The sequence below is a fragment of the Carettochelys insculpta genome, chromosome 5 (genome assembly GCF_033958435.1).
Source record: "Carettochelys insculpta isolate YL-2023 chromosome 5, ASM3395843v1, whole genome shotgun sequence".
Classification (NCBI taxonomy): domain Eukaryota; kingdom Metazoa; phylum Chordata; order Testudines; family Carettochelyidae; genus Carettochelys; species Carettochelys insculpta.
The window spans coordinates 95441599-95498208 of NC_134141.1; the positions used below are offsets into that span (position 1 = coordinate 95441599).

The 56610-nt window shown below is 43.5% G+C and overlaps 2 protein-coding genes across 5 annotated transcripts; one reads left to right on the forward strand and one right to left on the reverse strand.

Moving 5' to 3' along the window:
• Positions 1-9163: 9163 nt before the first annotated feature.
• MIER3 (MIER family member 3) lies at positions 9164-29340 on the forward strand. Of its 4 annotated transcripts, none has more exons than XM_074995555.1 (13): positions 9164-9218; positions 10048-10072; positions 13423-13568; positions 14012-14146; positions 16141-16261; positions 17077-17162; positions 17409-17481; positions 21111-21262; positions 21874-21955; positions 22869-22960; positions 24910-25037; positions 25176-25321; positions 25439-29340. In XM_074995555.1, exons 1-13 carry the CDS (start codon positions 9210-9212, stop codon positions 25894-25896), a joined length of 1653 nt encoding a protein of 550 aa, XP_074851656.1. In that variant the 5' UTR covers positions 9164-9209; the 3' UTR covers positions 25897-29340. The 4 variants fall into 4 exon arrangements, with proteins under 4 accessions (XP_074851656.1, XP_074851655.1, XP_074851657.1 ...); XM_074995554.1 differs by having other exon boundaries at positions 9165-9218; positions 22866-22960; XM_074995556.1 differs by lacking the exon at positions 9164-9218 and adding an exon at positions 10570-10651 and having other exon boundaries at positions 9951-10072; positions 22866-22960.
• A 7494-nt stretch (positions 29341-36834) lies between these two features.
• Positions 36835-48383, reverse strand: SETD9 (SET domain containing 9). The gene is made up of 6 exons (XM_074995559.1): positions 48190-48383; positions 43529-43893; positions 41864-41987; positions 40512-40627; positions 38713-38818; positions 36835-37075 (listed from the first exon to the last, which is right to left on the reverse strand). Exons 1-6 carry the CDS (start codon positions 48273-48275, stop codon positions 36988-36990), a joined length of 885 nt encoding a protein of 294 aa, XP_074851660.1. The 5' UTR covers positions 48276-48383; the 3' UTR covers positions 36835-36987.
• Positions 48384-56610: the final 8227 nt, after the last annotated feature.

The window sequence follows — 56610 nt, forward strand, 5'->3', positions numbered from 1 at the left end:
TAAGACGGTAAAGGGGATCCTTCTTCAGGAAACATGGAGGCTGTGTCTACACTAGCAAGTTCTTTTGAAAGATTTTTCGAAAGAAGGGGTCTCTTTCAAAAGATCCCATAGTGTGTCTACAAACAAAAAGGGTTCTTTTGAAAGTAAATTGAAAGGATGCGGTGCTCCTTTCGAAAGTGCTCTTCCTTTTCCATTTCAGGAAGAACACCTTCTTTCAAAAGCTTCTTTTGAAAGAAAACACGGGACTGTTCTTTTGAAAGAGCAGTCCTCATGGCACCTGATTTTTTGATCCATGGCCCATTCTTTAGAAAGAGTGCAAGCTTCTTTCTCATTGAAGGGACAAACTCCTGTACCAACGGGGCACAGACATAACTACGGTCACCTGGCTTTGGATAATAATCTGAGACTTTCATTTCAGTTATTTCTGTCTGAGGACTGATGTGGCATTTTACAAAACTGCTTATTCATTTGAAAGCTGTTTACCAAGCTCATTTGCAAGAGGAACATCCAGAAAACATTTGAATAACTTAATTTCCTGATTATCTTGTATATCTTTCCCCCCCATCCTAGGTGCTGCAGCAGGGAAAGATGCTGCGGGAGGCGGGAGCGGGGGGTGGGGGCATCCTCTCTCCCTGCCATAGCCCCAAGACAGCCTGAACTCTGAACCCCTCATGTCCAGGCCCACTCTGGCACCTGCATGCCTCTTTTCTCCAACCCTATGCCTCAGCCCTAAACCCCATCCCACACTCTGAACCCCTGGGCTCCAACCCCACCCCCCACCATATGAATTTTGTTATGTGAACCTATATGGAGATGATGAACACATAACAAAATTCATTCTGCACACGTGTGGGAAAAAATTAGAGGTACCACTGCATCAGATGCTAGTCACATTACTTAACGTTCTGAAAGGATTAAACAACCAGGTGCCATGAGAATGGCTCTTTTGAAAGAATGATCTGATATTTTCCTTCAAAATAAGCTTTCAAAAGAGCTGGGGTGGCTGGACCAGGCACCTCTGGACTTCCCATGAGCCAGGCTGGGGAGAGGGAAGTGAGAAGCTGGGATGGAGGAGAGCCAGCAAGCGGGAGGGCTGGGGGCAGTAGGAGATTGGGCTGGAGGAGCAGGTTGGAGGGGACGGGAGAAAAGCGCCAAGAAAGAGAAATGAGGCTTCTACCCTAGGGCACGGGGGAGAGACAGGAGGCGGAGGAAGCAGGACAGGGGGACTCGTTCAAGGAGAGTGGTGATGCAGGAAGAGGGGGAGCTTAAAACAATGGAGAGAAACCAACCTGTTATTCTTCTAGCTGGAGGAGCCCTTCCCAGCTCCCTTCAAAACAAGCTTTCAAAATAAGGTGTTCTTCCTGAAACGGGAAGGGAAGAGCACTTTTGAAAGGACTGCCGCATTCTTTCGATTTACAAAGAATGCTTTTTGTGTGGAGCCAGTCTATGCGATCTTTCGAAAGAGCCCCTTTCTTTCAAAAAATCTTTCAGAAGAACTCACTAGTGTAGATGCAGCCTGAATGTTTCCTGAAGGATGATTCTCATTACTGGCTGAATTACTGGCTCTTTCGAAAGAGCAGATCACTCTTTTGATCTGCTCTTTTGTGTGTGAATGCACTCTTTTGGAAGGGATCTTCCGGGGGCTTCTTTTGAAAGATCTCTGTAGCGTAGAGGTAGCTTCTGTGAAGGTGCCTCTGATTTGCAGGGTGCATGGGTATTAAGAGTTTCAAAATTATCCCACTACTGCACATTAACGTGCTGCACACTTATGCCATGAGTTTGGGGCTTCCTATTTACCTGACATACCACACCATCATGGATTCTGCATTAATTATGATGATCAGAGAGGGTTCATCACTACTGTTGCAAAACTAAAGTAGAAAGACCCCAGAAAAGTGGATTCATTCCAAATGGAATTGTACCACTTCAAGTTAATGGAAATCCCACCCATGAAGGCAATAATATAGACATCAGTATACAGACCACTGACGGAAAAAATACTATTCATTCAACAGCTAGTGTGGCATTGAGATCTCCCCTGGTGTCTTTTAAGACTGCTACTTCATGAGGTATTACTGATGTCAGATGACGTTGACATGATCCGCACTCACATTATTCCAGTTTGGGTGGGTTTCAACCACTAGCTTGCAACAACGAATTCCTCCAAAGCAGTTGCACATGCATCTATTGTGCATGCCAAATCAGTTGACATGACCACATTCTATACTATAATGTGCAAATGTAAGTTAATGTCAGCAGCTGTAGGACACCGGCATGTGGTTCAGACCACAGATGATCAGCCGTATGGGGTGTAAGCCATGCATGTGTGCTTCCCCCACCCATCATTGCTCAGTCATATGGTGTGGCCAGGCCCCCCTCCTTGAAAAGCAGCTGAACTGAGAAGGTTTACCAGGCACTAAGAGGCAGAGCTAAAGGAGTGACTCCATCTTTAACTCTGCCAAGAGAGGCTCGGAGCTGCACGGAGGGGTCACTGCTTTCCAGGAGAGGTTGGGCTGCAAGCAGGGGTGGGGGAAAATAACTTGAACTGTTGCAGGATTGTGCCTCCCCAACTCTAAGAAGGCATGGTCATTGTTGGTTAAGGTACAAATAGCTGGCCCCCCTCTATGCAACCTCGAGAACCCCCAATGCCTCCACTGAGCCTCATCCCCTGCACCCAGCACCTCTCCATGAACTTTCTGCCCCTAAACCCCCACCTCAACAAGCCTAACCCCTTGCACCCACCTGCAACTGAACTGTACACCACCAGGCTTCTGCCAACCCACCTCCCACATTTACACCCCACTCCTACACTGCCATGCCAGAGCTTCCATGTTTGTTGAGCCCTCCTCAAAATCTTCAACAAGCCCCACATTCCCTGCACCAGGACCCCCACACTGAGTACCCCACACCAGGATCCCCATCCCACTGAGACCCAACCAGCTGCACCCAAACATCTACCCCACCAACCTCCACTTCTCCAGCACCCAGACCTACTGTCAAGTCTCATATCCCCACACCCAAGTCCCCTGCTAAACCCCAACTGCCTTTTTCTGTACCCCTCTGCGGAGTCCCATCACCCCTACAGCTGAAACACTCCAACAAGCCCCTGTGCATCCAGAACCTTACTGCTCTTGGATGCCCCAACAAGCCACCCACACCCAGATTGCCCCACACAGAATACTCTTCACCCCACACCTGGATTTACCCCACACTAAGCCTCTCCACAGATGGATGTCGCTGGACTAAGCCTGGCTGCCCACATCTGGTGCATCTGGTGTAGAGGGGCAGGGTCTGCCCTCATGGGCTACGTCTACACATGCGCGCTACATCGAAATAGCTTATTTCAATGTAGCGACATCGAAATAGGCTATTTCGATGAATAACGTCTACACGTCCTCCAGGGCTGGCAACGTCAACGTTCAACGTCACCGTTGGGCAGCACCACATCGAAATAGGCGCTGCGAGGGAACGTCTACACGCCAAAGTAGCACACATCGAAATAAGGGTGCCAGGAACAGCTGCAGACAGGGTCACAGGGCGGACTAGTGCTTCCGGGGCAACAGCTAGCCGCTCCCTTAAAGGGCCCCTCCCAGACACACGCAGCCTGCACAGCACGCGGTCTGCAGAGCCATAGGCACGCACACCTCGAGCGACGCAGGCATGGACCCCCAGCAGCAGCAGCAGCAGCAGCCAGAGGTCCACCCAGCCACCCCTGCAGGAGCAGTGCTCGCCCTGCTCGATGCCATGCAGGAGGCAGCTGAGCACATCCTTGCCACAGAGGAGGAGCTGCCCGCAGGGGAGGAGGACGCAACCCCCAACCCTGCAGCACCCCGCCCGCCCCCCAGCCTCATACGCCGCCGGCTGTGGAGCTACCCCACCAGCACCGACTGGTGGGAGCGGCTGGTGCTCGGAGAGTGGGACGACGACCGCTGGCTCCAGAACTTTCGGATGAGCCGGCAGGCATTTCTGGAGCTATGCCAGTGGCTCACCCCCGCACTCAGGCACCAGGACACCACCATGCGGCGTGCCCTCAGTGTGGAGAAACAGGTCGGCATCGCTGTCTGGAAGCTGGCCACTCCAGACAGCTACCGATCCGTGGGCCAGCAGTTTGGCGTCGGCAAGGCCACTGTTGGCGCTGTCCTCATGGAGGTAAGAGGACCCACGGGGGGAGGGGGAGGCAGCCCTGGCAGGGGAGGGAAGGGAAGGGGAGGGGAGGGGGGCCCTGGCAGGGGAGGGCCACACACACCCTGCACACCCCTCATTGGTGCTCTCCCAGGTGCTTCCCCTGCAGGTCGTCCACGCCATCAACGCCCTGCTCCTCCCCAGGCTCGTGAGGCTTCAGGACCCGGATGCCGCCATCGCGGGCTTTGCCACCCTGGGCTTCCCCAGTTGCTTCAGGGCTCTGGATGGGACCCACATCCCCATCCGCGCCCCAGAGCACAGTGGAGGACGCTACTTAAACAGGAAGGGCTACCACTCAGTGGTCCTCCAGGCCTTGGTGGACAGCTGGGGCCGTTTCTTGGACATTTATGTGGGCTGGGCTGGCAGCACCCACGACGCCCGGGTATTCCGGAACTCGGGCCTGTGCCGCCGGCTGGAGGCGGGGACCTACATCCCACAGTGGGAGATCCCTGTGGGGGACACCACCATGCCCCTCTGCATCATCGCAGATGCACCATACCCCCTCCGGCCCTGGCTCATGCACCCTTACACGGGCCATCTCTCTGCCAGCCAGGAGCGCTTCAACATGCGCCTGAACCACGCGCGCCAGGTGGTGGAGCGCTCATTTGGCCGCCTCAAAGGGAGCTGGAGGTGTCTCCTCACCCACCTTCATGCGAGCCCCACCAACATCCCCCAAATTGTGGGCGCGTGCAGCGCCCTACACAACCTCGTGGAGAGCAAGGGGGAGGCCTTCTTTCAGGGCTGGGATGTAGAGGCCGGCAGGGCCGATGTGCAGCCACCCGCTGCCCCCAGTCGCCAGGTGGACCCTGAAGGGACCTGGGTCTGGGAGGTCCTGCGGGCCCAGTTCGACGAGGCCGCAGGGCGAACCCTGGCAGGCCCCCCACTGCACCCCCCCATCCTCCACAACACTCCCTGCCCCTACGCCCACACCACAGAGCACCCAAGAGCACCACCCCCACTTTTCTTGTCAATAAAAGCAGACATTTGCTCATCAAATCAAATATCTGTAGAACTCTTATTATTATTATCAAGACTAACTATTTACAGGCAAAAGCAAACTTATATATATATGTATTATAAATAAGGATAAGATGAAAGGGGAAGACAAGGAAGGGGAGAACTATGTACATGGGGGGGCAACGATCAGCATAGCAACAGGGGTCTACTATAAAAACTATTTACAAAATTACAATAAACTGGGGGGGAATATATACAAAGGGGGGGGGCCACGTCCTGGGCCCCACACCCGCTAATGTCCAGCGCTGGGGGTGGGCGGCCGCGACCCACGCCTCGGCCTCAGCCCTCGCCAGGGCTGGCTGGGGGCCGGGCGGACCGGTAGATACGGCCGGCAGGTGTCAGCTGGCCCCAGGTCCCCCTCAGCGGAAGGGCCCTCGGTGGCGGGTGACAGTGTGACGGCGGACGGCGCAGCGGGTGGCGCAGTGGGTGGAGCAGCAGGTGGAGCAGGCAGGGCGGGCACAACAGCGGACGGCGCAGCATTGTGGGCCAGGTAGTCGGCGATACAATCAAATGTCCGCATAAAGGCCCCCCATGCCTCCTGGCACCAGGCCAGCGCCCACTCCTGCAGCTGGAGGCAGTGTTCCTCCACCCGCAGCCGTTGCTCAGCGACCTCCAGCTGCCGACGATGGATGGCCAGCAGCTGGAGGTCCGTCGCCGTTGGGTGGTGGTGCTGGGTCCGCCATCGTCCCCACCGTGGGGCTGGTCGGTCCTCCGCCGAGGGGCTGGCCTGGAGTGATGGCCCCGGTGGGCTGTCCGGGACCACTGATACCTCGCCGGCACTCTCCGGTCCTTCCGATGGGGCAGCTGTGGAACACGGGGGGGAAGAAGAGTGGAGACAGCCGTTAGTGGGGGCCCTGAGCCGTGGCCCTTGTCCCCCCCACCCCTCTGCTGCAGGTTCCCCATCCCCGTCCCCGGGAGATGCTGCTGCTGCTGGGTGTCCGACGCCCTCCCCACGGGGGACCCTAGAGGTTCCGCTCCCCCCAGCCCCGGGGATGGGGCATGGTACTGTCGTGCTGGGGGGCAGGGGCTGATGCACTCTTCTGAGGGACATGCCCCTGCTGTCCTTGGGGCCATGGTCATCTAGGCATGTGGAGGGCCCTGGTCATATCTATTACCCCCACCCCTCAACCCCGGGGGTGTGCACCGGTGGGGTACATACCTGATGGTCCACTCCCACGGTCAGGGGACACTCGGTGGGCGGACGCCCTGCTGGAGCTCCGCGATGGGATGGCGATCTGCAGGCCGGCGTTGCTGGAGGAGGACTCCCCCTCCTCCTCCTCCACCTCCGGTGCCCCGGGGGTGGGCTCCTGGGGGGGACCCCGGGGCGCAGGGCTTGCCTCCAGGGCGGACTCTGCCTCCAGGACCTGCTGGGGCTCGTCGGCCGAGGTATCAAGAGTGGCCAGAGGGGAGGAGGTGTGCCGGGGGCCCAGGATGGCCCTGAGCTCCCTGTAAAAGGGGCAAGTGATGGGGGCGGCCCCACATCAGCCAGCCGCATCCCGGGCCTGGGCGTAACCCTGCCGCAGCTCCTTCACTTTACTCTGGACATGATCCGGAGTGCGGGCAGGGTGAACCCGGGCGGCCAGGCCCTCGGGCAGCTGAGCAAACGCATCTGTGTTCCGCCTCTTGCTCCCCATTACCTGGAGCACCTCCTCCTCACTCCAGAGCCCCAGCAGGTCCCGAAGCTCAGCCTCCGTCCAGGAGGGGCCCCGCTGCCGCTTCCCCGCCTGGCTGCTGGGCTGGGAGCCCTGGCTCCCCTTCGGGGGGGTCCCCTGGGGGCGCTTGGGGGGTGGCCATCGGCGTGGGTGGGGGTGTGTGGGCGCGGAGGAGCGTGCAGGCTAGCCGTGTGGCAATGCTGCTGCCTGCACGCTCTCTCAGCTTCCTGCACAGGAAGGCAGGGGGCGGGGAGCTTTAAGGGGCGGCTGCACACGGCGACCATCGAGCTCAGGGGCTGGGCAGAGCGTCTGTCAACCCCTCAGCTGATGGCCGCCATGGAGGACCCCACTATTTTGATGTTGCGGGACGCGCAACGACTACATGTTCCCTACTTCGACGTTGAATGTCGAAGTAGGGCGCTATTCCCATCCCCTCATGGGGTTAGCAACTTCGACGTCTCTCCGCCTAATGTCCATGTTAACTTCGAAATAGCGCCCAAGACGTGTAGCTGTGACGGGCGCTATTTCGAAGTTGGCGCCGCTACTTCGAAGTAGCCGGCACGTGTAGACGCAGCCATGGTGTGTTATGGTCAGGTGCTGCCTCAGTACCGAGTCTGTGCCCCTGGACAGAGTTAGAGGGGCTGCAGATAACCTCCTGGTACTCCTATGCTGGAGTATCCACATTTATTTATAGAAAATAAAACTTGCAGAATGTTAAGATATTGCGTGAAGAATTTTTATTTTTGGTGTAGAATTGCCTCCGAGTAGAGCAGGGAAGAGGTACTTGGGCAGTTCCAGCATTTGTCTGACAAACACTGACTGACACTCAAAAAGTGACTGAGTTTGAAATCGTCACTAGAGAGTTTGATGATGCTGTAACTCAGCATATGCTACCACTTCTGGAGAAATTTCAAACATAGATCATTATCTCTGGGTTACTACCTCGAAATGTCTGTGCAAAGCAAGAAGGGGATTGGAAACTCCAGCTACACGCACAGTGTGCCATGTTTCTCTGCTGCTTGACTACAGACAGGGACAACTAAGCCAAGCAGACACCAGCCCACATTATTGACATGTTAAATTTCCCTGAAAAAGTACCTTTGAATCTGGGGAATTTAATTATGCTGACTAAAAATGTCACAAGTGCTATTACATTTACATTTCAATGACACCTATATAAATGTATTAATGGATTTTGTTGTATCCTTTAGATTTTTGTTGTGGTGCTTTGTGGTCACAAAGAAATCCAGTGTTATGTCTTGAAATGATACATGGAATCATTACATTAATACGAAGAAACGCAAATCGTTCAAAGTCGTCATTTTAACGTGCTGATGGTGTCATTATCACTTTTTCTATGGTAATGGCACCACTTTAAAGTCCCACATCATATCTCATCTTACAGTCGAAATAATAAACTTTCAAATGTTATATGTGTGTGAGAGACAAGAGGGTGCATTAAGTTGACCAAATTGGTGGTATTTGCTACTCACATATATGCATCTCCTCCTCCAAGCACATGCCCCTGGGCAGCACTCATTAGTGTTTGTTCTTCACCCAGGGGGAGCGAAAAAGAGATCCATCTCCCTGGGGCACACAGTGGAAGACAGGAGGGCCCTTCTGTTCTCTGGATGGCAGAGCAGTGTCTGAGCAGCTCACCTGCATTTTGCAGATAAAAAGCACCTTTTCGGGATGGGGAAAAGGGGATCTGACGACCCTCTGGACTGTGGCATTAGGAGCGTCCCTGGGCAGCCCCCCCGGTGGGATGGAGAGCGCCCAGCAGTCTCTCAGGATGAGGGCTCTTGAATTGGGGAATGGAGAGTGCTCTCTTGGGGTGAGGCACAGGTCTGCAGAGCCCTCTGTGCCCTTTGGGGAAGGGGCAGGGGGTCTCAGTGGGCATGACCCAGTGTCCTTGGGGACGGGACAGTGCGTGCCAGTGGGCAGCCCCCTACCCTGCGGGGTGGGAAGTGCCCTGTGGGGCGGGGCAGGGGGCCTGGGGGCAGCCCCCTATGCTGCAGGGAGCACCCAGAGGTCTCTGGCGTTGCGGGTCCCGAGACAGCGCCCTGATTTGGGCAGGGAGGCGCCCAGCGTCCCCCGCTGATCTGCTGGGGGTCCAGGGCAGCCCCCGCCTTGCGCTGTGGGGAGCACGCAGCGCTCTCTCGGGCCCGGCTGAGGGGACACCCTGGAGAGGAGGAGGGTCCCTGGGGGCTGCCCGCGGCGCTGCGCCGCCTCTCGCCGGCCTCCCGTCTCCAGTCTCCCTGCCTGGCCGGCTGCTGCTCCGGCTCCGGCTGCCATTGGCTTAGCGGCCCCATCCGGGCACTTGGCGCAGCGCTGCTGCTCAGCCTGAGCGGTCCCAATATGGCGGAGGTGAGCGGGGAAAGCGGGCAGGGGCGCTGGGGTCCGGTCGGCTCGCTGCGGGGCCCCGCCGCGGGGAGGCCGCCCGAGCCAGTCCCGCCGGCGCGGTAACCTTCCCCCGGAGACGGGAGGGCGGCGGCGGGGCTCCGGGCGCGGCCCGGGGGCTGGCGGAGCCGTCCGCAGCGGGGCAGCGGGAGCCTGCGCGACTAGGCCGCGGCCGCTCGCTCTGCGGAGCGGAGGGGTGCCGGGTCCCAGCCCGGGGGCGGAGGACAGGCCCCGGGGCGGGTTGGTTCCTTGGCCGGGCCCCCGGGGGCGCGGAAAGGGCCCCACCGCCGGCGAGAGGGGCAGGGGGGATTGGTCGGCGGCAGCAGGAGGGAGACCCGGGCAGGAGGCGGCTGCGGTCCGGCTCCCTCCGTCACTCCCTGCCCCTGTCACCTGGCCGGGCCGGGGAGCTAGGGCGGCCGCACCGGGCGCCTTCTCCGGGCCTCCTGCGAGCCGGACTGGCGAGAGGGAAGTGAGGAGCTGGGGCGGAGGAGAGCCTGCGATCGGGAGGGCTGGGGGCAGCGGGGGATTGGGCAGGGCGGAGGGGACGGGAGAAAAGCGCCGAGAAGGAGGAATGAGGCGTCTGCCCTAGAGGGGCTGGGGAGAGACGGAGGCGGGGGAAGAAGAGGCCTGGGGAGCAGGACAGGGGACTCGTTCGTAGAGAGTGGTGATGCGGGGAGGAAAACCACCGGTGGAGAGAAACTAACCTGTTATCCTTCTAACTGGAGGAGCCCTTCCCCGCTTCCCATTTGCAGTGCATCACCTAACGCCTCTGCCTCTTTTCCCCTTTATTTTCCAGGCTTCCTTTGGAAGTTCAAGCCCAGGTTTGTCCTGTTTACTTCCTTCTGTGATCCCAGGCCCTTGGAAGCGTGTGGTGTGGGCTAGGTTACAGGTGCTTCTGTCAAAGAGCCACCACAAACTTTTTCTACTTCTTTATAAAGTTACCAACACCCCTAGTTAGTTTACTTCAGATGTTTTATTTCCATGTTCCTGGTTTGCTGCCTAATAAGCGTGTACTGTATAGTAATTCTCACTAAATTTGTAGTCTAAACTAATTACTCAATAATTTATCTATATTGGTGAATGTTGCTTTGTTTTTTAAAAACTTTTGGAAGTCATAGAACTGGAAGAGACCTTGAGAAGCCATCACGTCCAATCTCCTGTATTCATGGCATAATCAGGCACTATAAACTTCTGAGTCTTTCTTTCTTTTTAAAAGTAAAAAACGTATAGACTTAAGAGAGTGACTATGTCACTGATATCCCCTATCTACTGACTCTTAAAATTCCAATACTACAATAAACTCTTTCATCTCTGGCAGCCTGGGGACCGGAGATATTCACGTATTCTGGATAACAGAGAGGTACCTAGAAATGCATAACACTAAAGACATACAAGATTAGGTACTAAGAAACAAACAAAAATGTATGCAGAGTATTTTATTTACCAACAACACCAGTATTGTATGTTGTAAACTTACACTGTATTTGTTGTATTTATTTGTATTTATTTTCACTTTACTGTATTTATGGAGAATGTAACTAAAATTTGCTTATGGTTAAAATACCACTTATTTGAGAGTTCAGGATGATTGAATAATAGAAAGGAAAGAGTTTGCTGTAGTTACTAACAGGTTTCAAGCACTTTTTAGTTAATATTTAGTTGTCTTAAATGTAAACATAAATATTAGTAGTCTCCCATTTAAAGCCCCGAGCCTGCAGAAATGTACATACAATTAACTTTACGTATGTTACTGTTTACACTGGATTCAATAGAACTGTTCACGTGTAAAGGTAAGTTACTGCACGTGTCTTTACGACTGGGACCTTATTTTGCTTTTGTTCCTGAACAATCACCATTCTGTGGAACAATCACCATACTACAGATGAGCTCAAATAGTAATTTATCTTTGATAACAAAAATAGTTTCTCTAATTTGACTATATTTTAAATACATTTGTTAAACTTATTAATTTAAAGTAAAATGTTCACATATCTGGCAAAAAATACTTTGTCAGATCTGGTACCGAATATTCCAAAATAGCTAAATAAATGGCAGTTCTTTTGTTTGAAGACTGTACTACTTTAGTTAGTCAAACAAAGCATGAAACAGTGCAGCAGTTGACAAGAGTTTTCAGAATATGTAATGTACAGCATCTTACGTGTGAAGTTATTTAAGAGTGATGTATATGGGTAGTTCTTTAGAAACTGGGAACAGCACCTAAATATGCAACTAAAAATTGAATATGTAAATGTATTTATAATTAAAATGGTATTGTCATCTAGTTGTAGAACTCGAATTCTACAGAGCCTAAAAGACCTAATATGAATTGTCATGTTTTCATGGACACGTTTTAAAAAAACATTAACAAAAACCTTTTGTATTGAAATGTTTCCCTGTAGCATTGCAAATTCAAACAAGATTTTTCTAGTAAGAACTGGAAAATGAAATTGAGTGTTTATCTTTATTATCCAGAAAAACAAAAAGGTGAAAAAGACAGTAGAGCGTTTAAATCCAGAAAGTGAATAAGAAATTAAATACTTTAAAAATATTTGGTGTTAGCAATAAATAGAATTTTAAAAATTGGTGTGATCAGACTGTCCCTTTGAACATAAAAGTGATGCTTGTGTATGTTTAAGAAACCTAGGATCAATATGGATGTTTCAGTGAGATTTAAATTCAGAACCTCATATAAAAATCAGTTTTTAACAAAAATATTTTGAGCTTTTTCTGCAATCTAAAAATTGCAGTGTCGTGGTAGTGCAAAAGAACATGAAAATGAAAATGAAAATGAATGGAAAACAAATTGTAAACAGCTAGTCTGCCTTCCCTAGCTGAAGAATGCAATAAGTAAACAAACAAAATAGTGAATGTTTACATTTTGAAAGTTCTGAGTTCCATAATCTGTGGTGATTGTTGAATATAGTCTTGTGGTGTAGCTTACTCTTTTTTTTAAAAAAAGATTTAAATCTAATGATTTCCTTTATTATACTGTCATTAAAGTATATTTAAATTACAAAATGCAAAGCAAAAGAATTGTAAAAATTGACTACAAGTCATACGTCTCTGGTCTGGCATCCTTGGGTCCTGGCTGGTCCCAAATGAAGGAGTTTGGTAGAACAGGAGAGGTGAGTTCTGGCTCCCTGCTCCTGGCCTCTAGGCTCCCTTCCCAGCTGCTAGCCCTGGCAGTGCTCCTGGCCACAGCCATGCTCCCAGCCTTGTATGCTGGTCCAGGCACAAGCCACCAGTGCTGACAGCGCACCCAGCCTCAGCTACACTCCTATATGCTGGCCATCGTGCTGCTGGACTCTTGGCCAGCTGGCTGTGACTTCTACCCCCTTGGGCTTTCTGCTGCTGTTGGACCATGGATGTTGCTGGATCTGAGAGGCCAGGACCAGAGAGGTCTTACCTGTATAGGTGGACACTTAAATAATGTAGCAATTTCTCTTGGGCCACATAGTTGCCACTGACATTAATGTATTCATGTCTTTAGAATATCATTTAGTCAGTTTCTTTTTGTCTTGTTTTGTATCTTATCTGAGAACTAGAATTCTGATGCAGTTTGTTCCTCCATTCTGAATCAATAACACAGAATGCAATGAATTCTAATGAAGTATCTCATTTGTGAGACTAAATTCTTCTGAAATAGGTGCTCAGTTTTTTGGTTTTTTTTTTGGCTAGTAGAAGAAACTTGATGTTTCAGAACAGCTTTGAATTACTGCTGGCTTTTCTAACAATGAAAATATATGCTCCTCTCTGGTCAGAAACAGTCTCCACAAGTGACATTCTGCTTCTAATTACAGCACCAAATCTAAAATCATGTATCAGAACTGTCTTTTACCCTGTGATACTTATTTTTACATGATTTTTAAGGAATCTTGTTCTTATACACAGTAAATGTACAGACAGGACTAGACTGTCTGCAATTGACCTAATTTGCATAACTTCCAATGCTGTCTTTAGATCTCCAAGTGGCTCAAATTGCATAGTACAAAATCACACTTACCATTTATAGCTGCAAAAATGGAGACCCAATTAAAGCTACGAAAAATGTATTCCTTGCTCTACATCTAAAGAGTATTAACTTTTCATTTTAAAGAATGTGTGCAGTGTTATTTTGACTATAATATAGTTTTGTATGTTGGTAAAGTGATTCAAATTGCTTTTCTTGTAGTTGGCTCTTTATCTTCTGAGGATCATGATTTTGACCCTACAGCTGAAATGTTGGTACATGACTATGATGATGAGAGAACTCTTGAAGAGGAGGAAATGATGGAGGAAGGCAAAAACTTCAGCTCGGAAATTGAAGATCTAGAAAAGGTAGGAGAATGGCTTTTACCTTCTTTTCCCAAACATACAGCTACCTGGTACTTACTTTAGTAAACATAAGGGGGAATCTACCTTCTCTTTTATTTTTTTTAAAGTAATCCCATGGTAACAATAGTAAATACCTTTGCAGTAAATTTAAGACAACCATATTTAGCTATTAGATGCATGTAAGTGGGTATTCAGTTGGAATTTACCAGAGACTCAGTTGATCAGTTCCAAATACATCAGTGCTATGTTACAGTACTCTCTTCTAATTAATATGACAATAATGCTTTTGCTGTGGTAGAGAAATTGCTCATCCATGGCACATGTTTGTCTTTAGTTTATAGTATTGTCTATTGAGAGAGAGAGAGAGAGTGTGTGTGTGTGTGTGTGTGTGTGTGTGTGTGGTTTATATAATAAATTGTATAATATTGTCTTTTTTCATGTGTTAGGAAGGAAGCATGCCTTTAGAAGACTTACTGGCTTTCTATGGTTACGAACCCACAATTCCAGTGATAGCAGGCTCCAGTGCAGATAGTTCCCCAAGTGAACTAGCAGATGAACTGCCCGATATGACTCTGGACAAAGTAAGTTAAAACAGTTTTCTCTGTATTTAACATTCAAGACTAGGAACTTGTGCGATCTTTGTCTTTCTCTTGATCTATGTTCCATCTAATTTTTCCACCAGTAGGTGGGATAAATATTGTTATATGCACCAGTGTATGTGTTTATGTGCCCCACCAATAGAAACACATGCTGCCAGCTCTTGACAGCTGTGGGCGCTCTGCTATTCAGCTTGGTGGCATCTGAATCTCTCCTGGGTAGCTGCTTAAGCACTCAGCTTACAGGGAACACTATCTTGGTAATATAAAAAATTAGAGACTTACTATTAATCTAAAGTATCCACGTTAGTGTTATAAAAATTATCACTCTTCTTCATGGTCATTGAGCATATTACTCATGATTTTACTTACTTACAGTGCACTTATTAAAATTATCAATAATGCGCAGGTATAAAGGAAAGTAGAATCAGTTCTTGAGTCATATGTAGTGTTAGACTTGTAGCTAATTTTGTTCAATACCACTTTTAAAAAAGTTAAATTCGAAATGTTCAGTAGTGGTGTGTGAGTCTGGCGGCTCATATTTATTGCTCTGGATACATAATTAGTTTGAAAATTTTCTCCTGAATACTTTGGAGCATTCCCTTCAACTGGATATGTCAAGTGTTTACATTTGTAGCAGGTGAGAGACAAACTTTCACATATGTTGTAACAGAGAGGGAGCCCTGCTAGTCTATATACTATCAAAACAAAAAGCAGTTGTTTTCACATATGTAGAGACTGGTTATATTACACAACTACAGGTTGAACCGCTCTAATCCAGAACTCTCTCATCTGGCAACATACATAATCTGGCGTGATTTTAGTTAACCAGACGACCGCTTATCATGTATGTGGCCAAGTTACCTGTGGTCCCTTAAAGTTTTCTTTACAGCCTCCAGTCCTAGCTCTCCGTGCTCTATACTGTTGTTTAGCTATAAATTAACCCTGAATGTCTTCTCAAATTCCAGAAACAGTGGAATTGTTGGTACTGTGCTGGACAATATTGACCTTACGTGGTCCAGCAGATTCTCTCATTCGGCACCAGTCAGGTCCCAAGGATGCTAGATGAGAGAGATTCAACCTGTAATACAAAACCTGAAACTTCAGTGTTTTAAATTGTAACTCTTGCAGATAGTTTTCCTGAACTTTTAAACAGTTTACTATGCACTCTGGAGTCCCATTAGGATGCAGGTTTTTGTGTTGCCATGTGGTTTCAAAACACTTTGAATTTTTACCTGATGCATATCCATGTGCAGCTTTTCCTCTCCAACTCTTCATGTGAGGAAAAGGGGGTTGGAAGCATCTACAAATCCTGTAGAAGTTGTTGTTCACTGTTAGAAAAAGAAATGTGGGTCTGGTTGGTATTAACTCTTCCTCCAAGTTCTGGGGGATAACATGGTCAGGGATCAGTTTCTGATGGTGCAAATCCAGGGTAGCGATGATGCTAGGGACTAGGGGAAACTACAGAGGACCCAAGTTGATGCACAGCCAAAGGACCTCCAGAGATCCCCCTTTTTCAGGTTTGAGGGAATATCCCCAATGGCCTTTGCCAGTGGGGGCAACTCCCTCCAGCAAGCTGATGGGGATGGCAGATCTCCATGTGGAGATCTCTCGCCTCCCCACCACCTCTTCAGGGTTTTAATGAGGGGAGGATGAAGAACCTCAGATTCACCTGGAGTGAGTGGTGATACGTTGTGATAATTCAGAAGCCACCTCAACATTATCATCTTTTTAGCAGTGCAGGCAAAAAGCAACTCTCACTTTATTTTTTGATTTCTGTGCTTCAGAAATCTTAGGGATGTGATTTTTTTTTTTGTTTTTGTTTTTTGTTTAACTGTTAAGGGTGTGAAGAAGAGTAGAAATTTTTGGTAAAAAGTAGATAATTTATTTGCTAATAGACTCTCTAACTTGCTAATTCCAAAGGCTCCCCAATCTACATTTAATACTAATTCTTTGATTTTCTTTCTTTATCAATACAGGAGGAAATAGCTAAAGACCTTTTGTCAGGTGATGATGAAGAAACACAGTCTTCTGCTGATGATTTGACACCATCAGTTACTTCACATGAAGCTACAGACTTCTTTCCTCGACCCTTAAGATGTAAGAAAATTAATACTATAGTAATGCCCAAACATTCTAAGCCCTATACAGAAAATAGTCTAGTTACAAATTGATCCCAATCCTGTGATATGCTGGTATCATTGAACAATGGCATTTTTCAGGATGTTCTAAGTGGGTTTTGGTTTTGTTGAACTTACTGATGATTCATCTATAGAATCTGATTGTTTCTGTGATCACAACTCCAAAGAAAACTATCATACCTACTTATTAATTTGGCTTTAATTTTAGTGCTCTCTTGTCCCAGTTTTTAAAGGAAAGGCTAAAAAGGAGCACATATTTTTTTGTTAATCTACTATTCATTATTTGATATCTCTACCAAGCTTCTCTTGTACTCCTTTTGAAATTGATACATGCTTGTTTAGCTTTATATTTTAAATGTCGCTGAAACAGTTAGAAAACAGAATTTTAGAGGGACAGTGTGTAGAACAATTTTCTTCCGGATTCTCTTGCTGTGGTTAACTGTGGGAATTAAATTGTAATAATAGGATCCTTCTGTTGCTGGTCCCAGACCTGTTCTATACTTGCAGTGCCTTTGTGACAAATTAACATAGGAAAGCTCTTATTTCTTTTGACAACCAACTATCTATTTCTTACTCTGTTGCAATGAGTGTACCTCCTATTGTTTGATTTTTATGCTGCATTTCCAGCAGAAAAATACATTAAGAACAGTTGTTGACAGATGCTATTTAGTTGTTACAAAGTAAAGCAAAACAGATGCAATCATTTAGTTCTATGTGCAAATTGTAAAATACCACACAGTAACTTTTTTTTTTTTTTGGGTGGGGTATATAAAGCAAACACTACATATGATGGAGATAAGGAATCTGATGGTGAAGATGTTGAGGCAGACACTGGTAATTCATCTGAAGATTTGAGGAAGGTAATGCCTAAAGTATTAATTACTTATATATAATAATGATCAGTGGATTTTTCTTAATTTTGAATTCTATTTTATTTTTATTTCAAATTCTATTTTGTATGTATCTAAGGCAGTGCTTTAATCCTGGAATCACATTAATCTTGTATTGACTTTTTAATGATCATGTCTTGGAATAGTCACCAAGAATGTCTTGGAATATAAAGTTAAAGTGTGTGGGTTTTTTTGTTTTTGTTTTTAAACCATCAGGAAATAATGGTTGGTTCACAGTATCAGGCAGAAATTCCACCTTACCTGGGCAAGTACAGTGATTATGAAAAGGGTAAGTTCTTCTGCTTTACTTCTACTTGGTTAAATAAAAACATCAAACATTTTTTAAAAATTGACTTCACAAATATAACAGTAGTAGCCAAGACAACACAGACAAAACAGCATTATCTCCCCGCAATATTGTCTCTGAACAAATAAGTTTGGGTATAAAATTTTAATAAAAAAGGTGAAATAAGAAAAATCAAATATTAAATCAGAAGGATACTAATCCTCGGCCAGCCATAAAATTGTATATATATTATATAACAGAGTGCATCAATAAATGGGTAGTATTCGTATTTTTTTGTAAACTTTCAAAATAGTTTTGAATTACCCATTCTACCTGTAAAATTCTATCGGACAACACATCAAGTCTGTGTTTGCTGTTGGTGTTAATTCAAGTTCTATTATGCCATTAACCTATAACTCCATTTTTTCCCTCTTTCTTTTCTGGAGTCACTTTTAAATATTTAAAATTAAATACAATGGTAGAGAAATACAAGCTTCTTAAAATAGTTGAATATTAAAGTTTTTATTATATTATTTATTTATTTATTTATTTATTATATTATTATAAATATAATGTTATATTAGTTAGCTTGACTATTAAAGAAGAAAAATGTCTGGAAAGTCTAAGGATACGGTGTAGGATGGAGCAGTTGAAGATTAAGACAGCTGTAATATTACAGGAGTCTTGTTGCTTGTTTTAATAAAACTCCTGACCAGTGTTACCTTTAATTTTTTTCCATTTGTGTGTGGAGTAAATTTTGTTATGTAACAAGGCATGTACAAATGTGTACCACCATTAAGAAACATATGCTGTTGGCTGTAGGTGTTCTGCTAATCAGCTAGGCAGTATTTAAATCTCTCTTGTATGGCCACCCAAATGCACAACTTACAGGGAATACTGCTCGTGACCTTTCCTAAAATTTCATTTTGGAAATTAGAAGTACATAAAATACATAAATATCCTTGTAAACAGTGACAAAAGCAGAGATGATTCTGGTGGCCTGGGCTTTGTGTTCCCTGAGACTGCTTTAAATTCAGTCTTGTAATGTTATTGTTGTGAAAACACCTTCTATTCTTGGGCAGTAACAATTTTTTAAATTGAAAGGGTTTTTTTTTATCCCTCTTCATTGTAGGAACTACATATCCTTCTTACTCTCTTGGGCTGTGCCAGCCTCTGAGTCATTTGACTGCCTTGGATCATATACTTGGTCTAATGCAGACTGTATGAAACGTTAAGTGTAATGTCAGAAATGTCAGTTTGTAACAATTCATGTTTTAATAGTAGGCAAATTGGGATTTGAATTTTAATGACTGTTTCCTGCCAATTATAGTTAATGTTCAAGTCATGTTTCATGTGTGAAATATGTAGAAGGTATTTATAAATAAACCTGCTTAGTTCCATATTAGGTATCTTCCGCTATGGCTACATTTACATTTAGGAAAAACTTTGAACTGGCCGTGCTAGTGGCCAAATTGAACAATACTAATGAGGCGCTGAAATGAATATTCAGTGCCTCATTAGCATGCTTCCGGCTGTGGTACTTCAAAAGTGCTGCGTTTTGCTCAAATGCGGCTCACCTACAGGGGGTCCTTTTCGAAAGGACCCTGCAAACATCGAAATCCCCTTATTCCTATCAGCTGATAGGAATAAGGGGATTTCAACGTTTGCAGGCTGATTTTGAAAAGGACCTCCATGTAGACAAGCCGCATGAGCAAAACACGGCACTTTCAAAGTGCTGCGGCCAGCAGCATGCTAATGAGGCGCTGAATATTCATTCAGCGCCTCATTAGTATTCTCCGATTTGGCCATTAGTATGGCCATTTTGAAGATTTTCCTAAATGTAGACACGGCCTATGATTTGACATAAGAGGTGTAAGTACACAACCCAAACTCACTGGTTCCTTATGTGAGTAGCTGGTGACTACTTAAGCCCGAAATCCAAATGCTAGCATCCATATCAGCCCCTTGAATAATTTATAGCAACACGTTTTTTGAAGACAGTAATTGCTTAGCCACCGGCTTTTTTCCAGGATGGAAAATGTTTGACCTAAACAAGGAATAAAGCTAATGCTAGAATTCATAATTTTTACTGCTCATTCATTGATTGATTCTTCTGCTGTTTGGAAGGATTGGGTGCAAGTATAAGCAAGCAAAGATGTGACTATATCCACTAGGTCAGGGGTCTGCAACCTGCAGCCCCGGAGCCACATGTGGCTCTTTAAGGACTTCTTTTTGGCTCCCAACACTATGGCCATGTCTACACTAGCCAAAAACTTTGAAATTGCCATGCAAGTGGCCATTTCAGAGTTTACTAATGAAGTGCTGAAATACATATTCAGCGCCTCATTAGCATGGGGGCGGCCGCAGCACTTCAAAATTGACGCGGCTTGCCCCCGCGTGGCTCGTCCAGACCGGGCTCCTTTTCGAACGGACCCCGGCTACTTTGAAGTCCCCTTATTCCTATGAGCAGATGGGAATAAGGGGACTTCAAAGGAGCTGGGGTCCTTTCAAAAAGGAGCCTGGTCTGGACGAGCCACATGGCGGCAAGCCGTGTCAATTTCGAAGTGCCACGGCCGCCCGCATGCTAATGAGGCGCTGAATATGTATTTCAGCGCTTCATTAGTAAACTTTGAAATGGCCATTTGCATGGCAGTTTCGAAGTTTTTGGCTAGTGTAGACGTAGCCTATAATTGCAAAGTGGGGAAAAAAAAGACCTCCTGATTATTTTTGATAAACAGTGAACATCTTAAAGTCTAACACTGAAGAACTCATGTATAAATAGCAAACGGTATTTGATCTTGTAGTGTTGGATAAATTGTCATAATTAAAGTAGGTAGGAGTGAAAGTCAGGAAGACAGTGGTACAAACAAAAAACATGTAAAGGGTGAAGAAATAGAATATAAAAGTTTGTGAGCCTGCTTCAGTAAACATATATCACATTACAAATCATTGTGTGTATACTGTTCTTAAAATGGGTTACAAAAAGTGTGGTTCGACATTATTTATTAAGGACCGCCTCGCATTTGCATGCGTTGCGGTTCTTGAATTGTTTTTTTTACCAAATTCAGAAAAATGGCTCTTCTTGCTATTTTGGTTGATGACCTCTGCACAAGTTTGTAAAACATGTAAATATAAATATATTTCTAGAATTTTTTGAATTCTTTAGGGCCAGGAGGTATTTCTGGGGGGTGAAGGGGGTGATAGATCCTTGTCCTTAGAATCCATTCCCTCTATTCCTTTTTTCAGTATAGCCTGAATTTGTTCACCTTTGTCACATAGTGCAAGGCATAGCTCTTCTGTGAGGCATAGGGAAAGAAGGCGTGTGATGATGGCTGGTATTTGCGCATGTGAAAAAGTACTGTTGGTATATTTGACTTGATTACCTCTAGCTACTTTCTTGTTTTCTGACTTTTGGGAAGCTGCTGCTTTTTTATGTTGTAGTTCTAAAGCATGTGTTCCTGAAACTAGTCAACACACATTCATTGGGGCCATATAAATTTATATCAGCTGATATTATTTAGTCTACAATATCAAAAACACCAGGATAGGTGCATTCAGTCATTAATTCTCTTTCCTGCTTCTCACACCTATTTACCTGTTATTTATATCTCAATGGATTTTCTTCTTAATAGTGTATGAAAATGAAGATCAGTTGCTTTGGAGACCTGATGTGGTTTCAGAGATTAAGGTTAAAGAATACCTTTTTGAGACCTCATTAAGAACTGGAAATGAAAAAACTATTGGAAGAATTCCTGAAGGAATACACACTCGGGACAATGAACAAGTATGTTTATATCCTATGTATTTGTGACACATTGGCCATGTCTACATGTGCCCCAAACTTTGAAATGGCCACACAAATGGCCATTTCGAAGCTTACTAATGAAGCGCTGAAATGCATATTCAGCGCTTCATTAGCATGCGGGCAGCAGCGGCGCTTCGAAATTGACGCGGCTTGCAGCCGTGCGTCTCGTCCAGACGGGGCTCCTTTTCGAAAGGACCCCGCCTACTTCGAAGTCCCCTTATTCCCATGAGCTCATGACCCTGACCATGCCAGTACTTAAGCATATGCTTAATATTAAGCACATGAATAAGGATTGGCAGGATTGAGGTCTGTATTGTCAGTGTTTTGAGATACAGCATGTGTATACAATTGTCATGTTCTTAAACAGTATACCTCACACCCTGCTTTAGATATCCACTTACTTTATTTGTGAACCCTTTATTTTAATTAGTGTATGTAACTTTATTTTTGGGTTACGAAGTTTTCGTTTTCATATAGTTAAAATTGACTGATATGAAATGTGATTATTGAAGCTAAAGACATACTATACTCCTTAGCAACAAATTTTAAATGACTTGTTTTCAAGCAAAAATATTTCCTTGATCTCATAGGCACTCTATGAACTTCTCAAATGTAACCATAATATAAAAGAAGCAATTGAGAGGTATTGCTCAAATGGAAAGGCATCTCAAGGTAAGAGATTTCTGAAATAGTAGGGAATACATGTAAGATTCTCTTCAAAGTTATAATGTACAGAAATACTGGGGTCAGGCTCTCAGCCCTAGGTGATGACCCTTTTCACCATTTGAGTGGAACAAAATGGATGTAGCATGCCTGATGCTTGCCAATTGACAATTTTTATTGGAGCAGTTCATAGCTGATGTAAATCAGGCAGAGCCGGCTCCTACATGAACAGTTTCACTCTTCTCTATTCAGATGGGAGGTCGGGAAGAAGTGGAGCCAAGCTGCTTTGCTCCTCTGTGGCATTTCTCAGACGGTATACAGAATTGCATATTGGACCTCCCTGGTCTGGCACCCTCAGGACCTAAGCCATTCCAAAGGAGGGAGTTTGCTGGACCAGGAGAGGTCCAGTTGCAGCCAGTATGACCCCATTGTGTGCATGCTGCCTGGCAGAAACTTAGGTGCTTAGGGAACTTTAATGATGGAAACTCCTAAGGTGCCTCCACAGTCAGACAGCAACTAAACAAGAGTTTGGAGCACTTGGTTATGCCTAATTGGTGGATTTATGTATTTAAGAATAGGTAGGTGTCCAAGTCCTTTTGTACACCTGGCCCTGGGTGACTACAAGTAGGAAAAAATAAGTAAATAAATTTTGATTTATCTGGAACCATTCTTCTTCTTCATGCACTGAACAAGTTGTGTATTCTGAGGTGGTGATTCAGTCAGTTTTCTAAACAAGAGTGTTACTTTTTAATTGAAGCAGTTGATGTATTAAGAATAAGACGTATCCAAAAGAATTTAGCTGTTGCTCTTCAGAGTACATTAGGATTTTCATGCATTTTATCAGTAAAAAGTTTGTAACTCAGTATCTGAGGGAAATTATCTGAAAATAAGTGCTGTTCTTATTTTGGGAATCGTCTAGAAGAGATGACAGCTTGGACAGAAGAAGAATGCAGAAACTTTGAACATGCACTTCTGATTTATGGGAAAGATTTTCATCTCATACAGAAAAATAAGGTAAATTGGATGATGGGAATGCTAGTTTAGTCACTTAAACTGTACAAGCAACTCATTATCAGATGTGAAATAAAAAGCAATGTATTACAGTTAACTTATCATTTGCATGCTAAATTGATCAAATATGTCACTGAACAGTAAATGTTTTCAAAATCAGTCAACCTATTAATCTCTGAAATATTGTATTCACTTTGCTTTCATTTATGCATTTATAATTAGGACCCTATAATTTGGTAATTCAGGACCACAAAAAATACCATGGACTGTGAAATCTGGTCTCTCCCCCTGTGAAATATGTTCTTTTGTGTGCTTTTCCCCTATGTTATATAAATTTACAGGGGAGACTAGCATTTTTCCAACTGGGGGTCCTGACCCAAAACAGAGAGGGAGGTGGGGAGTCACAAGGTTATTTTGAAATGGGATTGCAGTATTGCCACCCTTGCTTCTTCACTGTCTTCAAAGCTGGGCAGGAAAGAGGAGACTGTTGCTGTGGCATGCAGCTCTGAAGGCAGCACCCTGCCAGCATCTGTGCAGAATGTGGCAATGCCACCATGCAGGCCCTCCTTTTTGTGTGCTGTCTTCAAAGATGGGTGACCAGAGAGTGGCAGGTTCTGACTGGGGGTCCAACTCTGCAGGCAGAAGTAAGGGTGATGGTACTGTACCACGCCATCCTTACTTCTGCACAGCTGCTTGTGGCAGTTTGATCTTCAGAGCTGGGATCCCAGCAGGCAGCTGCTGCTCTCCAGCTCTTAAGGCAGTGCTGCCACCAGCTGCAGTGTAGAAGTAAGGGTAGCAGTACTGCACCCCTGCCACACACACCTTCTTTCTGGGTCAGGATCCTTACCTTTACAGCAGCATGAAATTTTTGATTTAAATAGCTGAAATAATTAATTTATGATTTATAAAATTCTAGAATGGACTATGAGTGTGGTACAGTTTCTGTTGATGATATAACTTTGTTGTGTTACATTCTATACTATATCTGGTTCACCGGCAGTGCTTGGCATTGCCGTTGGAAGTCATTTTCTGAGTTTAGACCAGGAAAAATAATAAAATGTATATTAATTAGCGTAGCCTTCTCATGACCGCTCAGGGCTTCAAGTTCTGCAGCCACAAAGGACACAGCCACTAAAGTCCTAGCTGGAAAGTAGAATACTGTACAATTACAATTCATCAGTAGTACTTCTGGCTAAGCAGTAGCAATATAGACTTGACTCAGCAAGGAGACCATCTACTCCTCAAATGGATGAATGAAAGCTGCTGGGAGTTGTGGATAGAATAAGAGCTTAGCTGGACTTCAGGATTTGAGCTCTCAGAAACTGACCCTTTGTATAAGGGAGACAAGTATATTGAGGCGTCAGATCGCACTGTGCATGTGGATTCCCGGATAAGAGGGATAAAATGGATCTTCTGGATCAATCTCAAGACAACTTCCATTTTTAACAATCTAGATTTGCACACACCTATTGTTGGAGCCTGGGTAATCTGCAGTGGAGTGTTACCCTATTTATTTTCCCTTGTAGACTATTACTCTTCATGCTGCTCTTTGATTTTTCCCCCCCTTTTTTCTTAAGAATTTATGGAAGAGTCAAAAGACAAAGTTATGAACTGAGACGTTAATTTCTGTCCTGGATATTCAGTCTCAGTGTAAAACTTATTTAAAAAAAAAAGTGGATTTTCTGTTGCTGAACAGATTAAGATGCTAGCTTGAGTGGGTATAAAATAGGGACATTTTCCAAATTTGTATTATCAGAAGAGTCGCAGTCAAAAATTGCTTGCACTTGTGGGAATGATGTAACTAAACAGAAGGCAGGAGTTTGGGAAAGATGGTGATTACTACAAATCATCCTCCTCTTAAAACATGCCCCCCTCCAAAAAAAAAACAAAAACCAGAAGCAAAAACAAAAAAAATACGAGCAAGCATGTGAAGTCTTCCTGTTCCATTTTAGGTGAGAACTAGAACAGTTGCTGAATGTGTAGCATTCTACTACATGTGGAAGAAATCAGAACGTTACGATTACTTTGCTCAGCAAACAAGGTTTGGAAAGAAGAGGTACAATCATCACCCAGGGGTCACGTAAGTACTTGGAACACGTCTTTTCCATTGTCAGTTCTGCATGTAGAATTTTTTCCATCTTTTATCAGGGTGGTAAAATCCTGCAGGTATGATGGATTATGTCCTACACGTGTTTCTAATACAAGGGTATCTTTCTAGGGACTATATGGATCGGTTGGTAGATGAAGCAGAAGCCCTTGGTGGAGCAGTACATTCTTCAGCCTTAACTTCCAACAGCAGAACAGAGCCCATCCCTGATCAACAGCTAAGCATTCTGAACTCTATAACTGCCAATGACTTGACAGGTAAATAAGATAAATTTAAATTTCACATTTAATAGACAGTTTTCTGTAACTGTACCTCAAGAAAGTCAAGTATTTATTTAAATTGGTTTTTTGTTTTTGTTTTTGTTTCTTTCCCAGCATTGACCAATAGTGTAGCTACAGTCTGCCACTCTAACGATGGGAACTGCTTGGAAGATGCCTTTTCTCCTCTGGATAGCTTACCCCGAGCACCAGTTAATCATGTGCCTGTTGTAACAGAAGAGTTGCTTACCTTGCCTAGTAATGGTGAAAGTGATTGTTTTAATTTATTTGAGACTGGATTTTATCACTCAGAGTTAAACCCAATGAACCTGTGCAGTGAAGAGTCAGAGAGACCAGCCAAGAGATTAAAAATGGGGATTGCAGTCCCTGAACCCTTTATGAATGACGTTGCTGTAAACAACTTGGGTGTGGACTTTGAGAACCACACACATCATATTACCAGTGCCAAAATGGCTGTCTCAGTGGCTGACTTCAGCAGTCTATCTGCAAATGAGACAAATGGTTTCATCAGTGCCCATACTTTACACCAACATACCGCCCTTCACTCGGAATGACTCCAGTGGGGAATTACAAGAACAGTGGGTACTTTATGCAGCAGCAGTAAACTTGATGGGAACTGTCAGGTTTGCTTAGTCTTTCACTGGAAGTTTGAACTTTATGACATCAGTGATGTCTTTGTATGTATAGAACTATATCTTGATTTATCAAGAATCATTTCATTTTCAATCCATACATGTGGAAAAGTCCTATGATGTTCAGCAGAGTTTGGGACTAAGAGAACTCTGATGCAGCTTTAAGCTCTGCTTCAATTTTTTTTAAAACCTGTAGACAGAGGCCACCATCTCAAAACCAGCACAGGAGTTGTGAACTGATTTGGAGTGGCTTTTTAGTCTAAGTTACTTTTGCCATAACAGATGCAGTGGAATAACAATGTTTACAGGTACAGATCCTGATTCCTGCTCAATGTAGCATTTTTTTTTATAAAGGCAGGGATGGGTTTCTTTAATTTAAACTGCACAAACAAGGATGTTTTTAATGGAACCTTCTCTCATGTGATACTAAACTAGGGCACTTCAGTTTACAAAACAGCAAGTTCATCTTGGTGGAAGCTAGCACAAGGAACTGTATGAGCAAAGCGTGAAGACATAAACTTTGTTGCAAAATGATAGGCCATGGCTACCTTACAAAGAAGTAATTATACTGCCAGAAGGTTTCTGTGTACTTAAACTTATTGGATAAACAAATGCATTTAAAAAAATTTTATTCTGATGGGTTTTGTCCACAACTTTGAAGAGGTATAATGTTGTAAAAGATATTGTGTATCGACTTTTCTAAGGCAGCTGATGTATAAAGCCACAGTCTGCATGGTTTAGGATTGACCACTAACTGGTTTATGTTTGGGACACACCTTAAATTGTTTGCAGCACTGCAGTTCATTTGAGGGGCTATCTTGATTTTTATATAGTGCAGTACAACCTTGAAGTATACATTTGAAAACTTTCTATAGCATGGATTATGTTTATTTCTTTTGACAAGTCATTGTCCCAAAACGACATTTCAATATTTTTCTCAAATGGGGATTAACAGAAGTACAAGTGCATCTTTTTCATCAAGTAATTTTTATTCCGATAACTTTTTGGTGAACTTTCAGATGACATTTTTGATGACAGTAAATGATTCTCCTTCATACCCTTTTATTTGTGTTACAGATTTTGACAGAACGTAGTATTTGTGTGATATGCTTCCAGAGCATACAACTTACAGATTTTGTGCTTTTTTGTTTTTGTTTACAAGATTCTGAAGTTTAGTCTAGTACAATTGATTTGCAGTAGAATTTCACACGCACACACCCTGACTTTTCTTTGCACTGTCTGTAATGCGATTTACTTACCACTGACTTGCTTGCAATTTTTAAATGCTTAAGTTTGACTGCATTGGTAATATTTGTAATAATTGCTTCAAGGTTATGCTGAGTAATTTAGTAGTAGAAACTTTGGGTAGTATTTGAAAGGGATGAGGGTATTTATTATGTATACTGTGAACTGCATTGACATCCTCAGTTTTGGATGCCGCGTACTCCCGAGTTTTCTTTACAGCCTTGTAATGAAGATTGCTTTGAACTGTTTACGCTATAGCACATTTACCACATTTAGCACAGTGGACAAAAGTAGTTAGCAATAATTTATCAATTCTTTAACTTAAACATCTGAAATAAATAATTCTAGTAAGTACACAGTAAATAACAGGTAGCCCTGGCCCTGTGTTGTACTCTGACATTTTAGCCGAGTAGTCAGCTTCTTGTTGCTGTGTTTTGTGCTGAACTTTGTACCTTGTTTCTCTTGTTTCTGAATCAACACATTTTGTGTAATTTTGTAAAATACTGGCCATATTCTTTCATTATTATACATTCAAGTTTAACTTTGGGTTTACAGTGGCTGGTCTGTATAAAAATCATTATACAAAGATGACTGAATGCTTATACCAGTTGCACTTAAATGAACATGCCCATTCTCATTAGCTGATGCAGTAATATATTCAGTTTATCTATGCATTGCTGGGATCTTAATATAGACAGGGACTTGTCTAAAGTTTGGATTGTCAGCAAGTTGAATGGACACTTTAGTTATTTAATAAAGACTTTTGACCAAAATTCAGAAAATGGTATGAGAGAAAAATGATTTCCAGCTAGTCTGTTAGATTTTTAAATTCTAATCTCATTTAGCCTCTTGGCTAGCTAGCTGGTAACGTTTACTTTTAATTCCTTGTTTAAATGAGGCAATAATTTGCAAGATTTGTAAATATGTACATTCTGCATATCTTTTTAGATATCTATTTCAATATTTTCTGACTACTTGTGTATAGTAACATTTTTGTGCATGCTTGATGTGACATTCATAAATTTGTACCACTATGACTTTATCCTTGTAAAATAGCTATTTATTGAATTTTTCTTTTAAAAGCTGGACTTACCTATTTTTCTCTCAGTTTAAACATTTAAGTGGAGAACTTGTTACTGTTTATTAAAAGAATTGCGTTTTGAGGGTCAGCATGAAGAGAAGTGAATTGCAACCATATGAAGAAATTATATTGCCTTGATTCTTGGATGGTGAAGCACAATTCTTATAACAAACTGTGATGAATTCTTTGTACTTTGACACATTTTTTTCTTCACATGAACAAACCAAAAATCCATACTGGGCAATTACAGTGTTGGTAGATGTATTTTTTATGTACAGGAAATTTGAAGAGGATAGCTGATTCATTTAGAAGTGTAACTGGTGCTGTGATTATAGCAATACTTTTACTTTTGTTGGTCATGTCATCTTCTCATGCTAGATTTTAAATGTTTAGTTTTCCTCTTGTCATGGTCAAACTGCTGAATTTACTTGAAGGATGTACAATACTGTTTGCAGAATACTAAATTGTGTACAATTAGGTCAATGAATTGTGCAATTGTTTTCTGTGTTTAATTTTTAAAACTGAGGGTCAAAAATGTATGAAAAGTTTAGATCCAGTAGAACATAGTGAATGCTACATAATTTAACCAAAGTCTTTAGTGAATATTTCAACTTTGAATGTAAACTAATGAATTAACTGACCAACAGGGATACTACTTGCCCAGAGTTACAAGCACATTATCTACAAAGGGGAAACTAAATACAGTAATTTATAAAATAATGACAAGGTTGCTATTTTTTTAATGTTTTTCACTTGAGAAAATTACCAGTTACTGTTTAAAATACTATAGGTGTAATTATGGCCCTCTTACTTCACCAGTGATTCCAGCCTTTCCCAGTTTGAAATAAGCACCCTGTGTATGATGACCTAAATCAGTGACAATCGGAACAAGTTTTAGTATCAGATGTTCAAGAGGAAGTCGCTATTGTTGCATTGGTTTTAATATTTGTACATAACACTGATTTTTTTGAGCATTATTTTGTATTTGTTGTACTTTAATACCTGGTGTACAGTTCCAGAAATAAATGTCTGGAAACCTTTTTTCTTTGGTAAAATTGTTTTCATGCATCTGCAACACATTATCACTTACAGTATCTCTGAATGTGACTGTATTAAGATATATAGAACATTCATTTTGCTAGACATTGCACCTCTGAACCATGGCATTCTCTGGTCTGGTGTACGAGGGGTGCTCCTGGACCAAAGAGCTGGAACAAGAGGTCAAACTAAGATGGCCTCCCAGCATCCCCATGGCGGACAGCAGGGCTGGGACCAGAGGTGGAGTCCCCAGCAGTCCCATGGGGGGCCAGGGCCAGTGAGCAGGCTTTCCCTGGCAGCCCCGCAGTGCTGAGGTTGGAGCTGGGGTCCAGGAGCCAGGGTTGGGGAGCTGGTGCTGGGGGTATTTACAGCCCTGTGTGAAGCTGGAGCCAGGAAGCTGACTGCCCATGTGGAGCTTCCTGTGTAGGGTTGGAGAGCTGCCGCTGGCAGTCCTTCACAGAGTGGGAGTGGGAGAGACAGCTGCCACAAACGGGACCAGACAGATGGCCTTGTCCTGGTGTCCCCCTGCCCCATCCCGCATGGAGGTTTGCACCACGAGAGAGGAGACCCTGCTGCTGCAGTTAATTGTGGCAGGCCAGCAGGGGCGGCCAGGGACCAGGTAGCGTTAACCACTCTTAGTCCAGCAAAACCCCTCATTCGGGACCACTGAAGTCCCAAGGGGGCTGGATCAGAGAGGTGGAACCTGTAGTAAGGTAATGTCTGATCTAGTGCACTACATAGGCAAGAGATTCTTCGGTTACGTAGTCCTAGAGATCTAACTGTAGCTTCACTTACCAAAAAGAAAAAAGGCAGTCCTGTAGAACTTTAAAGACTAACAAATGTATTTACCTAAAAAATTTGTTACATCTTTAAGGTGCTCTTGGACCACTTGTTTTCTTGGCATGTATAACAGCAAGGCAGTTCAAGTGAAACCTTTATCTATTCATCTTATAAACACCATGGCTTCAGAACAGCAGTTTCTATTTTTAGTATTCCATGGTAGTATTAATAAAATAGCACATCTCAATTGCAGGCTATTTTAAGAACCTTTTCCTTTTGCCCTTGTGGGGTGTGGATTGTATCCCTCCAGTGTACATGGAAAATGAGTCAGAACTAAACTGACTTGCCCAGAACCACAAGAGGAGGGTTAAACCATATTAGAATGTTTGTTTAATTCTTGGCTCCTGGCACAGCGATCAGACCATGCCTTCTCTTGAGAAAGTATGTGAGCCATCAATTTGTAATTGACTTCTTAGATCCTTAATGAGATGATCACCTCTAGGAGTAATATTATGCTGCTGAACTTAATGTTGCTATGCTCAGCATTACAGTACCTAACTTCTGGGTAGTCTGCTGCCTGGTGGAATTCTCAACCACAAAGTAGGTACCCAGACTCCCCACACAAAGAATGGGGAGAGAGCTACATGCCTAAGAAAAGGATCCTCAGGGTGCATCCTCTGCAGGGAGCAGCCCCCTGTAGCCAGGAATGAAAGCAGAGGAAAATGGGGGGTGGGGTGGGGTGGGGGGAGAGTGGCTGAAACACCTGACCTAGTGTGCTGCCTTCCATTCAGGATCCCCAGATACCCATGCTTGCAGCTGAACTCTCTATTCCCCTCACTCAGATTTAACACCTTTCTCACTGTCTCCTTACTTCCCCACCCCACTGCCCCTGTGCTCCTGGCTATCTTTTTGTGGGAGCTGTGTTCTAGTCCCCCTGCCCCAACCTATTGGTGGCCTATAGCAGGTTCCAACAGGTATCAGGTCCTAAAAATGCTCAAATCTTACAGGATTGTGCCTGGCTGACACAATTTACTTGCATGGTGTGAGTGCTACTTTGAGGCCTCTGGATTTTGGCATGTGCTAGGCTCTGAGCAGCTCATTAGCTGTGGGATGGCATCAGCCTTAGGCAGCATTGTGAATGCCAACTGGCAGAAAGATAGGCACCTGTGGTGTTCAGTGGCAGGTTTTGAGAGTGTCAATGAGGCTAAATTGTAGATAAGGTGCTTTAGGAGCTAGGTGACTAGAGTATTTATCTGCTTCCTCTCGGGGGCATGCTTGTGAGTTTCTTTCATTGCCTGGCTGCTTTCTCAGAGCTTGCCAAACCAGGCCTAGTGCTTGTATTTGCAGTCAGCAAAGCCATCAGCCTACACAGTTTAGCTTGTGATAAGACTCTGCGATGGAGTTCATTACTCAGAGGGTGGCTTCTGTCAGTTCCTAGTATCAAACTGCACAAAGTAACTTAATTGTGCCCTCCTTTTAGCTTGAAAAGGGGTCCAGCACAGGAACTGTAAAGCAGGTGCTGCCTAAACTTATTGTTGCAGGAATGAAGAGAGGAACTTTTCCTTGTTCACACACTTGGTTTGATTCTTAAATGGGTCTGGTTTGAACTTCCTCTTTCAGTTACTTCCATTCTTTTATGTAAGCTGAATAACGAAGTAGACCCTACAAATTCTTTTGTATAATTTGACACAGTAATTACCAAATTAAGGAACTAGACTGCATCACTCACTGACAGTTCTACAATAAAGATTAAATTAGAGGAACTACTGGAATATGTGTGATAGAGACCCTTTGTTGCCAAGAATTAAGCTAATTCCTATTTTGACTACAAAAATACTTAGCAGAATGCATACAATGAATTGTGCATATAGCTATCAGAAACCAAATGGCCTATGCTGGAAAATGGAGAGGCAGTAATATAGGAATTGAAAAAGTGGTCCAAGAAACAACACTCAAAACAAAAATTAAAGCTGCCCACTTGATGTCCAAAAAGCATTCTATCAGAATCAAAATGGAAGCCTTGTAAAGAAATAATATTGGTTGTGAAGTTTGGCAAGCAGGTACAACACATGTAACAGAAGCATCTTTAGGAATGTTACAAAGACTGTTTATTGCAAATCAGGTAACATATGGACAAATGTTCAGTGTAAGTAGGTGTTCACCTGTTAAATTCTAAAAACAGAACCAGGGCATACCTCCAGCAAGATGCCTTGTGTCAGCGGATGGTGAAAAGGAGAGGCATGGAACAAGGATAGTATTAGGTTTGTTGCATGTAATCATGGCAGCTTTCTGTCAGTTTCCAGGCCACCCAATCAGAACAAGATAGAAAAGGCACACCCTGTCCTAAGTGTGCTTGCTTTGGCCAGTTACACTAGTGAGTTTTGATGATAAAACGGGTGGAACGTCTACACACAAAATGCATTTTGATGACAGTTTGTTGACAATACTCAGCACTTTTGCCAGCAGCATTCTGCCTCTCAGCCATGAGGCATAAAGCTGCTGTTGACAAAAAAGTTGTGTGGGCGCACTGAAGGGCCTTCTCTCACCCGACAAGACACTCAGAAAAATGGGCAGCCTTGTCTGTTGTGCCAGGTGTCTGTTTTGAGGGGAGATCTGCCAGGCAGACTGGCCGCTCTGTTGACAAAGCAAAGCACTTTTCTGATTGGCTTTTGTGTGTGGCCGCACTCTGTAGTCAGGTTTTCTCAGGAAATCTCTTCCAACAGTGACTTCTGTCAACAGATCACTGTAGTGTAACCATAGCCTTCCTTATTACTGAAGGAACCTGGATTGGCGAAGGTGAAGTTTTAGGCCAGCCCTGTAAGAAGTTAATGTTAATACATCCAAGTGCCTCTCTCACATATAGGCATCTATAACAGACTTTTCTCCTTCCATCCTCGAAGACCAAGATCAGAGACAAGAGTGCTGTTTGTATTATCAGCTCCATTGAATTTAGCAGTACCAACTGCAGCTGTATCATATGATTTGCAAGTGACGTTGAATGTCAACAATTGACCAAAGAAATACTGAAGTAAAACTGATTAAAAATTGGGTGGTAACCTAAGGAAATGAATATCACATCTCAAATTTTATCACTTCTGAAATCCTGTCTAATGAAGCAATCACTTCATGGCTGTCTTCAAGAAGAAGTGCATCTAGCTGCCTAAATTATGATGGAGTTGGATACATTGTACTTATTTTTGTGTAACAAATTCTGCCCAGAATATGAGAGAGATTTGAACTACTCAAATTAATGTTCCTAATTAAGATTTGGGCACATCTTTGTAAGGGCAATTATTCACACTGCCTTGAAAGTATTAGATTTTTATGGGTAATTTGAAAGTAAGTGCTTAAGGAGTTTCTAAAGAATTATATTTACTCAATGTAGTTCATCATGCTTGTTAGACATTGGTCCTAAATATGTTAACTATATCTTGGTGCTAATACATTTTAATGTGTGTTAGGAGTTGACTAACACAGACTGCTATTTGCGAAGAGGACCTTGTTGAACTAGAATGAGTAATTTAAAATGGTCTTACACTTTTAGTCTTTGACACTACTACTTGTGTACAAGGATTTAGAATTAATTAGCACAAAAGTGATCCAATTTGAGGGACTTCTAATTAAAAATTAACCAGTCAATTACCCAGATGATAAATCCAACAGAGAAATTGTGTTATTCATAGATTTCAAGGCCAGAAGAGACTATTATGATTATCTAGTGTGACCTCCTGTGTAATACAGGGCTAAGAACTTCCCCAAAATAATTCTGGGAGCAGATCTTTTAGAAAAACATCCTTCCTTGCTTCAAAAACGTCAGTCATGGAGAATCCTCCACTTGTTGGTAAATTTTTTTAGTGGCTAATGAGGCTATTAAAAATATACACCTTGTATCCACTTTGAATTTGTATTGTTTCAACTTCCAGCCATTGGATTATGTTCAGTATAGACATCTGATTTGTCATCCTGTGGGGTAATTAAGTTCCTAACAATTCTACGTTATCTTTTCTACTACATTACTCTTAAACAGCAGCATTTACTGAAAAATAAGATTTTACCAAGTCCTGTTTGTGTGTGTATACCTACATAAGAGAAATCTAAAGACACAAAGGTTTTACATTTGTATGTAAACACATTCATGTAGCATCCCACTTCACTGCGTTGTTTTTATAGCTTTTTCCATCCACACCATCTCTGTTTAGCCAGAATACCATCACCTGCCCACCACACTGATTTACCTTTTGGGTGTGTCTGGTAACTCATGGCTATATACTGCTGTGGGTTCTTCATGCCTATGGATAGTTTTTGGATCTTTTCTGCTACCACCAAGAAGATACTGGCTGCCACTGCCTGACCCAGTCCAGTTCCTGGTGAGGCCTCTTGCTCCCCCTTATGTAGAAGCAAGCCCCAAAGGCGCAGGATGCAGCTGATTTCTCATTTTCAGCAGCACTGATGAGGAGCCAGGCCCATGTATTCTGCTTGCACTCTGCAGAATGCCTCTTGGAGCCTGTAGACTTAAGTTACATTGGAACATTTAGAGCCAGAAAGCTGGAATGAGGAAGCTGATCTGAGTAAAACAGCACCAGATGTAATTTCCTGAGTGTTATGAGAATATTTTAAATATAATTTCTTAAAGCTATAATTAACATACAAGTAGCATTATTATAATTAATGGTTTTGGGTGCATTGCTGCTTGGCAATTAAAAATGCATAGCATCTGACTCTTCTAAAACACCGAGGCTAGGTCTACACTTGCCCACTTCTTCGAAGGGAGCATGGTAATTAGGTCATGGGAGATTACTAACGAAGTGCTGCGCCAAATATGCAGCACTTCATTAGGCTAAATCTCTCCCACAGCAACTTTAAAGCGCCAAACTTCAAAGTGCCGGCATGCCATGTAGCCACAGGCACTTTGAAGTGCCTTTACTCCCCAAAATTTTGGGAGGGACCTTCTCTCGCCAGACAGGACATCCAGAACAATGGGCAGCCCTGGGGAGTAAATGCACTTCCAAGTGCCTGTGGCTACATGGCATGCCGGCATTTCAAAGTTGCTGCGGGAGAGAACTAGCCTAATGAAGTGCTGCATATGAATCGCAGCACTTCATTACTAATCTCCCATCACTCTGATAACCATGCCCCTTCGAAGATAGTGGCAAATGTAGACATAGCCCAAAACTAGTAATTTGCATGTGGCTGTAAACTTCACTTTGTGCTGAACACACAAGAAGACACAACAGCCATAGAGTCTGAGTGCTGAGCCGTCTTCTTGGGGGTGAGAAAGAAAGAAAAGGCACTGGTTACTGTCCTTGGCACCCAGAATCTTCTTCAGAGGTCAACCAGCTCTGCTGCTTGCTCTGATCTCTTCATGGGGTGGCCCTGCATTTAGCAATCTTCTGCTCCGGCTATGCCCATCCAAAGCAATTCTTGATTCAGTCTCAGATGAGATGGGAAGAGCAAATGGCATAGAAGGGAAGCAGCTTCCTCATTTGGCCTGGTAAGAGGAGATTGGACATTGATGGGAATAGCAAGCCACCCTGCCTCCCGTTTAGCATTACCACTTGTGAGGGTAAATGGCATGTACAGGGCTATTTTTGCTATGTGATCATTCTTTGAAGCACTGTTTGAAAATTTTATTTTCATAAGCTGCATCTGTGGTGGGCAGCCTGTGACCTCCATGCAGCCCTTCAGGGTAATCTGATTGCAGGCCATGAGACATTTTGCTGATGTTGACTATTTACAGGCATCACACTGTGCAGCTCCCACTGACCATGGTTCTCTGTTCTGGGCCAATGGGGCGTTGAGGGGGCATCACCTGCAGGCAAAGAGGCCATAGGGACATGCTGATTACTGCTTCCTGCAGCTCCCAGTGGCCAGGAACAGAGAACCACAGCCACTGGGAGCTGTGCCTGTGCACTGACAACATTGGCAAAACAGATTAACCTGAGGGGAGGCTTGCAGACTGCAGATTGACCACCTCTGATGTAGAGTTTATGAAAAGTTAGATTTTCAAATAGTATTTCAAAGAAGTTATATTGGGAAATCAAAACATTAGCAAAAATATTAGACAACTGCTTTCAGAAAACACAACTCTTCACTCATGTCAGTTCTATTAAACAATAGGTCAAATTACTTTTAAAATAAGTACCATGTGAAACCTTACATCTCTGAAATGTATGGGGAAAGCTACTGATATTTTTATAAAGGCAATAAGAGTGGAACTTATTTTCCAAAATGTAACGTTCCATCAATATAATCTAACTGCACCAGCAATTATGAAAAATCGTGTTGTGCAGAGTACTAAATTAGAAACACAACCGAAACAGGGACAATTTAGTAGAAGATGTTTTGTACAAATTATTTGAGAACAACAAGAAGTCCTGTGGCACCTTATAGACTTTACCCACGAAAGCTTATGCTCCAAAATATCTGTTAGTCTGTAAGGCGCCAACAGGACTTCTTATTGTTCTCAAAGATACAGACTAACACGGCTACCTCTCTGATACTCGTACAAATTATGTCCGTTATAGCAAGAACAACAGAAGGGGTTAGCGGTTTAAAATGGATCACAGTGATGTGCAAACAGACAAAACAGAAGATGAAACAGCATATTCATAAACTAGCTTTTAATTTCATGAGCTATTGTGTAGTTAGCTGAAAACCACGTATACTTGATGTAGCATTAGCATCTGAAAACTTAATGATGTAAACAGCTTCAAACCTTCACAACTGTACCAAAATATGAAGTAATATTTAATTAAAATATAGCTTTGTAGTCTGGAAAGCACAACTCTCCATTGCACGGGAGGCTGCCAAGTGTACACACAATAAATATCTTAATGGCAAAGAATTCTTTAATCCATGGTTTCATGGATTCAGTTGACAATGGTGTAGTAATTAGAAAAAAGCTCTTCTCCTTGCTCAATATCTCGGAGTGCAACAAGAACCACACACCTCAAGGGGCTGCAAAACACGAAATAAAAAGAGGGGGGCATTTCACTCATTTATTAGACTGATTGTGATAAGATGCTACAAACATTTACGGCTGCATTAATTCTGGGGCTTCTGTTCACACAGAAGAACTAGAAATCCTTTGATACTGTACAAACATAACAGAAATATTCATGTCAAATTACAGGCACCATACATGACCAATTTCAATCTTTTCCACAAACCTTAGGTAAGGGCTCAAGAGATACTGTTTTGTTTAACACCATGCCAGCTGGACACAGTAAACCACAGGCTGAATCACCACTAGCAGGCGCAATATTAAATATGAGATTCCCATCTACATCAAATGCCAAGTAGTTAGTGTCATGTATGTTATCTCAACTCTTCAAGAACATGTTCCAAAATGATGGAGGATGAGATTTTAAAAGTCACAGAAGAAATCTGGTTTTAGGTGTTGTAAAACTAATGGGAATCGGGCAGACAAATCTTTGCTATAATTTACAACCGTAGACAAGCCCTGCGAGGATAACGTTAAGATAGGTTGGGGCTGTTCATTGTGAATTTCCATACTTGTCGAGCATTTGGGTTTCTGGTATCTGTATCTTAACTTAGGGGACAAAAAGCCATAAAATTCAATAATGTTCTTTGTTTACTCTTAAGTTTCTCATATATATTCTCAGCTTTAACTCTACTTTAAAGACTTCTGTGTGAGATTAATGATAGTCTTGCCTGTGATATTGCCTATACTCTCTCTACCCAAAAACACCATTCAAAAACAGCTCAAGAACGGCATGAGTAGTTTTAGCTGATCCACCTACAACTTCAAATTCAAATTCTAGAATATATTTAAATTTGAAAAAAGTGGTGAGTTCACTGAACATGAAGCACTCGAACCATTTGGCCAGAAGAGCAGGAGCTCATTGCATTAAAAAGCAGAACTGATGCTAGAACCTGTTGCAAACTTTTCATCCTGATGCAAATGCTCTCATATTTAAAAAAAAAAAAAAAGTTTCCAGATTCTTAGCAAAGAATAAACTTACAAGATCATGGATTCAGAGTTCATAACCCAGATTTTGTTACTATCTAGCTACAGATCAATTTCTTTTTCAATCCTTATTTTGACAGTATTTATAATTCTAATAGTGTTAAATTGCATTAGCCTGAGCATAAAAATATTGTGGACTTCCTCTAGCAAACCCATCCATTTGCTTTCTCACTTGTGCACTTCCCCAAAGGGAACTGGAGGAAAGGGATATTTAGGATGATACTAATCATTTCAAACACCAAGTATCACTTTAAAAGGGATATAATCCAATAAAGAATATTGCCCAAATTTTTAAATTTACATCTGAAAAAGCTGAATGCATTATTATGATTGTCTACATCACAAGCAAAAATCTAACTATTCTTTAAGTGGAATTCGCAAATTGCCTCTTGACAGGTCTACTAGTTACTTAGAAGAATTCATTCCCAGAGCTATGCTGGTAAATGCAAGCGTAAAACAGATTCGATGATTTGTTAAAACATGGCTGAACGGCTAATCCTTCCATAACTGGGCTGTGGTTGTGTGCAGATCACCCCATTAGGAATAAACTTTGTTCATTTACTTTGGCTTTTTAAATGTTACAAAAATGTTCAAGTATACTTACACAGCTATGTCATGGCTATAGGTGATGTTTGGAAGATACTGTTTCAATTCTACTGGAAAACTTTCAGGCACATCGAACTCCTGATAACAGACGTTGGCTGCTTTGTCTGGGAGGGGGAAGAGGCCAAGGAGGCAAACATATATTATTTTTGCTGTGTCCGTCTGGGCAAGGTTCTACCATGTTTGCCCCTGCACTGTGCCAGCCCCAAACCCTCCCCTGGCCAACATGAGGCTGGGCCAAGCCCAGCCCCCCAACAGAGCCCCTCCTGCACCATGCCAGCCTCTTCTCCACTCAGCACAAAGCCTGGCTTAGCCCCCCACCAGAGCCACCCCCTGAACTGTGTCAAGCCCAGCCCCTTCCCCAGAGCCCAGCCCAGCCCAGCCAAACAATGGAGCCCCTTGCACCACGCCAGCCTTTTCCCCACCCAGCGCAGGGCCCAGCCCAGCTCCCCAACGGAGCTTCTCCACATTGTGCCAGCTCCAGCTCCTCCCACAACCAGCATGGATCCCTCCCCCCACCCATCCCAGCACCATCCCTTCTCCTGACCAGTGCAGGGACTGGCCCATAAACTTTGAAGGTGGATTACAAGTAGTTTCTCTCTACAACTTTGTTCCAGCCCCATTTCTGCTTGCAAGCAGAGCTGCAACGGGTCCTCTAGTACAGTTTGTGTGTGTAAATACAAAACACCCTTCCCAAAAAGTACTAGCTGTGCTCGCTATTGGTGAAAGCCACCCGTGACGGGAGCCAGTACAAGACTTACATGCTGCATAAGCCCATTTAAGTTCTACTCTGAGAGCTTAAGTAGTGCACAGGCCTAGTGTTGGTCCCCTCAATAGAGGTTAAGTTCATCCTAACTAAATTGTTGCTATTCATTGGAGTACCAGGGTGCCCAGCTTGCATAGCTCAGAATGGAGCTTATAGCACCAATAATGCTTGGTTCTGTCTCTATGACCTTTCACGCCTTAGTCTCTCGTCAGGTTGCCTAGTTTGGTGGCACTTACGCAATTTCTTTTTTATGATGTGAACACCTATTCTTGGACAATGCACTGAGATCCCCATTTAATTTCACAGGCAGTCTCTGGGGACCATGAAACACTCCATGTCTCACAACTCATCCCTCCAGCCACCCAGCCTCTCAGAATTTTATGGTTAAATACTTTGCCTTGAAAAAGGGCACTCGGCTAAATTGCCCCACTCTTTGTAACCCACAGTGCAGACATATTAACTAACAAAGGGGTTGGTGGGCTCATCTTTAGTGTGCACATTTCTGAGACTTCACTTATTGCCTATAAAAAAGTATTTTAGTGAGGAACTGTGAGGTTAAAAAAGTCATTCAAAAATGTCTAGCATGCATTGGGATTGCCAAATTATTTTAGCACAATTACATGATAACATTCTGTGACAGAAGAAGTTCTCCAACTATTCTATTTTGTTGACCACTTCATAAGAGTGACCAGTCCATGCATCTATTTTTCTCTACATACCACGTTTGTACTGGTTTTCAAAATATTGAAGTATGCAGACTACCAGCACAGGACCACTAGATGCTAACAGGCCACATAAAGGTAAGATTTTTAAAGCTGCCATTTTAGATTTTGATACCTATTTCCCATTAATGATGCAAAATTTCAGCCTGAGAATCTCTGCTACACCATCAATTATATTTGGGCCTCTTTGAAATAGTCATTGCTTGATGGATTGCCATTCTGGAACGTCAGTTACAGTTCTCCATGCTCAACCAAAGCTATTTCCACACTTAAAGTCAGCTTGGAGACAATGAAATCTACTTTCCAACTTACTGTGTGAACAGTTGTTAACATATTGCCCCACTGCCAGTGGATTTTGCACAGCAGTTGTAAGCCAAGAGATATCACTCATTTGAAAAGGACCAAGTTGATCCCTCTTGCTGCATGATCTGAAAGAAGTCACAATATTAACTAGAAAGATAGGTTACATTTCTTCACAACATTGTTAGATTGATTCATTACACTATAACAATGGCATTTAGACGAGAAACTATTCAAAATACAATATAACTATGTTCAGTGTTCTCTGTGTGCTAATCATATAGGCAGACACCCAGAAAAGAGTCAAATGCTGCCCAGCTATTAATAGAGTGCCCAGAGTCAGTAGCATGTGTTTCTATTGGTGGTGCACATCCTACATGCTTCAGTGCAGGTGACAAAATTTATTCTGTACATGGACATAAAAAATGAGAGGGAACATTGACTGTATGATACAGGAGGTCAGACCAAATTATCAGAGTGGTCCCTTCGGGCTTTGGAATCTATGGTTTTTAGCAAAACCCCAAGAATTAAATCTGATTGTACCAGAGAGGCTGAAATTACAGTATTCTTACAACAAGCAAAAATACCCACAAACTCACCATCCTTAAATAAATATCATTACATTTAATTTTCCTTTTAGTCTGTGTGGAGAAGGGTCAACACAAGGTCAACCTTAGTCTTGTTCCCAGAATCAAAACTCAACGTAAGTAGACTGTCCTTTCAGGTTGTTTCCTGGTGGCAACTGTTAATTCTATTTTGGATGTGTGACATTTACATTCTGCACAGATGTTGCAATAAATTGAATTTCCCTGGAAACTAACATTTGGTAAAGTGCATGTTAGCCCTGGGGCTACTGAAAGTAAAAATGTGCTCTTCTGCAATCTTGCTTTAGTCTGTGTTTTTAAAGGCAAATTGAAAGAGTTAGAGCTAAATAATAGAACTCTTAGATATCACAGAGTTCATGCTCCATGACATACAATAGTTTTCTTTTCTAATCCAGCAATCAGATTTAATTAGAAACCACAAAATATAGTTTAAAAACTTTATACTGAGGCAGACCTAGATTTATTAAAAATCATAACTATATAAGCATCAGTTTTCAGCAAAGTGTATCTTGTCAAGTTTACAGACTGGCACATGACAACTGATATTAATATATTACATTTAATAGCTTCCTGCCTCAACAAAGAGAGCAGACTGACAACACTGTATCTTATGTTATAATATGTGATAATACCCAGGGAAAAATAAAAGAAAGTCAGATGAATCCAACTACTTTGGATTCAGATAACTGTGTGATTATATAGCCATAATACCCTTCAATATGTGAATTTAATTTTATATCCCTATTTTTGATTGCTTACCTGTGCACTAGTTTTGATATTCCTTTATCATTCCCATCAATAAGTACACCATCTATGCATCTAAAAATAAATGGATTGCCAATAGATTGGAAAAAGATGGGGTCATACTTTTGATACACTGTACCTGTTGCAAGATAGGCATAGATATTTTAGAAGGCAATAAATAAAAAAAAAATCAGAACAGGGATAATTGTCAGAATTCAGCCTCCCAGAGCCCAGAAGTGGCAGAAGGATTAGAATGCTATTTTTCCCTGACTTCATGAACTGCTGAATAGTAACAGAGAGGTAGCTGTGTTAGTCTGTACTCCAACAAAACGAAGCAGCAGAAATGAAGCACTATAAAGACTAACAAAATGATTTATTCAGTGATGACCTTTTGTGGGACAGACTCACTTCTCTGTCCCAAGAAAGCTCATCACCAAGTAAAAGTTTTGTTAGTCTTTAAAGTGCTACATTTCTGCTGCTTTGTTTTCGTGAACTGCCATTAATCCTTTTGAAAGAACAGACACAACTGCGCTGATCTGATGTTTCTCTAGTCCAGCATTTGCTGACTCAAGGTGTATCTGTGCCACCATCTTCAGAGCTTAGAATGTGTTTTAACTGGAGTCAACTGGCTATGGTCTTTCTAGGCCAGGGCCACAAACCAAGTGAGATACAGAAGAGTTGTAGCCCCTGAATACATCACTATGCCCTGCTTCCCTTCACTATATCTCCACTGAGAGGGAGCAGCTGGCTACATAACTGGCTATCCCACTTCATACTAGGTGAAAACTCTCCGCCAGCAAGTAATTCTCTAGCTACCCACTTAGGTGCAGATGCCACAACCCGAGAAACACAAATGGCTACAAGAAGAGATGAAAATTTAGGGAGATGTTTCTAAATGCCAACTGAAGCTCATCCTGGGATTTGGTTGTCAATTTCTGACTCTTCTATTACCAACCACAATAAATATTCTCCAATAAGAATTAGCTGGTAACTTTGTTGATGCTCACATCAGCATGCTCTCCTACAGCCGTACTGGATATTAGAATTAAAAATGACATTAAGCAAAGCAAGACAATAAAACTCTCAGATACAGGGAGTTGGAACAACATAAGGAGTGTCATTTTTTTAATGCTCACTTTTTGGAGTAGTGTCAGCAGACAGGAATTTTACTCCGATTTTGTTTTCTTATTTTTTTCTTTTACATTCTTTTCCTGTACATTCTTTCATTTTTAATTTCATAAATATATCTTTCTACTGTAAAAATTGTCTATATTCTGCCCACTGATATCTATAGAGAGATCAAAAGACTCAATCCTGCAAATACTTATGGACATGAACAAATTTTGAATATGAGTTGATTCATTAAATTACATGGGATTGCTCACATGCATAAAATAACGCATTGTACATTAGCCTTTACAGAATCAGGGACAAATTTTCTACCAATTCAGACCAGATCTTGGGTATTCAGAGAACATTAAATATCTGTTTTTTTCTTATCACCAAATCAGTTTACACATTGAAATACCTTTACAAATTTCAACCTGTGATTCAGGAAAGGTACCAAGGTTAAAATGTTAAAACTTTAAACTGGGATATCAATTCAGTTATGCAATTATTAACCACATAGACAGAAATCATGTTCAGCTTATTGGGAAAAATAATGAAGTGTTTCATTACCAGGATACATAGATACAACTGCCCCTTTTGGCACAAAACCTTTGGTAACAAAGACTCCTGTTCCAGCAGAAATCAGTGAACTCCGATCCCGAGTAATACTGAACCCTAATGTATTAAACAGAACTTCTTCTGGATTAAAGATATTTTGACTCTGAAGACTGTAACTGGTTGTTTTTGATCTCTTACACTGAATAGTCAACAATTCCAGATATTTGGATTTAACATCTGGAAGTAAGGAAAAGAAGTCCTTTTGTCTACTAAAGTCATTTATGAAGAGAGCGTTAAAGATTTTCAGCAGTGTTTCAAGGACGTCTTCATCCGAGATAATTTTGTCTTTGGATTGTTCTGGTACATACCGGATGGTCCTGGGGTAGAAGAGAAAAAATTCTCTATTATCAAGTTTTTTTAAAAAGACCCAGCAGTGAGAATTTTTATGTTACTAACAAGTTTTTAATTGCTTTTATGGCACATGGCTGAAAAAGCACCACAAAAGAATACTCTTTCATACATATGCACCCTTCACTTGTGCATGTATTTTTGAAAATGTAGGCCCTACGGCCTTTGGACACTTTGAATCCTAACGATACCTCATAACAATACATTGCTCATTACACCTGTGCTAAGTGATGAAGTTGTGCAGATTAAACGGTGTGCTGATCAGTGAGGTTCTAATATATATTCTTATTACAATGTTCAATTAGTCAATGCTGAGTAATTTACTAAAGGCTGAACCTCTCTAGCCCAGCACTCTCTCATTGGACAACATGCGTAATATCTGCAGAACAATGCAGTCCCACCGGTCTGAGTCCAAATACTAAGTTCTTCAATAGCCAGTCCAGTAGGTTCCTTCCTTCCCCATGCTTCCTACTGGGCTGGCACCCTCGGCAAGCTCAGGACACTCTGGCACACGAGCCTGTGCAGGAGGAGTGGAGCCCTGCATGTGTCAAAACCCCACACAACACTGGCTTAAGGCATCCTCTCCACTCCGAGCTAAGATCTGGAGAGACAGCAGGGAAACAATTTAAAGCCCGTTCACAGTGTCAGGGCACACGTGCACTCACCCCTGCTTGCAGCAGAGGATTAGAGTCTTTTTCACCTGGCAAGCCTTCCGCCCCACTTTCCTGCCCCTAGTGAGCAGAGGACTTCTCCAACCCCCCTTACACACCCTCCCTTGCTGAGCCATTTCTGGCCACGTTTGCTAAAGCCCCTGCAGTCATGTTCCGTAAGCCCAAAGGCTGCATTGTGCACTAGGGGCCAACCCCTTCCTACATGCACTGTAACTGGGGAACAGGAGGCAACTGGGTTATGTTGGTGGCCACCTGGAACTGTTCGCTGCCTTTAAAACCTGTGGACGCAGGTAGGGACAAGCTGCTTCCAGCCACGTGGGCTGGGGACGGGCAAGGGTAAGAGAGGGAATGAACTCTGGAAAGATATGGGCTAGCTCAGTCCTTCACCCTTCCTTCTCTCCTGCAGCTGGAAGTGGTGACGAAAGGCCACATTGCAGCGTGAACTCTGACAGAAATCTAGAGAGGGGTGTCCCCTCCACATGTCGCTTTGGGGATGTTGTATGAGGTACCAGGAGAGGCAAGCCCATCTCAGGGGCCCAATTAGGCATGAAGGGCAGGGCGCATCAGGCAGAGAGAGTCAGGTTGGCTGGCTGATCCCCCTATGTGAGCGGGGAGTATGGGAGTGGTAACAGAGAAGTAGCCAGGGTAGTCCGTACTCCAACAAAACAAAGAAGCAGAAATGTAGCACTTTAAAGGCTACCAAAATGACTCATTCGGTGATGAGCTTTCCTGGGACAGACTCACTTCTCCAGGTCAATTTCATTTCCAATACAGAATCTGAAGAAGTAGGTCTGTCCCATGAAAGCTCATCAACAAATAAATAATTTTGTTCAGTTTTTAAAGTGCTACATTTCTGCTGCTTTGTTTTGTTGGAGTATGGGAGTGGTTATTGTGTATTCGCTCCCCAGGTGGGGTTAGGTAAGGGTGTGTGTTACCCCTGCCTGTATGAACCCTAAAAGTTTACAGATAAGAAGAATCCAACCATGCAATAAATAAAACAAATCCAACTTTGTAATATCTCTGTTTAACAGGGGCTGTCAGTCAGTCCATGTTTTTTTACCGGACAGTTGATAGATTATCACCCAACTTGCCTGAATACAAGTAATTTTACCATGTAGTCTCTAGTGAGCAAAGGGAAATGTGGCCAGCCTAGCCACGGACCCTCTCCTAAAGCTGGGTGCCTAGGTCTTTATCACAAAAAATGGAAACTTCACTGTCTACAGCAGGGATAGGCAGCCTGTGCCCCACAGGCTACATGCAGCTGACTCAAGCTCCACTTGAAGCCCATGGACCCCCTGCCTGCCCCTCTTGTGCACCAGGACACCAGAGTCCCACACTTCCTAAGCTTCCCCTTTTCCTGCGCAGCATTTTCAGAGCTGCAAATTGCCTGATGCCTGTTCTATCCCTGTTCTCCCCTCTCCATACCAGAGAGGGAATGCCACCAATCAGTTGTTGCAATGTTCCAGCTTTGGAACAAAGGGGAAGGCGCATGGATGGAGCATGAATCAGGCAATTCACACACTCCAAAATTGTTGAGAGGGAGGAGGTGATAAGGCAGCTCAGGTGCCCCACTGCATGAGAGGTGCACAGGGGAATGCGGGTCACAGGGCTGCATACGGAATCCCATTTAGGGGAAGGAGGGCCACTCATGCAGCCTACTTACTGTTCAGGGTTGCCCATCCCTGGTCTATGGGGTTAGACACAGCTGGGGGTGGGGGAATTTAAATTTTGGATTTAGGAACTTAAAGTGGTAGTTGACACAGGCCACTTACAGTGAGATTCACAAGGCAAACAAGTCACTTGTGCCCTTCAGAAACTTTTAATGTCATAATCTATTCTTGTCCCAGCTGAACTGACTGTTAAGAAAGAATTTTAGAGCACAGAGAACACCAGATAAGAACTATTGCCAAACGTTTTCCCACCATACCCTAGGCTTAAAATTGATTACAGGAGAACTCCAGACTTCACAGCTGCTATTCTCATGTTTGTACAGGAAGAGTCAGAAAGTAAGATTAGAATATATATTCTTAAACTTTTAGTTGCTCACTTCTTCAGAACTGGATTTTGCAATGTAGCAAGGTCAATAAGACACCATTTTAGTTACAATTTTTGCTAAGTTAAGAAATCCTGCATAAGTATATACACCCAGAAGTGACTCTAATGCTGTGATTCATTAGAAGAGCTCCGCTGAGACCACTAAAGAAGAACTTGGCTTGAGACACTCATTAGTTTCACCACAGAATCAGTTTAATGTTGTGTTCACTCCAGGGCTTCTGTTGTTTATTACAGAAATTAGGGATAAAAAGACCTATTTGGCCATTATCCAAACTCCACCACTTCAGAAGTGTTCCCTACAGTATACTCTCAAATCTCTTCTTTGCTCTAGACTCAATGGCTGAAGTAACAAAGCTACACTTTCCTTGGAAGACAATTAAACTGCCCAAAGTTGTAGCTCTTTGAAAACATGCTCTTTATTTGTAAAAATGCATAGCAGACACAGGGAGAAAAGGAGTAAGATGTAAATCTCAGAGCAGCAGACTGAGTAAATAGCATGTGGCAATACTGTCAGTCAACAATGTGATTAAGAAAGATACACAGAAGAAAGGAAAATAACGTAATGTGTAGTGCATTGAACACATGGATCAGGGGACCAAATTTAACCATCAGCCTCCCTACATAAAAAATTAAGATAAGAAACTTCAAAAGTACCTAAATGATTTTGGAGCCCACATCTCATTTTTTTTTAAATAGATGTGAGTACTTAAAAACTTTAAGAGAGTTGGAATAGGAAACTTGAGCTCCTAAATCACTTACTTTAGAAAGTGTTATTCCTCACCTCCCTTTGGATTAACAGGCAAGCATCAAAGCCTTCTTCTTATATTGTCCTAAAAATGCAGAGCAGCTCTAGCAAAAAGCTAATAAGGAAAAATATATGTCCTAGTTAAGTCCGCTGCCGCACGTATGAAATCTTGCTCCTTTTATTACACGAAAATTTACCACTGATTGAACCAGGGCAGGATTTCAGCCTCTGATTATTGCGCTTTGTAAGTGTACAGCACAGAACATGCGCTTGCTCAGTATCAGAGAGGTAACTGAGTTAGTCTATATCTTCAAAACCAACAAGAAGTCCTGGGGCACCTTATATACTAGCAGATATTTTGGAGCATAAGCTTTCAGGGGCAAAGACCCGCAGCAGGTCTTTGCCCACGAAAGTTTATGCTGCAAAATACGTTAGTCTATGAGGTGCCCCAGGATTTCCTGTTGCTCTTGCTATGTTTCCCTCTTGTCCCCCTGGAAGGCTCAGAGCTATATACAGGCGGGGGAGCGGGAATCCCGCTGCTGCCCCGTGCAGTGCCAAGCCCCCCGCTGCCAGTGGCCGCAGGATCAAGGAAACCAGCCTCGCGCGGCTGGCTGCTGGGCTGCCCTGTTGCTGTAAAGCTGCCCACCAAACCGCCTGGGTGTGACACCCCTCCACGCGGTCCGGCTGGGAGAAGGATCTGACGCGTTAACACCCTGCCCCCACTACCGGGGCGCTGGGCCTGGCCGCGTGGGGTGTCCCGCTGTCCCAGGCAGCCTCGGCCGGGCCCCTCTCACCTGCGCTTGTGGCCGAGGTGGAGCGCGATCCAGGGCACGAAGCGGTACTTGTAGGATGCCCAGCGCCGCCGCAGGGCCCGCAGCATGGCGGCCCCACGAGCCTACGGCCGCCCCTACCCCGCCCAGCCGAGCTAGGCCTGGCGTCCCGGCGTTACGTCCCCGGCGGGAGCCCGTCGCGGCAGCCCCGCCCCCGCTAGCGCCGAGCCGCTGCCCCAGGTTCCAGCCCGGGAGGCCGGCGCCTGGGCTCCTCTCCCGCGCCAGCTTCGGGGGCTGCGGGCCGCCCCGCGCCCATCCAGGACCCGCTGACCACCCCCCGCCAACCCCTCCCGGACCTAGGCTGATTAACCACAGGCTGCTGGCCCGCGGCGGAGCGGCCCCTCGACCTGCCGCTCCCAGGGCTGTCGGCCGGGAAGTGCAACGGGCGCTGGCACTCAGTCACCAGCCGCCGCGCAGCTACAGTTATATAACTAGGCAAATGCAATTTAGATGAGGCTGCTATAAGGTGGGTGCATAACTGGCTGGGTAACCGTACCCAGAGGGTAGTTCTTAATGGGTCTCAATCCTGCTGGAAAAGTATAACAAGTGGGACTCCGCAGGGGTCTGTGTTAGGACCGGTTCTGTTCCATATCTTCCTCAATGATTTAGCTATTGGCGTAGAAAGTACGCTTATTAAGTCTGCAGATGATACCAAGCTGGGGGCGGGGGGTTGCGACTGCTTTGGAGGATAGGGTCATAATTCAAAATGATCTGGATAAATTGGAGAAATGGTCTGAGGTAAACAGGATGAAGTTTAATATGGACAAATGCAAAGTGCTCCACTTGGGGAGGAACAATCGGTTGCACACATACAGAATGGAGAGAGACTGTGTAGGAATGAGTACAGCAGAAAGGGATCTACAGGTTATAGTGGACCACAAGCTAAATATGAGTCAACAGTGTGATGCTGTTGCAAAAAAAGCAAACATGATTCTGGGATGCGTTACCAGGTGTGTTGTGAACAAGACATGAGAAGTCATTCTTCCGCTCTACTCTGTGCTGGTTAGGCCTCAGCTGGAGTATTGTGTCCAGTTCTGGGCATCGCAGTTCAAAAAAGGTGTGGAGAAACTAGAGAGGGTCCAGAAAAGAGCAACAAGAATGATTAAAGGTCTAGAGAATGTGACCTATGAAGAAAGGCTGAAAGAATTGGGCTTGTTTAGTTTGGAAAAGAGAAGTCTGAGGGGAGACATGATAGCGGTTTTCAGGTATCTAAAAGGGAGTCATGAGGAGGAAGGAGCAAACTTATTCTTCTTGGCCTCTGAGGATAGAACAAGAGGCAACGGGCTTAAACTGCAGCAAGGAAGGTTTAGGTTGGACATTAGGAAAAAGTTCCTAACTGTCAGGGTGGTCAGACAGTGGAATTAATAAACATGCGGACAAGGGGCACCCAGTGGACATAATATACCTAGATTTCCAGAAAGCCTTTGACACGGTCCCACACCAAAGGCTTTTATGTAAATTAGGTGGACATGGGATAGGAGGAAAGATCCTTTCATGGATCGGGAATTGGTTAAAAGACAGAAAACAAAGGGTGGGAATAAATGGTAAATTTTCACAATGGAGGAGGGTAACTAGTGGTGTTCTCCAGGGGTCAGTCCTGGGACTGATCCTGTTCAACTTGTTCATCAATGATCTAGAAAATGAGGTAAGCAGTGAGGTGGCAAAGTTTGCAGATGACACCAAGTTGTTCAGGACAGTCAAAACCAAAACAGATTGTGAAGAACTACAAAAAGATCTCAGCAAACTGAGTGATTGGGCAGCAAAATGGCAAATGAAATTTAAGGTGGGTAAGTGTAAGGTAATGCATGTAGGAAAAAATAACCCAAATTACACGTAATACATGATGGGGTCAAATTTAGCTACGACAGATCAGGAAAGGGATCTTGGAGTTATAGTGGATAGTTCTCTGAAGACATCCACGCAGTGTGCAGCGGCAGTTAGTAAGGCAAATAGGATGTTAGGAATTATTAAAAAAGGAATCGATAATAAGACAAAAGATATCATACTTCCCCTATATAAAACTATGGTACGCCCACATTTTGAGTAGTGCATGCAGATGGGGTCTCCTCACCTCAAAAAAGATATATTGGCATTAGAAAAGGTTCAGAAAAGGGCGACTAAGATGATTAGGGGCTTGGAACGGGTCCCATATGGGGAGAGGCTAGAGAGACTGGGACTTTTCAGTTTGGAAAAGAGGCGATTGAGGGGCGATATGATAGGTATATAAAATCATGAATGGTGTGGAGAAAGTGAATATAGAAAAATTATTTACCTTTTCCCATAATACAAGAACTAGGGGACACCAAATGAAATTGATGGGTAGTAGGTTCAAAACTAATAAAAGGAAATTTTTCTTCACACAGTGCACAGTCAACCTGTGGAACTCCTTGCCCGAGGAGGCTGTGAAGGCCAGGACTCTATTAGGGTTTAAAAAAGAGCTTGATAAATTTTTGCAGGTTAGGTCCATAAATGGCTATTAGCCAGGTATAAAGTATGGTGCCCTAGCCTTCAGAACAAGGGCAGGAGATGGATGGCAGGAGATAAATCACTTGATCATTGTCTTCTGTTCCCCTTCTCTGGGGCACCTGGCATTGGCCACCGTCGGCAGATGGGATGCTGGGCTGGATGGACCTTTGGTCTGACCCAGTATGGCCATTCTTATGTTCTTATGTAATAAATTGCCAAGGGAGGTTGTGGAATCTCCATCTCTGGAGATATTTAAGAACAGGTTAGATAGATGTCTATCAGGGATGGTTTAGATAGTACTTGGTCCTGCCATTAGGGCAGGGGGCTGGACTCGATGGCCTCTCGAGGTCCCTTCCAGTCCTAGTGTTCTATGATTCTATGCTTGATCCAAGGCAAGGCCGTCAAAGTAACTTTAGTGGAGCCGTCTTGGTGACGTCAGAGGTTACAGCCAATCCTCACGCTGCTTATTTGCATGAGGGAACTCGATTGGTTGGCAAGATGGAGCGGTCTGAATTGGATGGAACTCATACACCAAGCACGGCTTTCGGTGCATTACTGGGCCCAGCAGTGGTAAGGGGTGGAGATTTAGCTGTGTGCTAGCTAGTGCCAGGAGCCAGCGCTGCTGGGACACTGGGAAGGCAATACAAGGCGGAGACCTTAAACCTCAGTGAGGGGAGGGCAACCAGGTAGCAAGTGTGAAACATCAGGACAGTTTTGTTTGAGGGGAGGTGGAACTGCCAGGGCCAGGGGTCGGCAGCCAAAGTAGCAAGAAGAGCCATTTTTTTCCCATTTGGTAAAAAAAAAACCCAATACTTCAGGAGCCCTAATGTATGTGAATAGGAGATGGTCCTTAATAAATAACCTCAAACCATACTGTTTGCAACTCCTGTTTTAAGAATAGCGCACATGCAATGATTTGAAATGTGATATGTTTACTGCAGGACGTTTACAAACTTTTTACCTATTCTATTTCCTTACACTTTGTAACAGAGAAGGAGCTGTGTGAGTCTATATACTGTCAAAACAAAAAGCAGTCAAGTGGCACTTTAAAGACTAGCAAAATAATTTATTAGGTGAGCTTTCGAGGGACAGACGCTTTCGTGGGACAGACCCACTTCTTCAGACCAAGTGCCACTTGATTGCTTTTTGTTCTGATCTTGCACTTTGTGTGTTTGTACCACTGCCTTCCTGACTTTCACTCCCAAACCTTGTCTCCCTCGCAAGCAGTGTTTCTCAACCTTCTTTTTAAAATAAAGTACCCCTTTAAAAACATTATAAAAAGTATCCCTAGTGCACACAATTTTCAGACATGCAATTTTTTTTGACTATTGCAACACATTTGCTTAAACAACTTAATTGTTATTGGTTGGTTGGAAGAAATTGCCTATAGGCAATAAACTTGCCATTGTACTTATGATTGTGCAAAGAAGATAAAAAACTTAGATGAATATAAAATAGGTCCTTTTTTTAATCATATGTATATATTCTTATGCAAACATCAATTAACAGTGATGGATGGAATTACAAAATTATAATTAATTTAATGCAAAATTTGAGCTTGTTGGAATGAAGTCAAATGTTCAAACCTAGGTTTTAAACTGCTGAGGGCCACAGTCAAATCAATGTTTGATACGGTTTCCTGTGTACTACTTTCTTCCAAATCTGCAGTATTAATCTTTGTTTTCACAAGGAATTGGTCTGTTTTAAACCCTTTCAGTTGTAATTATAAATACTGAATTAAAATTGTACATATGGCAATTTTATCACTTACTTTAGATAAGAAGCCTAATATTCCAGAGCCAGGCACTGCCAGCTCCCCATTTTAACCCAATTCCCCCTCTTCCTCCAGAGGCAGGCCCCTCCATCTCCCTGCTTTAACCTAATACCCTCCCCTCCTCCAGAGCCCGGCAGCCCCAGTGCTCCTCACCCCACATTAATCCAATCCTAGCAACTCACCATCACCACTGCCACGAGCTTCCCCCTCCAAGCGCTAGGGAGACCTGGGTGTACAGAGCAGCGTGCAGTGCTCTCGTGGCTCTGAGCATTTTATTGCTCGAAGAGCTGCATACAGCTCCAGCGCACGTACCACTAAGGATCAGAAGGGTATCCATGTTAGTCTGTATCTGCAAAAACGAGAAGTCCTATGGCACCTTATAGACTAACAGAATTTTTGGAGCATAAGCTTTCATGGGCAAAGACCCACTTCATCAGAAACATACCACATGTTGAGAAACTCTGCTCTGGAGGATGCTAGAGGAGATTATCTGCCGTTTTGAGACCACATATAATTTGCTATTTAGATATGAGTTGTTCATTTTTGGGGCTTATAGACCTTCACCGTTAATTGAAAATAATCAGGAGGGATTTTTTTGTTTTTTGTTTTTTAAATACTTTGCAATTAAAGCACTGGGAGCCACAAAGTAGTCCTTAAAGAGCCACATGCAACTCCAGAGCCGTAGGTTGCAGGTACCTTCAAAGGGGAGCATAGGACCTAGGGCAACTTCCCCCCAGTGCACTACACATGGGGCTAGGGCAATTCCCCTGCTGCAGGCTCTGCTTGCACTCCACCCCTTCCCCAAGGCCCCCTCCCGCCTCTCCCCCCACCTGTATGGCCTGTAGGATTATGAGGGTCTGGACAACATAGTGATTGTGGGGGAGAGGTGACCCCTGCTGCCTCTGTACCAGGCCCCCGTAATCTCCTGGGTCCCTCCGATCCATAGCATGTTTGGAGGCATGTGCTGTGAGACCCCCAAAAGCACAGGGTTTGAGGTGGCTGCACTGATTCATCCTATAGGCAGGGCAGCTCTGGGTAAAGTGCACATGAGACAAAGCTCCTAATAGCAGGACATCTTGTCAACCTGACAGACTCAGGAACTGCCACACTCCTCAAGGACTGATCTCAGTAAAACAGCCTTAAACTATAGCTCGATGGGCTGGACTCACTAGTGCACTTTGGTGGTGCAAAGCAGGTGTGAACCCCATTTTACTTTAGTATGTTCATATTGTTTTGAAATTGTAGTTTAATTATAGTGGATGACAGGTGGACTGATTAATAGACTAAAGTAAAAAGTCAGACATCCTCTACTAGAGTCACATACTGTTAGGAGCTTTGGGTGGGTCTTTAAAAAATATGCAACAAAGGCTACGTCTACACTAGCCCCAAACTTCGAAATGGCCATTTCGAAGTTTACTAATGAAGCGCTGAAATGCATATTCAGCGCTTCATTAGCATGTGGGCGGCCGTGGCGCTTCGAAATTGACGCGGCTTGTCCCGATGGGGCTCCTTTTCGAAAGGACCCCGCCTACTCCGAAGTCCCCTTATTCCCATGAGCAAATGGGACTTCGAAGTAGGCGGGGTCCTTTTGAAAAGAAGCCCCGTTGGGATGAGCCGCGCAGGGATGAGCCGCGTCAATTTCAAAGTGCCGCAGCTGCCCACGTGCTAATGAAGCGTTGAATATGCATTTCAGCGCGTCATTAGTAAACTTTGAAATGGCCATTTGCGTGGCCATTTCGAAGTTTGGGGCTAGTGTAGACACGGCCAAAGAAAGTTTGGATCTGCATTAAGGTCCGGCACCAGGAGAAAAGTCTCTGGATTCAGTTCTGAATGGCCTCAAAATGTTTATAAAACACTGCTTGCCCTGTACTTACCTCATTCTTGTATGTTTACTGAGAAAGGGGGATTAATTTTGTTAGTCTTTAGAGTGCTACTTGACTGCTTTTTTGTTTTGGTGCAGAGTAGTTTTATTTTACTGCCATCTTCTGGACTTTCTAAATAATGACACCCAATCTTTCAGCTTTTCACAATTCTCCAACTTCAAAGCTGAACTCCTAAGCTTTAATATACAAATAAGAGTATTTATGATACCAAATCAGCAACAAAATACCAGCCTGAACTTTTCAAAGGATCTATAACCTCACCATCATAATCACCTGTCCCTGCAGAGAAGGCCAATATACATCAATGGGCTAAGCAATCAGGTATGTAAATTGAAAAAGATTTGAAAGCTGTAGTCTTCTTTGGAGGTGTGCTAATATGTCCATTGAGCATAAAAAAGGTAAATAAATAAGTTTGTTACATTGTAACCAACGAGAATCTCTTGTGGTGAGTGTAGGTCTGGCTTAATACAAATAATTGGACATTCATTTCTGAAGAGACAGCACTGGGAAAGTGTGCAGGAAACACATCTGGGCTAAGAGCTAATTGATACTGTGCTGCTCAGGCTCACTGATGAGGAGGGAAGGGGTGCAAAAGGGGCAATTGCCATGGGACTCAGCATTTCCAAAGGGCTAGCATTCCTGGCCACTGCTATTCTGCCTGGGCCCTTTAAAGAGCCGCTGGAACATCAGATGATTCTGAGGGTTGGGGGTGAGGGCAGGTAGGTGTGTCCTCTTCCTAGCTTTGGGTGGTGCTGAGGGCAGACTGCCCCAGCCCTGCCCCTTCCAGGAACATAGTTAGAGCCAATACACTCCCTCCCCACCGCACTTTACCTTGGGGCCTAGCAATCCTCTCTGCCGCCCCCTGCCCCGGCCCCTCCCCCCAGTGCTGCTGAAGTATATATGAAGATGTTCTATGCCAAAGGGAGGCAGAAGTTACACCAACGTTCAAGTGGTAGTGTGTACAAGCTCTTAGACAAATGGGTCAAGTAGGCTTGGAGACAGGGGGCCTGCATTAGCTAAGGCGGAACACCCAGGGAACCATTTACAATGCACAAGGTAACAAGTGGAATGGAGGATTGCTGACCTCAAATCTCCAGGAATTAAAGATTAATTTTTAATTAAATATGGTCATGTGATGAAATCTCTAGGAATGTGTCTAACAAAAACTGACAACGGTAAGATGGAGGAAGAGCAGTTGTGCATGGACACTGCATGCAGTACTGAAAGTGGTTCCTACAAAGTGAGTAAGTGTATTCCAGAATATGTGGTGCAATGTATAGTAAATGTAATGCATACATGTATATCAACAGGTTTACTATATGACTTTGGATGTGCAGTAGGCTCCATACTTATCCCCTACATGCTTGAATCTGACAACTCAAGTGTAGCTTTTTAAATGTCAAATAAAGGAAACTGCATCTGAATGAAGTTCTCGAGGACCCATGTGGAAAGGGTCTTGGGGGGGCCTCAAAAATGACTGGAGCACTCTATGGCAAAGTCTTTTGTCTAACTAACCAATCACAAGGAAAGGTAAAGCTACTTTTCTGCTCTATAAGAGTAAGTAAACATTGGTGCATTTTAGAGCAGAGTATTTCTTTAGTATATAGGGAAATTTATAAAGCTAGTGTATTGTACATTTATGCTATAAAACAGAACTTGTGGATTTTAATAATACAAATATATCAAATGAGGGAGATAAGATCTCTGATTTTAATGATTTACTGCTTATCTTGTGTAAAGTTCTCTTATTTTGGTTCAAGTTTATTTTTTCAGTTTGCTTTTCCAATTAATTTTGGGAGTTTTCTGGCTGAACTGAGGATGGCTATTGACAAGTTCTGTCCATTGGTGTTCCCATGAGATTCCTATGGAGAATGTAAAACTATTTGTACGTGAAAAATATGGGTTAGGACACCTCTGTGCAATGTATTTCACACAGGTTTAAACTTGATTATATTTGATTTTACTTTAATTTTCATTTTTAGAATAGTGAGCAGTTTCCAATGAACTAACTAGAAGAAGCCTTAAGGTACATATTTTCAGACGATTTGAGCATGAGAAGTTTGACGTGATTTAGGGGTCTAAGTTCCCGATTAATTAGTTAACCAGTTAGAGACTTGGTTAAACTAGTTAACCAACTGAACGGATAGGAAGCAGCTTGGGAGTGCACTCTGGCTGGGCTGGAGGACCCCCCCACATATGGTGTGCGGTTGACCGGGGCTGCTCCAGCCTGACTTGTGTCCCTTCCTGCCGTGGGTGTGGAGG

Bases quoted from the DNA above. Each gene is read 5' to 3' on its own strand.
- SETD9 (XM_074995559.1), bottom strand. From the start codon at position 48,275: ATGCTGCGGGCCCTGCGGCGGCGCTGGGCATCCTACAAGTACCGCTTC. The intron at 43,894-48,189 runs GTGAGAGGGGCC...CTTCTACCCCAG, and splicing joins CACCTCGGCCACAAGCGCAG to GACCATCCGGTATGTACCAG. The intron at 37,076-38,712 runs GTAAGTATACTT...CGTGTTTTGCAG, and splicing joins TATAGCCATGACATAGCTGT to CCCCTTGAGGTGTGTGGTTC.
- MIER3 (XM_074995554.1), top strand. The intron at 10,073-13,422 runs GTTTGTCCTGTT...CTTTTCTTGTAG, and splicing joins CTTTGGAAGTTCAAGCCCAG to TTGGCTCTTTATCTTCTGAG. The intron at 22,961-24,909 runs GTAAATTGGATG...GTTCCATTTTAG, and splicing joins ATCTCATACAGAAAAATAAG to GTGAGAACTAGAACAGTTGC.